At 33.2% G+C, this 70024-nt stretch overlaps 1 protein-coding gene and 1 long non-coding RNA gene across 2 annotated transcripts; one reads left to right on the forward strand and one right to left on the reverse strand.

Annotated features, from left to right (window-relative positions):
• The first annotated feature begins 17186 nt into the window (after nucleotides 1-17186).
• LOC107856906 lies at nucleotides 17187-18441 on the forward strand. The gene is made up of 2 exons (XR_001670727.2): nucleotides 17187-17726; nucleotides 18103-18441. It is a non-coding gene; the product is annotated as an uncharacterized LOC107856906 (long non-coding RNA).
• Nucleotides 18442-28964: 10523 nt separating this feature from the next.
• On the reverse strand, nucleotides 28965-30361 carry LOC107856909. The gene has a single exon (XM_016701876.2). The coding sequence runs from the start codon at nucleotides 30212-30214 to the stop codon at nucleotides 29291-29293; it is 924 nt and encodes a 307-aa protein (XP_016557362.1). The 5' UTR covers nucleotides 30215-30361; the 3' UTR covers nucleotides 28965-29290.
• Nucleotides 30362-70024: the final 39663 nt, after the last annotated feature.

Below are 70024 nucleotides of genomic sequence, written 5' to 3' on the forward strand. Positions count from 1 at the left end.
TTTGATACATATTTTTATCGTATGAAATAAATGTATAATGAGCAGTGAATATAAAGAAATTGATACATATATAAAATGTATCAATAAAGTTATATCAATATTACACGGATTGTTTTTCACAGGTTATAATGTATCAATGAATGCACATACAAAATGTATCATTGAATTAACTAAATTTTATATGTATCAATTGAAACTGTAATAAATGACGATGAATCCATCAAAAAAATGTACCATGAAGGAAAGAGATATAACATAAGTTTACAACTAAGATGTATCAATGGTGGACTATTAAAATGTATCAAAAAATTTACTACTCTTCATATGTATCAATCAGAAAAATAAAGATTATAGTACCTGATTTGAGGGAGAATTATGGATCTCCCCGCATTCATACTAGTCTGCCGTTTGCAAGTCTGGGGTTTGAATTTTTTAAGCATAATCTTCTCGAATCTTTTTCATTTCTTTAGGGGTCATTCCAATGTTTTGAACTATTTTCTATAAAATCATCAGAGTGAGATCAAAAATATCCGAAACAAAATCCATAACATTATCAAATGTAGAAAGAACAATATTAATTATTAATTTGGATAATATCTAAACTGAATGAGGGTGAATCTTCATTAACCATAACATCACAAGAAGATTTGTTTTGAAATTAAAAAAGAAAACTAAACAATGAAATCGAATGTAATTGAATGTGGACAGTTGTTTGTGGCTACAGTAATAGCGATGGAAATTTCAATAGGATATTTTTGGGGTGAAAATTTTTACAAAATTAAAAAAAGTGATTTTGGGGCGTTAATGGTGGAGTTAAAAGTGGGTGAGAAAATCTACCTATATGTATCAAGAGCGAAATAGAAAAAATGGGATAATAAGTAAATTTTTAAAAGGTAAGGAATTTTATGTATTAATGACTTTTAAATTTGTGATTTTGTTTAATTTATTTATTATTTTACCCCAAGTTGTCAGATGGCTCTCTTCTCTCTCGGTGCATTTTAGCTTAAAGTGCACCAACCATGAGTAAACGGCTCGACGGCTATCTCAAAAGGTAAAAGTAGTGCAGGAAACATAACCAATACAAGAGGCGAGATGAAAAGGTCATAAATCAGTAGTGGGAATTCCAATTTAAACTCGATCTAGTGCAATTGTTCATAAATCAGTAGTGGGAGTTCCAATTTAAACTTGATCTAGTGCAATTGCAGAAAAACAATTGCATAATAGAATCCCTAAATTTGGACTCAGAGGAGTCTACTAATGGAATTGTTCATCAATTGATCTGCTTATCCTAAGTACTTGATAGCGTTCACCCGCTAATCCATCCTCGGGTAGTTGTATCCTCATGCGATGCAGGAACAAGCAATTCTACTGCTCCTATTTAGTGCTCAGATTTCAGGACCAGCTCAGTCGGATTGAAGTGGTAAGTTTTCATATTCCGAAGATCTCCATTTTATGTTCATCGATGTTTTTACATACTTTGGATTATATATGGATATTGGTTTTGGCTATGGTTGGGAGCATGTCCCAACCGAATGTTGGTTTTCTTTTGGTTAGAGTCTTTGTGGAACTACTATGGGTTGGCATGGGCGGAATCGGTATGGGTGTCAGACTTAGCATTTGCATTGGCATTGGGCTTGATACTGTTTAGTAGAATTGTTGGTTGTTCCATCCTTTGATGTTATGTTATGGAACTTGATTTGGTTATTGTTTTGATTTTGGCTTATGGTATTGGTTTTGTTATGGTTATTGGTTGGGTTTGGGATGGTTGGACTCGGTTGGTTGGTCTCGGTGATAGACCTATCCCAGTGTCTGAATTTGGATAATTACACGCTATCTTGTTATATGTTCGAAATTCATCTAACTCAAGGTGTGCGTTTGGACAGTTGGATTGGGTATTGGGGATGGTCCCCAGTCCCGGTTGGACTTAGGATGCCCATTACGACAAGGCCCCCGATTAAGTCGGGTTAGTTTAGGAGGATGCAACTAATTGGGTCACACCTTTGAGACCTGGGAAGAATTTACAACCCAGAGCAAACAAATATACAGTGCTAATACCTTTCAGTCCTGCAAGAAATAGAAAATAATAAAGTTGTTCATGTATCCATTGGTAAGAGTGGAAGTAATTTCATTCCTAGTCATAGGAATGGATAGTATTATTAGTTGGAATGTCATGGATCTTAATAGCCCCAACAAGCAGAAGGAGATCAAGGTCCTTTGCAATGAGGAAAAAGTAGGAATAATTAATTTGTTAGAAATCAAAATAAAGTCTGAAAGGAATTATTGTTTTGTTAGAAACAAAAATAAAGTCTTAGAAACAAAAATAAAGTCTGAGAGGATGGATATTGTGACATTAAAATGTTTGGGTTGGCCTTATGTTACTAATTTCGGAACACAATTATAATGGTAGAATCTTGATCACTTGGAGACCAAACTTCTACCATTTAGTTCCAATAAATAAGACTGCATAATCAATTACTTGTACTGTCAAGAATATTTTGCTTCAGTTATTATTTATATTTACTTATGTCTATTCTTTCAACACTGGAGATAAAAGGAAGAGCGTATGGGAGTACTTTAAAGAGGTGCATGGAAGAATTAGTCAGCCTTGGATACTTTTAAGTGACTTTAATTTTGTATTGCATGATGGTGATCGAATTAGATCCCTTGACATAGATAGAGGTTACTGATTTTGCAACATATATTGGAGGTTGTGTTTTGATAAAATTACCTTATTAGGTTAACAAGTACACTTGGAATGACGAAAGTGTTGATGCAAGAGTATTTTCAAAAATTGATTTGAGTATTCATAAATTAGAAGTGGTTGGATACTATGCCTGCAGGTAAGGTTGTCTTCTTACCTAAATGTATTAGCTATCATTATCCAAGGTGAAGCTTGTTAAGAAAAGAGTAAGATGAAGAAAAGCATTTAAATATTATAATATACGGGGTGAATACCCTCTCTTTATGAATACAGTGAGATATAGTTGGATAGTGCCTATACAAAGATGCAAAAATATTTCAAGTAGTTCAAGAATATAAATAGTTGAAGGCTCAATTAAAGTTGTTAAACAGGTCTTACACCAGGATCACCGTTATTGAGGTAGAGGGGGGATAAGAAAGCTCTCAACCAGGCTCAAATTAACTTGTAATCTAATCTATCTATCTTGGCTAACCAACAAGTAGAAAAGGAGTTATATATGTAGTTCAAGTAGACCTCCTGCTTAGTTGAAATGTATTTACAGCAACTCAACATAGCAACGTGGTTGAAATTAAAAGATGATAACACTATATACTTTTACTCTTTTATAAAACACAAAAGGTTGAAGCAGGGTATTACACAGCTAAAAAAAGGCAAGGAAGTTTGAAACATGATCCAGATAAAATCGTAAGTAACTTTATGTAATATTATGAGGATATACTAGGTAGGAAGGAACCTGTGAGGGTAAAGGCAAGCTCTAATTTTCTTGGTAATGGGGAAGACTTAATTGTGGAGCAACAACTGAAGTTGATCACACCATTTACTGTAAAAGATGTGAAGGTTGTCTTATTCTTAATCGATAGTAACAAAGGTCTAGGACCAGATGGGTATAGCGTTGGTTTTTTCAAAGTTGCATAGAATGTAGTTGGACGAGATGTAACTGTGGCTATCTTAGAAAAGGAGTTATATATGTAGTTCAAGTAGACCTCCTGCTTAGTTGAAATGTATTTACAGCAACTCAACATAGCAACGTGGTTGAAATTAAAAGATGATAACACTATATACTTTTACTCTTTTATAAAACACAAAAGGTTGAAGCAGGGTATTACACAGCTAAAAAAAGGCAAGGAAGTTTGAAACATGATCCAGATAAAATCGTAAGTAACTTTATGTAATATTATGAGGATATACTAGGTAGGAAGGAACCTGTGAGGGTAAAGGCAAGCTCTAATTTTCTTGGTAATGGGGAAGACTTAATTGTGGAGCAACAACTGAAGTTGATCACACCATTTACTGTAAAAGATGTGAAGGTTGTCTTATTCTTAATCGATAGTAACAAAGGTCTAGGACCAGATGGGTATAGCGTTGGTTTTTTCAAAGTTGCATAGAATGTAGTTGGACGAGATGTAACTGTGGCTATCTTAGAGTTTTTCCAAAATGGTAAACTATTCAAACAACTAAATTTTACAAATATTTCTCTTATTCCTAAGGTTACAGATCTAAGTTATCAATTCAATATTGACTCCACCCGACCCAAGGCCTTGTCGTAATGGGCATCCCAAGTCCGACCGAGACCCGAGACCACCCACATTACCCAACCCAAATGAAACACCTTGGGTTCTGACTCGTAAAAATTTCCTAGAATTTTCGTTCTCCAGACCCTACGACTCATGGGTACGAGCCGTATGCTGAGGTACGGGAGGTATAGTCCTGTCATATACTGACCAGTGTTGGTTGGGATGGTTTTGGTCACTGGAATGGGTACTACTTAGTGGTACAAGTCGTATGGTTAGCTACAAATCATAGGGTTTCTTTACTTAATCTTAGAATTGGTCACTTAGGTTGGATCTGAGTACGAGTGGCTCACTAGGAGCCGTGAGCTTGGGTACGAGTCATATCTATGACTCGTATGGTGTTTAGTGTTCAATCCTCTAAGGATTTCATTCTGTAAAGGATACGGATGGAGGGTACCGGTCATATGTTGTGGTTAGGAATTGGTTGGATGAGTCGTATACTGGATAGTATTTGATCCAAGGGTTGAGGTTTGGATACGTAAGACTCGTATGGTAAGGTGTATCCCTGTGACGGGTTTTTAAGAAATTTAAGTGGGGGTATTCTAGATATTTTCTTACATACCCTAATTAGGACACACAACTTTTAATACACTTAGGAGGTTATTTACCCTATTATTCTATTCATTAACACTTAGAAACTATTTCAAAACACTCCACAATTCTCTCAAGAGCTTTTGGGGAAAGAAGGCTAGGGTTTCATCTTGAGGATTTATTTGGGCTTGTCTTAGGGATTTCTTTCCGTCAATTCTTCAGTGTAAGGCATGAGTTTCTTCCCTTATTGTAATTTCAACTAAAGGCATGATTTATATGATTGATTTTATAGTTTTACTATTTCATGATTATGATTTTCAAATATGATTTGGGGGTTTTGGTTATAAATGATTGGTAATGGTTTCCCATGGTTATTGTAACGCCCCAAAACTGGTCCCGAGATGTCCACGGTGCTCAAGACTATGAGTAGCCTTAAGTTAACTTTGTCTGCCTTCTACTAAGTTTGAATCTCATACTAATAGAAATATAAACATCAAAATCATACTGAATGCGAAAAACTTTTAGAATAGAATATCTGAAAAATACTAGTCTCAAGGGTCTGATGAAACAATACTGAAAATTTGTATCAAAACTAGCAGTCTGACAAGCCTCTACTACTAACAACTAAAGAGTCACTAGGACAAACCCCCAGCTGACTCGAACTGTCTGAAAATACTGAATCATCTAAACTAATAAGTTGAAAATCTAAATAACTAAGTCCTCGAAATATGAGGACTCACCAAGCTCGAACTATGAGAACTCACCAACTATCGGGATGTAGATGGAGATGCTCTAAATTACTCATGCTGCTGGAACTGAGTACCTGAACCTACATTATGAGACAATGTAACACATAGATGTATATGTGGATCAGTACTTTGAAGATGAACTAAGTATATGGAGGTGAAATGCATACGTAAAACATAATATCATTCATCCTCATAGTTTGTAAAAAAATTCATGCTAAATGTAAATGACTCACATAAGACATACTTCACATATTCTCTAAACCTCTATAAACAATAACATTCTTGCACTATTCTTAAGAATATACACACCAATTTTCAACTAACCATGACATGTATCAAAGACTTTTCCTCAATCTTACTTCATATTTTAGCCTTAGATAGAAAAGCATAAGTAACCTTTCTTAATGAGGGTCATCAACTCCCTCTCATCTAAACCATTACTTATCCATTATCATCACCACTATCTTAACGTAGGAAGAGGTCATGAAGGGCTAAGACATAAGGAGACCTGAAGGACGAAAGAATATCAAAGGAATGGATTCATTAAAGAGATCTAAACAGAGGACATACATGATATAAACTGGAATTCACTAGGACCATGAATTTCTGATAACTGATCATACTCTGAAACATGGGTTCATACTTATCATAAGCTATTTAACATAAGGCTGGAGTTTATAGATTCATCAGGGATAACTCGAATCACAGAGTGAAGCTATTACTTTCTTGCTAGAAGCTGAGAATGAACTTGAGTACGCATGAAGTGTATAAGCATTGGTATTTAGAATGGATCCATCACGCAAGACATGGATTGGGTGTGATAATGACTAAAATCCAAGGAATACTCTAGAGTAAGAAGGGATCACTATCTCATCACAACTTTTATTGACATGTATCATAATCTAATTCTCAAAACTTGATTTGGTTCTGCACTCTACCATCTCCCCCTTAGGTCAAAGCTGATATCCTAAGCTTATGGGTCTACTCCATATCCTCGAGACTTAAGCCATAATATCTTCATTCTAATGTCTACACATGAATGCTAAACTCACAAGAATAAACTATATTTCGAACTTACTGACTTCATTGTTGAACAACCCCTTCATATATCATCCTTAAATTTCTAGCTTCAATAATCATCATCAAAGACATACACTCTCATTTGCAATCATATCTACCTCACTAAACACATAATCATAGCCTACCAAGATCACGCCTCTATACTTATATTTTTCCCGAATTGTAAGAATCAAAATCATACTTAAAAGACTCAACACCATCTATCCAAAACTCCTCAACTTAGCTATTAAGAACACTATGTACTATATAACTAGCCTTCTTCCACTTAGCAACTCAAGGGTACTACTAGCCACACACGACACTTAATAACCATAGAAAATAATACAACTCCATATTACCTTGGGAACACCTCTACACCATACCTACAACATCATACTTAATCTAAAATAAGTAAAACTTAAATTCTTGCATTCACTGTTTTAGCCTATTGGTTCACCTCCATATAACTAGCATCACTAACCAAGCAACCATTACATCTACCTTGATGATCATCCACTATTCAATCTTAGTGTCTAGTGCTAGGCATGATTAACAACCCAACCTCACATACTATTCTCACTAAGCTATAAAATAAGACATCAAGAAATACTAGTCCACTAGAACCTCATAACAACAATAATCGTTCGTAATCACATGGTGTAACTTATTAAAATCCATTAGCACATCATCTTTCTACATATTATGACTATTTACTCATATATACAACTATATTACATTCATATCTCTTAAAAAATGAAAAAATCTTCTTTTTCATAGCAACGTTGGGAAGACTATGTTAACAATACTCAACCACCAAATACTTCATAAATATACTATACTTTTCTAACACAACAAATAACATCAATAAATCGATTCATACTTCGATCAAACAATAATTCACCTTAACTAATAACTCGTTCTCTACTTTCCACTAAACTAACACACAAAGACATATCACCATAACGCAAAATCTATAGCATACATAAGTTTATTTCTATACTTTCTATTAATCATCATTCCCACTTTTTTGTCACTGCACTTCTAAACCTATACTTCCAACTATAAGAAGATTCTACTACTTACAAATCATAACACTAAAGTTCATACTATCCCCCGAATGCTAACTCTATTTGATAATCTAGGTTCATACTATCTCCTCTCATGAGAAAAACCACTATGTGTATTGAAGAAATAACGAGGAATATGAATACATATTATTACTCTATCTAAATTGAAAAACTCATAAGGATAAGAACATAACTTTCAACTTGAGGAACTTATAACACACTAATGAGCTCTTCTCAAGACCCTGGTGTGAATTCTATAATTTTTTATAGTAAATCTGAGAGCATCATCTAGGGAGGAATTAGAACTTGCTAATCATGTTATCTCAAAAATATAACATAGATAAAGAAGTATGGATTAACACATGAATTGACAGAAGTTTCTAAAGGAACAATTTTACAGCATGATCTAGAGTATGAAAGAAGAGAAACTTCACTTAAATGCCCTGTAGCCTCTTAAAGAAAAGTACGTTTCTGTACTATTCCACCAAACTCTACTAGACACGGCTTTATAGATGCCCTAGGATACTTAAACTCTGTTGTCTGATACCAAGTTTGTAATGACCCGAGACTATCCCCAAGTCATCTATGGTACTTAGGACCACAAATGATCACAAGCAAACCCATGCTACAGGAAAAACTCTTGAGAAATTGAAATAATTACATCAATTTGAAAGAATAATGCGGAAGATAAATCTTTTCTGAATAAAATTAATACAAAACTATATTGAAATGATTGCAACTCTAATTATAAAAAACAAGATTGGAATCAAATACGTCAACTTTTACTGACAGTCTATGAAGCCTCTACTAATATTGACTATATATAGTCAGGACATGACCCCCAACTATCCAAATCAATACAACTGACTAAAGAAATTAAAATTCTACTCGAACAATGACTGACTCAAATCGTTGAAGCAAAAGGGCTTATCATCTACTGACTGGAAGCTGTAGCAGATCTGATAATGATAATGTACTACATCTATTACCTAAATTATTAAACAATGTAGCACATAGACGTATATATGAATCAGTACTTTTGTAATGTACAGAGCATGTGGGGGGTGAATGCATAAGTAAAAACTATAACAAATTTTGTATGTAACTTATAAAGAATACATGCTAAGTGTAATGACTCACATTGGCTTGAATAACTGAAAGATGAAAATCATGAATCATTAATAATAAAGCATACTTTATAAATCTTGTGAGTCATAACACGTAGTTTTAAAAGTTGTACTTTTACTCTTTCTATTAGTGAAATAAGTAGGACTGAAGTCAAGTCTATTTTCAAATCATGCAGGCTAAGTATAAAAGGACTCGTCTTTATCATCTATAAACTAAAAGCTAAAAATCTCATAGCTAATGTCTTATGTAAAACAATATCTAAGTAAAATTATGAGCCTTTACACTTAATTTCTAAAAGTTATTCTGTTATTCTATTTTTAGGACTTAGGGAGGTTCTTCTAACCAACATACACCATTCATGGTTTCCAACATCTAGTTCCTTTAATGGAAAAACCTCATATTGGTGAGAGGTATCATACTCTTGCCAAGGAGTATAACCTGAGCTGAGTGATCACAATTTGTATCAGCATCCATATAAATGGGAATAATCCAAATAATTTAAACCTATGTTGGCTCATAGTTCTAGGGCATGTGAACTAATACACATACCCAACTCGATGCTAAATACTACTCCCTTACTTATATGCTCATTTTGTAGGAAATCCACCTTAAAATAGCATAAGGGTTCTATAATGAAAACTATTTATGCATCTATCTGTTTTAAATTGTAATCAAAACTAAATATGTGGATTCCATATCTTAGATAAGGATCAAAACATCAAATATTGCTTAAAATTTGAATACATGCTTATCAAAGAATGCTTAAACATCATCTTTCTTAAAATATCAAGGCTTAAGCCCAGGGCTTATAACCCATGCTTGAAAATCAAGTCAAATCACAACAAACTTCATGCTCAACAATAATAATCTTGAAATACTTTAAAAATTCTAGTCAAGATAATGAAATTCAATTCTCAATAAGTGAAATCAAGTCTCACCCATAAACATGTGAAAGTAGATATGCAATTCAACACTTAAATCACTTATAACTTAATAAACTTCAAGTAGTGATAATTGGGTATGAACCCTAAATGAAATTCTAGTAAATTAAACTTTTAAAACTAGTTTTGGGTACAAGCATAAAATAAGTATGCTTGTTCATAACCCCACATACCTTAATGATGACTAAATTGTGAAAAGATTGGACCTTTAAGCTTGATTATGCAAACCCTAGTTATTTTTATCCTCTTATGTTTTAGACGATGAACTGATGATATTAATAAGTTTAAAATGTGTTTAGGATCTATTAATCTCATGTAGTTATGATTAGGGACATTTATGAGGTGTCAAATGACTTAGTTTCCCATGAAATAACTCAAAAATGGAGTGTCTACGCCGCTTGGCCATAGGGTTTGCGACACACAACCCATGGAAAACCTTAAGATTTATGTCGCACAACCTATGGAAAACCTTAAGGTTTGTGATGCACACCATATGTAAAACCCATTCCTTTGAATGTTTGCGATTGTTAGGTAACGCACACCCCTTGCAAAGCCAAAACTTTTTGCTCGAATATCGGATTAAGGTAAAATTGAGATCATTGGAAAGCTAATTCAACTATCTACAATTTGGTGGGTCTTAATATATCAAATTCCATATATACATAAAGTTATACTCGTTCAAATATGACCCTTGAGAAATCAAATGCCAAAAATTGGTCAAATCAAAGGTTCTTAGCTCACTTTGCTCTAAGTGATACTTATGAACATCTTTCCCACCTCATAATATTTATTCTTGCTAGGTTAATGATCATGAAACATGGATTCAAGTATGAATCATGGTACTAGAGATTACACTCGTAGGAATAAATATTTTATTTCTAGCTTAAAAACGTACGGGGTGTTACAATGGAGTATTACATTATCATTTGGTCCAAGTTAAAGATTCTAAATTAGAAGGTTCTTATTTGTCTTTGATACCTGTGGTTATGAGTATCTAGAGGTTTTTCCAGATAATCTTCCTTGTATTCCTTCAGATAGAGAAATAGAGTTTAGTATTGATTTTCTTCTAGACACTCGTCCAATTTCTATTCCTCCATATAGAATGGCTCAAGCTGAGTTAAGGGAACTAAAGAAGAAACTTAAGGATTTTATATGAAAGAGATTTATTCATCTTAGTATTTCTCTATGGGGTACACCGGTGTTATTTGTACACAAGAATGATGGTTTCCTTCGGATGTACATTGACTAAAGGTAGTTAAACAAGGTGACAGTCAAGAACAAGCATTCTCCTACTCAAATAGAGGACTTATTTGACCAGTTACAAGGTGCCAAGTTCTTTTCCAAGATAGATTTTCAGTCTGGGTACCATCAGCTTAAGATTAGGGAAGTGGATATCCCTAAAATAGCTTTTCATACTCAGTATAGGCATTTTGAGTTCTTGGTAATGTCATTTGGGTTGACCAATGCTCCATCAGTATTTATGGACATGATGTACAGATTTTTTAGGTAGTATTTGGATCTCCTCTTCATTGTTTTTATTGATTATATTTTGGTTTATTCGAATAGTGAGGTGGATCATGCTAATCACCTCTGTGTGGTATTGTAGACCTTAAAAGAACAATAGTTGTATACTAGTTCTCTAAGTGAGAGTTTTGGTTGAACATTGTGACTTTTTTGGGTTATATAATTTCTAGTGAAGGGATCATAGAGGATCCTCAAAAGGTTGCTGCAGTGAAAAGATGGCCTAGGCCCGTGACTCCATCCGATATTTGGAGCTTCTTGGGCTTACCCATGTATTATAGGCTGTTTGTAGAAAGCTTTTATTTGATAGTTACTCCTTTTACTAAGTTGACTTAGATAAGGTTAATTTTTCTTGGTCGGATGCTTGTGAAGGGAGTTTTGAGAAGTTGAAAGATAAGTTGACTTTGGCTCCAATCCTGACTTTATCGAAGGGCAATGATAAGTTTGTAATTTATTTGATGCTTCTCAGGTAGGGCTTGGTTATATTTTGATGCAGCATGGGAAGGTGATTGTCTATGCTTCCAGTCAATTGAAGGTACATGAGAGAAATTATCTTACCCATCATTTTGAACTGTTAGCGATTGTCTTTGCTTTGAAAATACGGCGACATTATTTGTATGGTGTTCACATGGATATCTTTTCTGATCACAAGAGTCTTCAGTACGTGTTCACTCAGAAGAGCTTAATATCAGGAAGAGGATATACCTTGAGCTTCTCAAGGATTATGATATGAGTCTTCACTACCACCCAGGTAAGGCTAGTGTGGTTGTTGATGCTCTTAGTAGGTTATCCATGGAGATTTTAGATCATGCACAGGAGAGAAAGCTAGAATTAGTAAAGGATATTCACCGCTTAGCTAATCGTAGAGTTCGTCTTTTGGACTCTAAAGATGGTAGTATGATAGTACAATAGGTGGCTCTATCATCTCTTCGTGCAGAGATTAATGAGAAGTGTTGGATTATGTCTTGGTGAAAATCAAGAGTGTTGTTGGTGGGCAAAAGGTAGTGGTGTTTGAGATCATTGGTTATGGTACTTTACGGTATCAAAAGAGGCTATGTGTTCCTAAAGTCGACAGGTTACGGTAAAGGGTTTTAGTTGAGGTGCATGAGTCATGCTATGTTGTTCATCCCATCTCAACTAAGATGTATCTTGATCTCAAGGAGATCTATTGGTGGAATGGCATGAAGAGAGATGTGGTTGATTTCATAGCTAAGTGTATAGTGTATCAACAAGTTAAGGTTGAGAACATAAGGCCAGGAGGGTTGTATCAAGAAATTGATTTTCCTAAATGGAAGTGCGGAGTGATCAATTTGGACTTCATTACCGGTCTTCCTCAGTCGTGGAATCAATATGATTGGATTTGGGTCATCATAGATAGGATGACAATGTCTATTCACTTCTTGCCTGTGCAGATTACCTTTTTTATGAAGGATTATGCGAGGCTATATCTTCAGATTTTTTATCCGAAGCTTAATCTGTTGCAACATATGGTAAAGCTGTTGCATCAGATTATTAATCTATTGCATCAAAATTATAATCTGATGGTTCTTCTGGTGCATCAGATGATTGATCTGTTGCATCATATGATAAATCTATTGCATCACATGATTAATATGTTGCACCAGATGGGTAATTTATCAGAGAAAACAGTAGCACGATTTTGTTAAACATAAAACAGCAATTTCACCATTTTTACCAAGAACAAGAATAGAACAAATCAAACCAAATTGTCCTTTTGTTTTTATAAATACAAACAATAAAAATCAAACTTCAAAAAAATACAACAAACAACAAAATATCATAATTCACTTCGAAAAGAGAAAAGAAGAAATACTAAAAATTAGGGTTTTATTCAGACCGTATTTCAAATTAGTGCAACAAATATTGAAATTGTTAACCAATACTGTAAGAGAAGCTGGCTCAAGTTCCTCGTTTTCTTCCAAACTAAAAAGGCCATAAATTTTTACCTGTGAAAGAAGAAAAGAACCGATGAAGAATTCGATGATGTTGTGGCCGGAGAGCAAGGCTGTCACGTCGATTGAAGTTGAAAAGGAACTCGAAGCCCAACTATTTGTAGTAGGATGTTGAAGTCACCGAGGATTGAATGAGAATTTTTCAGAATAGTTGGGGCGGGATGGATGAAGTGGAAACTCGCGTCGGGGGTGCTGTGTGATAAGAAGGTGTCGCCCAAGCTTAAAGGCAAATTCTACAAGGTGGTAGTCCATCCGGCCTTGCTGTATGGAGCAGAGTGTTGGCCAGTTAAGAACTCCCACATCCAAAAAATGAAGGTGGCAGAAATGCGGATGTTGCGCTGGATGTGTGGACTGACTAGAGGGGATAGAGTTCGGAATGAGACTATCCGGGAGAAGGTTGGTGTGACTTCAGTGGAGTGCAAGATGCGGGAAGCACGATTGAGATGGTTCAGACACGTGAAGAGGAGGGGCATAGATGCCCCAGTCCGTAGGTGTGAGAGGCTAGCATTGGATGGTTTTAGGCGGGGTAGGGGTAGGCCGAAGAAGTACTGGGGTGAGGTGATTAGGCGAGACATGGAACAGTTACAGCTCACCGAGGACATGACCCTAGATAGGAAGGTCTGGAAGACGCGAATTACGGCAGAGGATTAGGGCCAGTTTGGGTCGCTAGTGTAGGGATTACTTGGTGGGGGTTTTATTCCTGTTATGATTCCGTGTTCCGTGTTACATGTTTTATTACGAATCTGTGTGCTTTCCTCTGCTTCCCTCTGTTTTATATTACTTATGGGTGCCGTATTTATGTTATGTAATCTGCTTCTGTGCTTTACTATGTGTTTGTGTGGTATCTCGTGCCTTGAGCCGGGGGTCTTTCGAAAACAACCTTTCTACTTCATCAGAGGTAGAGGTATGGACTGCGTACATCTTACCCACCCCTCCAGACCCCACTAGGTGGGAATACACTGGGTTTGTTGTTATTGTTGTTAAGTTGGTTGGGAAAGAGTTGAGAGAAGCTGTCGAGAGAGGGATGAGAGACAGGTTGATTGAATTGAAGAGGAGAACTCAAAGCCCAACTATTTGTCATCAGGGGTTGAAGGGAGAAATTTTGCAGAACTGTGATTGGGAGAGGGTTGAGAGAAGCTGTCGAGAGAGAGTGGTTGATTTAGATTGAAGAGGGTGTAGGTTGGGTTAATTTGTATTTTTGAAAAGATTAAAAAGTTTTGAAAATATTAATCAAGTCCACAATTAACTTGATCAAGTTTCCTAATAATATTTGACCCTATCTGTTGGTCAATGTCACTAATTCTTCATTCAAGACTTAAAAGACACCTATTCTTCAATTTTCTCAAGTATGTTGATACTAATTTTAGTTTCCTCACCAAATTCTACTGAAAATTTGAAGAGCCTATTAAAACTATATGGTAGTATCTGTTCTATATATCATATCCAAAGAAATTTTTAATCCATAACAAATCATTTAATTCACTACTAAAAAAATCAAAAAAGAAAACCGATCACACCATTTGGTCGAAAAAAATCAACCACAAGTGGTCGGTTTTTTATTTTTAATTTTTTTTTTACAAAAAACAACCACACGTGGTCGCTTTTATATTTTAAAATTTTAAAATAATCATTTCAATAATTTTTATATTAATTATTATTTCTTTTACAAATAAAAAATTAAAAAAAAAATAAAACCGACCACTTGTGGTGGGTTTTCTTTAAAAAAAAATAATTAAAAAATATTTTTAAAAACCGACCACTTGTGGTCGATTTTTAAAAGAAAATTTTAATTAATTTTTTTAATAAACAGACCACTAGTGGTCAATTTTTCATTTTAAAAAAAAAATATTTTAATTTCAATTAAAAACCCGACCACTTGTGGTCGGTTTTTAATGAAATTAAAAAAAATTAATTTTATAAAACCGACCACATGTGGTTGGTTTTTAATTAAAATAAAAAGAAAATAATTTTAAAAAACCGACCACTTGTGGTCGGTTTTGGAATCAAAAAATACTTATTTTTAAAAAATAATTATATAATCTAATATTTACTTTATGTAATCTAATTATTATTATTAGTAAAAATAATATATCAGATTATATATATAATCTAATATATTTACTTTATTAAAAAATAATCTAATATATTATTTTTTAAAATTATACTGATTACACGTTGTCAATAACCAATATAATAATAATAATAATAATAATGATAATAATAATAATAATAATAATAACAATAATAATAATAATAATAATAATAATAATAATAATAATAATAATAATAATAATAACAATAACAATAACAATAATAATAATCAATCAATCTTAGATTTTGTGAAAATACTTATACTAAAAAATATATCAAATATAATATACAAATTACGTTAAACATAATCTTTATCTTTTACTTATGTTTCAATATATAAAATAAATATTTTCCTTTATATATACGTTAAACATGCATAATCTTTGTATAATGAATATGTGTATATATATATATATATATCATATTGTTGGGATAGACAATTGAAAACTGATGTTTATAGTACCTATTTGAAAGCTGAAAACTGATGTTTATAGTACGTATTTGAAAGTTGATGTTTATTATGGGGTAGTAAAATCGTCTATGTGATGTTTATAGTACGTATTTGAAAGCTGATAGATAATTGAATATATTTATATATACGTATATCTCGTGCAGTGATGTATGCAGCAATCGAAAGTTAGATAACTGAATCTATATATCAAAATATCTTGAATGATACGTTCATATATATATATGATATTATTGAGGATCAAAGTAATAATATACTGTACGTTGATGTGATATTAATGTAAGTTAGTCAAAATAATCAATAACTCATCAAAGTATGTATACGAAATAGGTCGCATTATATTACGGGGTAATATACTCGTGTACGTATGTGATGTATATATATAATATGTATTTAGAACTTGATATACATAATAGATAGTGCGTATATATGTGTGTGTATGTATAGGTATATATATAGTATGTAGACATATTATATAGTGAAGGTACAATGACATAAGATAAACTAACTAATAATTCATCTGAGTATATGTGAAATACGTTATATATTATTACGGGATAGTAAAATCATGTATGTGAAGTATATAATACGTATTTGAGAGTTGATATATATATATATATGATGTAGTGATCGATCGATGAATGATGTAGTCAAAAACTAGCAGAATCTACCAAAAAATAATGAATACCTTGATTTGAAATGATCGAAGTAATAATATACTATACGTTGATGTGATATTGATGTAAGTTAGTCAAATTAATCGATAACTCATCGAAGTATGTATATGAAATACGACGCATTATATTACAGGGTAATATACTCGTGTACGTATGTGATGTATATTGAACGTATTTAGAACATTATATAGTCGATAGTGTTTATATGTGTGTGTGTATAGGTATATATATAGTGTATATACATATTATGTAGTGAAGGTATTATAATGACATAAGATATTAAACTAACCGATAATTCATCTGAGTATATGTGAAATACGTTATATATTATTATGGGATAGTAAAATCGTGTATGTGATATATATAGTACGTATTTACAAGCTGATAGTCATTCGAATATATTTATATATATGTATATCTCGCGTAGTGACGTATGCAGTAATCAAAAACTAGATAACTGAATCGATATATCAAAATAACTTGAATAATACGTTGATAGCATACTATTGAGGAAATATATATACTATTTTGTGTCAATGTAGGCACACATATATTATTGAAGTTGTAATAACGTAAGATAAGTAACCAATAATTTATCTGATTAACAAATAATTTTATTGCTTTTTATTATCATTTCTTACGATTTATCAATTCAAATATAATATCTTATTATTTTTTTTGTAGACATGCACAATCACAATTATTTTACAAAATACATTATCTATCTATTATTATTATTATTATTATTATAGCAGCCAATTTCATTTAAATTCTTCCACTTATTTAATTTTCAACTATTTTTGTGCTCAATTGATAACAATTATAGCCATCTTTAATACATTAAAGAGTCCCAATTTATTTTTTCTAATCCTTTCATCAAGATCGATCCAACGGTTGAGATCACACCCCCTTCCTTTCATTTTTAAACAACAAATAAAACCCTAATCCCACTATTCTCTCAATAACCGCATCTCTCTCTGCCTCTTCCTCTCTCTTCTTTCTTTCTCTATCAAATAGCAAAGGCTGCCGCCGGCCACCACGACTCCGATCATCGTGGCTGGTGATACGCCGGAGCAGTCGCGACCCATCGTCGGCCTCCTCTCTCCGCTCTCTTGTTTCCAGCCGTGGCTCCAGCCGGCGGAATCATCAAGAACCGCCGCCAACGTCGCTACCCACCAGCCAATACTCCAGCGTCAACTCCCTCTCCGTCGCTCAATCGGCAAAACTCCAATCCTCGTCACTTGAGAAGTAAGTTAGTTGTGGAATCTATAATGTTGATAAAGTATGTTCTTTTCTCCTTCATTCAATCCTCGTCACTGTGCATTTTTCTTTCTTTTGATCGATTATGCTGTATAGAAACTATGTAATGTTAAAATGTTTTAAATTTTTTTCAGAATCTTCATGTTGACATCAGTCTTAGATAACTATCTCCGTTGGTTTGTGTTTCTCGATACACTTTTAAGTGTTCTGATCCTCTAGTTTAATATTCATTAGATTGGGACGAAGATTCATAAAGAGACTAACCCTTTTTCTATGAGTGTAGAGATAATCAAAGGATTAGATGGAGTGTCCTGATTGACTGTCACTTGAGGGGAGGATGATGATGTATTTTTGACTTCTGCAGGTGCAGAGCGATTGACATCATTTGGAAATGAGGGTGGAGTAACTTGAATTATAGCAAAGGGATTGTGCAAATCAATATCAGTAAGGGAAGATGGAGGAGAGTCATCTTGAATTGGTTTGGCCAATTTATTATTTTCGTACACACAATAGCCATTCGGCCAACTTATTTACTAAATATGGTTGTTCAGCTTTTGTTATTGCACCAGAGGTGCACATGAGCTGCTCCTCTCATGTTGAGTTAGAAATCAAAAGAGTTGCTACTCTGTATATCATCCACTTGGCTAAAGATATTTTTTCTATTAATCAATTTGATAAAGACATGTGTTAATGTTTATGTTAATTTTTCTTCTCTTAGTTTATAAATATGGTTGTTCAGCTTTTGTTATTGCACCAGAGGTGCACATAAGCTGCTCCTCTTATGTTGAGTTAGAAATCAAAGAGTTGCTACCCTGAATATCATCCACTTGGCTAAAGACATTTTTTCTAATACTCAATTTGATAAAAACAAGTGCTAATGTGTATGTCAATTCTTTTTCTCTTAGTTTATAATCTATTTAAGTTGTAGGTATTTGAAATGTGAATTTATGTTTTGAATTTAGTTAAGTGTGGTCATTTGAGAAGTGAATTAGTAAGTCGAAAATATTTAAGTGTAGTTACTTGAAAGGTGGACTTGTGTTTTGAATATAGTTAAGTGTGGTCACTTGAGAAGTGAGTTAGTGAGTCAAAAATATTTAAGTGTAAGTACTTGAAATGTGGATTTGTGTTTTGAATTTAATTAAGTGTGGTCACTTGAGAAGTGAGTTAGTGACTTGAAAATGCATAAGTGTAGGTACTTGAAATGTGGACTTGTATTTTGAATTTAGTTAAGTGTGGTCATTTGAGAAATGAATTAGTGAGTCGAAAATATTTAAGTGTAGTTACTTGAAAGGTGGACTTGTGTTTTGAATATAGTTAAGTGTGGTCACTAGAGAAGTGAGTCAAAAATGTTTTGAGTGTAGATACTTCAAATGTGGATTTGTGTTTTGAATTTAGTTAAGTGTGGTCACTTGAGAAGTGAGTTAGTGAGTCGAAAAGTGTGGTCACTTGAGAAGTGAGTTAGTGAGTCGAAAAGTGTGGTCACTTGAGAAGTGAGTTAGTGAGTCGAAAATGTTTAAGTGTAGTTCCTTGAAATGTGGATTTGTGTTTTGAATTTAGTTAAGTGTGGTCACTTGAGAAGTGAGTTAGTGACTTGAAAATGCATAAGTGTAGGCACTTGAAATGTGGATTTGTGTTTTGAATTTAGTTAAGTGTGATCACTAGAGAAGTGAGTTAGTGAGTCGAAAATGTTTAAGTGTAGGTATTTGAAATGTTGATTTGTGTTTTGTATTTAGTTAAGTGTGGTCACCTGAGAAGTGAGTTATTGACTTGAAAATATTTTAGTGCAGATACTTGAAACGTGAACTTTTCATTTTGAATTTAGTTTGGTAACTTGTGAAGTGACTTAGTGACTTGAAAATGTTTAGGTGTAGGTACTTGAAATGTGAACTTTTCATTTTGAATTTAGTTTAGTTTGGTAACTTGTGAAGTGAATTGGTGACTTGAAATGTGAACTTTTCATTTGGAATTTAGTTTAGTTTGGTAACTTGTGAAGTGACTTGAAAATGTTTAGGTGTAGGTACTTGAAATGTGAACTTTTCATTTTAATTTAGTTTAGTTTGGTAACTTGTGAAGTGAATTAGCGACTGAAAATGTTTAGGTGTAGGTACTTTAAATGTGAACTTTTCATTTTGAATTCAGTTTAGTTTAGTAACTTGTGACTTGAAAATGTTTAGGTAGAATTATGAATTAGTGACTTTTGTTTTGAATTTAGGTACTTGAAATGTGAACTTGTGTTTTGATTTTAGTAAAGTGTGGTCACTTGAGAAGTTAATTAGTGACTTGAAAATGTCACTTGAGAAGTTAATTAGTGACTTGAAAATGTTTTAAGTGTAGAACATTTGTGACTTGAACTAATTACTTGAATGTGATTGATTGTGTAGATGAAACCTATCAACGAAATATTGATAATAGAACGGGTGAGGCTGAGAATGAAGATGTGGTAGCTGCTTTTAGTCCTTTGTATGTTTTATAGATTGGATTTGGAATCTCGATAAATTTTGTAAATAATTTGATTTTTAATGTTTGTTTTCTTATGGTGGTTGGCTGATTCTATATTAAATGATTGGTGGGTTGTATTGTATATAATTTGATTTGATTTTTAATGTTTGTAAATGATTGGTGGGTTTTATTGTAAATAATTTGATTTTTAATGTTTGTATTTTGGAAATTTTCAATATTTTTTTTACAAAATTATCTGAAAAGCGGTTTACTATAATTAATTACAAAATATTTTATAAAATACATTATTAAATTAAAAAAATGACCACAAATGGTTGATTTTTTATTTAATTTAAATACAAAATTGGCCACATTTAGTCGGTTTTTTATAAATTAATTAATTAATTCAAATAAAAAATCGAACACGTGGTCAATTTTTTTATAAATTAATTAATTTAAATAAAATTGACCACTTGTGGTTGATTTTTTTAAAATTAATAAATTCATTTTAATAAAATCGAACACTTGTGATCGTTTTTTATAAAATTAGGTAATTAATTTTAAAATAAAATCGATCACTTGTGTCGGTTTATTTTGATTTTTTTTTATTTTTAAACTCATTTTTTTCTATTTGAATAAAATAATAATGAATTAAAAATATATATATATTTTTTAAAAACCGACCACACATGGTCGGTTTTTAAAAAGCTACCACTATTTTACTGATCACACACTTTGATCGGTTTTGTGATCGATTTTTCTCTTCTTTTTTTTTTTTTGTAGTGATTACATGATTTGTCCTTTAGATTAATTAATTAATTTTTACCCTTTGTAATTGAACTTATGCCTAGCGGGGCATGAGTTTCTTAAACCAAAAGATGATTATTATTTTTAAAACTTGAGCTCGTATATTTGAAAACTAGATTAAAAAGAAAAAAAAAATACAAAAATATAGAAGAAAAAAATATATTTGAAAACTAGAAAAATGAGATTAAAAAATTTAAAAGTGAAAATCAAAGTTTGGGGGTAGTGTTGTCATTTTATAATTTTATCCATGGATAAATTAGGGTGAGATAACTTATCTATATCTATAATTTATAATATATTAAAAGTGTGAAGATCCTTAAAAAGGTGAATTGAACTTTTTATTTTTCATTAAAAGTCATTACTTTAGACAAAATCGTCTTTTTCACTATTTTTCCTAATATTTAAGAGTTGAAAATTAATTAAATATATTTATGGTAAAAGTTTTTCCTTATTAAAAGACATCAAAATTTCTATATCTTTTTCTAATTTAAAGTTGAAAATTAATTAAATATATTTATGGTAAAACCTTTCGTTATTAGAAGTCATCAAAATTAGTGACAATTATACTTTTTCTATTAGTTTTCTTAAGAAAGGTTTGAAAAATCTTAAATTAAATATAAAACTATTTAATCTTCAAACGTGTTTTTCTTTATTAGAAGTCATTTAAAATTTATGGTAAAACCTTTCTTTATTAGAAGTTTTTTGAAAAATCTAAAAATAAATATAAAACTATTAGAATAAGAAAAAATTAACAAGTTTTAGATTTTTAAATGTTTTAAGTACGTAATAGAATGTAATCAATAAATTTATAAAGATTTGACTTTAAAAATAAAGAAAGATTTTAAATATAAAAAAAATCGTAACACAAATATGATTCTAATTGATGAGTCTCTCTTAGCCTGCGGCAACAAGGGAAAGAGGTACGCAAACGCAAAAGTGATGATCCATCAACCACTTGAAACTGATAAAACATATATTTGTGTATGTTTAGATTTACATTTTTATTTTAAAGTGTGAAAAGACTTTTGAAAAGTGATTTGAATTCTTACACTATATTAAAAATCTCCGCAATAGTTAAAATCATTTAATTTTAAATAATCAAACGTTACAAGTGCGAAACACGTATGGTTAAACTAGTAGCACCAAATGTGTGGGATAACTTATCCCGATACTATTATTAATTTCGGAATAAGTTATCCCAAGTATTACCAACTAAATGATGCATTAAAAAGTTTATCCTGGGATAATTATTTTATCCTGAAATTATTTGCTCTAGTACCTCACAGCAAACGACCCTTAAGTACAGTACATTTTAATTTTCGTCCCCGTACACAATTTAAATTTTGTGAAAATTATAGAAACTTCTACTATTACTTTTTATTTTTGTTTGTGTAATGTTGACCTGAGATACATTTAATTGAAGGTAGCATGATATGTGAGGATTCAATATAGCAGATGCTTGCTTTGAGACTAAAGCATATATTCATGCTTCATAAGGAAGTGTGTCCTTACATTGTGAACGTAAAGTGATTCGAGAGAAAATGTTTTTAATGTCTCCACCACTCCACACCCAACGTATATAATCTTTATGAGAAATGTTTTCCAGAAAAGTAAAGTGGATTTCAACTTATTTTTCCTACCCAAAACAGCCATAGACTTTGTGGCTCTTGAGTTCATCTAACATATCATTTTGAGCAGTTTTTACAGGTAATATATAGTTAGTGTGTTCAAGCAGCTAGCAATGAGCAAGAAAAAGACACTTGTTTCTCCTTTCTTCGATAAGCTAGCAATGAGCAAGATTGACCTGCTGGCACACATTTTATCGGTGTGATGCCGACAAAAAAGACACTTGTTTTCTCCTTTCTTCGATAAGCTGTCCAACTACAAGTTTTGAGGCTGGCTAAATAGACGTGTACACAAATTTTAATCAAGCTTAAGTTCTATAGCACCCCTATATGATTCCATTTTTTGCCCATATTAAAGGAAGGGTTGAAAACTAACATTGACGATATTATTCATCCAAGGTCCAAAAAAGAAGTTTTCATCTAGAAAGAAAGAATAAAATAGAGACACAAGAATGATAAAAGCTTGTAAGGTAGATAACAGAATCAAAGTGAAAAGGATGAAGTGGGAACCACAAGGGCTTGCTAAGAGCCTAATATTGACAAAGTGTGCATGAAAAATTGCATGGTCGAAGTTAAGAGATTGACTACTTAGAAAATGGCCATTTTCAAATGTGTAAAAATGAAGATCTCTTGTAGAAAGGATATAAAACTTTTTTCAAAAATTGTAAGTAGCCTGTAAAACCGATTCTCCCTAAAGTTGAAAGTAGTAGAATGCATAAAAGGTAAATCTGGAAAAATTAGAGAATAATGTAAGATTAAATTGCTGACACATAGTTATAGAGGCAAGAATGAATTACAATTGTTGATGTACAAGGAAGAACATGCCAATAAAGAATTGATTGCTTTGCTTTTTCTATCAAAAATTAATTGCTGTTTGCAACAAATTGAATGTTCTGAAGGAATTAAATTTCATCTCCACATTTGCTTAGTCATTCATATTTCCAAAAGTTCCTGACAACTCAATTACAATTGTTCCTTAAAATCTTCTTTGCTTATGGCTATGAATAATGGATCACTTGCCTTGATTTTAGTACCTGTGCTTTGATGACATTAGCTGAACTAGACAGACAAACTAGAAAAATATCAAGTGCAATTTTTCTCCAGAAATATCAGAGCTATATTCTGCAATCTAACTAGTTATTGTGTTCCTACTAGTACTACTATATCATTTCTTGTATTTGTGTTCAAAGAATACAGTCAGCAAAAAGCTATTACATGATCATTTGCCTTGATGTAACTTTTGTCTAGCGACATTAGACAAATTAGACAGACCAACCAAAAAAGTTAGTAGAAATTTTCTGCGGACATATCAGAGCTAATTTTGCTATCTATTCCAATTATCGTGATCCCACTGGTACTACTACCGAGTTTATCCTCTAAAGAAGAAAGATTACCCTTTCTTCAGTGGTTAAAGGGCTTCACGACTCTGGAAGTACAACAATTCAATTTAAAATGCAATAGTGATTGGAAATCAGAATCTAAATTACACCATTGTCCAATTTTTTCAATTCATCAAAATTGGAGTGAGAGCAACTGAGTGGAAGAGATTACCACACATCACAAATGATATAAAATAGAGTAAACACACCACACTTACTATAAAATAGAGTTTTCAAAGGGTGTACTTTAAGAGCTTCTTAGTTGCCTACTTCTACCTCCAGATTCAAATATTTCCATCAGCCCCAATCAAATGAAACTTCCACAGCAAAAATTTATTGTTACATCTGCCTAATTAGTGATTATATTCGCCATTTCAAAAAAATTCCCACCGTCAACTGCAAAGGTTCCTCCAAAGCTTACCCAACCTTTTGTTCATCAATTCAAGGACACTTGCAGTTGTCAAAGGAAAAAACATTAGAATAGCAATAACTCATGAAAATGTAGTAATAAGATTCTTTTGATGCATTTGTCCACGGCTATTGCGTTGGTCGGAATCAAATTTTATCCCATACTGTAACATAATCATTTAGCAATCCAAGGTGTTAGAAATTCTACAGAGGAAACACCAATTTTTTCCTTACTATGAGAAAATCAATCAGTAATGAAGAACTCATACAGAATCCCAGGCATAAACAAGCTTAAATGCAATCATAAGAAATCTTACAGATGTTATTGGCAGCTTAACAGAGTTCTTAACAGACAAGTTTCTAAAATGAGGTTTGAAAAGATAGCTTCCGTTTAATTGGTAAACGTTCATTATCATTCGAAAAGATAGCCGGCTGAACCACGTCTACTTAGAAGCCATGTTGCTCGGACTGTTCAAAAAAGTTATAGGGTGTGCGTCGGATCCTTCAAAAGTGCATTTTTTAAGGATCCAACATGGGTGTAGCAATATTTTTGAAGAGTCTAAGCAACTTACCCTACACTTAAGAAAAAGTAAAACAAAGTAGATGAAGTTAAAAAAAAAAAAAAAGAGTACATAAGGAATGAGAAAGAAAAACTTGGTTACACGGAATCAAAGGTTAGGCAGACGACTTTGGTAGAGCAACACCCAAAAAAATTACTTCTATCTCTTACCCTTTTTTAAAGGTAGCCAATTGCCAAAATACTAATGTGCCCTCATGTACAACAACTTTCTTTCCTCCAACTTCTTTAGCCGCTTTTGCATAATTCCCTTCCACCAACTTCTTCAGCCACTTTTGCATCAGGCATATTTTGGTGAAGCTTGCTCCATGGCAGAGCATTTAGTAATGCCAATAGCATTGAGAGGACTCACTATCTGAAGACAGGTTAAGGCAGGGGCTGTTGGGCTAGCTTCTCATGAGATTGGGCAGGGGAAGAGAAAGAGTTTCAAAAATCGGGCAGCAGTCTTTTGAGCATATGGGAAAATCGAAATGGGTGTAAGGTTCTTCTCAGGTAAAGTTGGGGGTGGGGTCGTAAGTAGTGGGTGAAGACATGGTTGGACACCTGGTTCTACACAAAGCTGTGGGGTTACCACCAACCTACTTTCCCGATAGGCCTGAAGTTCTTCATAGGCAGGTGAGATAGTAAATCTTTTCTCAAAAAGATATGAACGAGAGGATGACATAGAACGTTAATCAGTTCAAAAAAGATACGACAGTCGGAACAACTTCCGTTCAAAAATGATTAAGGACAAAAGCAAGCTTCAGACTTAGCCACCACTTTCCTGTGACCTTATGTTAAAAAGAGAGAGTTAAGGAGAACAAAACAAGACACAAAGGAGTCGTTATGAGGGATAACGGATAATAATCCCGAGATAAAATGAAGAATTATTTTATCCTGTATTTGGTTAGAGATATTAGTTAATCTGGGATTATTTACAATCCATAGGATAACTTTGTTTATCTCATCCCCGGACCAAAAGACCCCTAAGGGTGTGTTTGATGTGAAAGAAAATGTTTTCCTGGAAAATGATTCTCGGAGACTTTCTTACCTATTTTGGAGTTTTGTTAGGAAGAAGAAAATATTGCCGCAGGAGCATTTAAGTATAATCTAGGCAAATACTTCGACAACCAACCCAACCCCAACTCCAGACACGAGACTGAAATCCTAACCCCGACAGACCTACCCGAAATCGACTCTCTACCCCAATCTTAGACTTAACTCCATCCCGGGACCATGATTCTTGATTCCACTCTATACCCCAACCCGAGACCTAACTCTCCATCCCGACCAGAGATTTGACTCCCCACCACAACCCAAGACCAAACTACCGACCTTAACCCCAGCCCCGATCTGAGATTGACTCTTGACCCTGACCCTAGACCCAGTTCCCAACCTGAGAACTCATATGCAGAATTCGACCTTGACCTTGAACTGACTCCCGATCCTGACTCACAACCCAATCTAGGTTTCAACTATCAGTTGACTATGAGCAGGTCCCTTGTTGTGCGAGCTTTGACTTGAAGAGCAATGATGGCTTTTGCAAAGGAAAAGTTATGACTATGTGAGAGCAAAAACTAGCATTTTGTTTCTTGTCACATCTACTTATATAAGAGAGGAGGCAAAACCTAGGAGCAACCAGAATTAAGGACGAAAAGGTGCAGTAATCCTGTTGCAATGCTGCCAAACAGCTGCACAATGCCATAGTTTACAACTGTACAATTAACCATGTACCGATTGCATTTCCATGTATAGGTCCCCTAGTAAGTATAGGTCCCCTAGTGAGTCTGTCAATCATCAAAAACCACATATACATCAATGACCCTGACCTGAGACCCAAATCCTAACTCGAGACCTAAGATTCATACTCGACCAGACTCCTGATCTCGGCCTCGTCCCGACTCCCGATCTCGACCACGTCCCGAGAACCAGCACCTAGGATCTGACCCCAATGGAGACCCAAGATCCAGCAACTAGGATGTGACCTCGACTCAGGATTCGACTTTTGACATGGACCTGAGATTCAAAATCCAGCATCAACCAAAGACCCAAATCCGACCCTAACCCAACTATCGACCCCCTATCGAAGACTCAACTCCTGATCCCAACCCCAATCAGAAACCAACTATCAACTCAAAACTGACTCTCAACCTTGATGTCGAATCGAAATCCAATCCTGGCCCAAGTTCGATCAGGAGTCGAGATTCATGACTCTAATTAGGGTTGGGGCTGGGATTGAGATCAAAATTAGGTCCTGGTTCAAGGTCGGGAATCGAGAGCCAAAACTTAGGGTGAGGTCAAAGTCGGGGGTGGTGAGAGTGAAAGAGAGTTTTGGAAATGTTTCCCTTACTTTATGAAGGTAAGTCATTTTCCTCAAATTTGAGGAAAATAAGTCTATTTGGAAAACATTTTTAGAGCAATAAAGCCACCAAACATAAGAAAATTGAAAATTGTTCTCTAGCCTACCAACATCCTAAGTTGTTGCTTAATTGCAATCATAAAAACTCTTATAGATGTTATTGACAATTTTTAGGATTTTTGCCTAGATTTTCTTACCAAATTTGAGTTTTATTTTGCTTGAACGTAAAATCAAAGTAGTACCATAATTATTTTTACTTTTTTTGAAAGGAAAATATAATTCTCTTCCATATTTGACTAACCTCTTTCTTGGAGGAAAGGTTTTGTACCTCCGTAAATTGAAATCCCTCTTCTCAATATCATTAATACAATAACATCCACAATGTAATCCTTAAAAAATCTTGTTTAGGGGGAGATTTTTCCAATATATTTTATGTTTTTCAATATTAGTTTTTAATATGTAGATCGTTTGACCAAATACTATTAACAATTTGTTTTAGTATGCTTTTCTTTGTCATCTGAATTATCGTCTCTATGGTTTGCACAATATTAGCTGCATAACGTCCTCTCAGTTTCGAACCCAACAACAATAATATACAGAGTAGAACTTATCAGACTACTAAAATTAGGTTTGAAAAGATAGCTCAGTATAATAGGTAATTGTTCATTATCATTGGAATATACAACTCGAGTATAATGGGTAAACATTCAACATTAACTGAAATTGAGTTCACTTGTAATATTAGAAACATCCATCAACTGAGAGACTACTTTGATGATATGACAATTTCTAGAGCTCCTTTGATCATCTTCTCTTCCACCTCCTCCATTGTTTATTTATTATTATATTATTATCTAAATTCAGCAGAAGATTTTTGATTTTGGATGCAAAAGTAGTCAAATCAAAAACAAGTTTTTCCTCTGGCCAAGCCCCTTTACAGTAACCCCGTTCTCTATAAGATAATTCAGGCTAAAAATCGCATTGCAGGTGGAAATTGCTCAGCAAAGTCCCGCTAGAAAAAATCAGAAGAAGTACCCAGAAGAGTATCTCAACCTTAATTGATCAGTCTGATTTTCTGGTTTCATCTGTTGCCATTTGCTTTCAATAAATTTTAGTCTTAAAAGAATCTTTATCATAATACTACTACATGTTCCTTTATGCCCATTCACGTTTCTAAACCACCTCTACAACAACAACAACAACAAACCCAGTGTATTCCCACCTAGTGAGGTCTGGGGGGTAAGATGTACGCAGTCCATACCTCTACCTCTGATGAAGTAGAAAGGCTGTTTCCGATAGACCCCCGGCTCTAAACCACCTCTAAAGCTCAATTTAAAAGTTTCGTCAAAACAACCTATCATTCGGCTAATTTTCCTAAGTACATTGATGTCCATTGTTTCACATGATAAAATAGTCTGGAAAGGGAAACTATTTAGAAAACCAAGAAAATGACTAGTGGAAGTGCCTCAAGAAAATTTTACAGGTAGAATCTACAATAAAGTTAAGTGCTTGTTTTTATCCCATCGCACTAAACAAACCATAGGTGTTCACTCCTTCATAATCCTTCCAATGGGAAGCCACAACAATTTGACAACAAATTTAGAATTAAACAGATATTAACATCTCTTGCAAAATCTGAGGCACAAAAGACTTAAATTGCACTTGAAACATATATATCTCATAATATTTTCCAATGGAAAGCCACAACGATTTGACAACAGATTTACAATTAAACAGATATTAACATCTCTTGCAAAATCTGAGGCACAAAAGACTTAAATTGCACTTGAAACATATATATCTCATACTATTTTCCTATATATCTTATGCATATAATCATCCAAAAGATTAAACCTTTACAACATTATGGCCAGCACAGTCCTGCGCAAGATTAAAACAGAGAACATAACATACAAGCAGGCATAAAAAGAGAGCTTTTTTACCAAGCAGCATATCAGTATAATAACGAATCATCGCAATCATTTGAAAGCATCAACATCATCACTTAGCTCATCTTCAATGCTCAAAACATCCATCCTAGCAGATGCTTGTTTTGCCCACTTGACAATCTTCTCAGCTTCTCTATTAACCTTTTCTTGCTCCTCCATAGCTTTCTTCATCAACTTCTCTTGATTTTTCAATGAAAACGTACTCAAATCCGATAACAACTCATCATCCTTCCCCCATTTCAGCCCCATACTCACACTCCTATTCTCTTTCCCCTTTTTACTCGATCCCTTCTTAGGTGAACACCAAAAACACCCTGTTTTCGTTGGTGGAGACAAACAATCCTGAGAAAAATTCCAAGAATCTGACGAAGCTTTCGACTTTTTCCCCCTTTTCCCATCTGGAGTTTTCGACAAAACATCCTTTGATCTTGTCTGTTTTTCAACAAACCAATCTTCCAAATTCACCTCAGAACCCTTTCCTTCAAGTTTCTTGATTTTTGGGGTGTTCGGTAACTCCGACGAACAGAAACTCCCAGAATCCGGTGAAGAATTCGACTTCTTCCCTCTTTCCCCTTCTTGTTTTTTAGAAAACACATCATTTTCAACAAACCCATCTTCCAAATTCACCTCACCACCCTTCTCCCCAACTGAACTTCCTTCAAATTTCTTGTTCTCATCACAATTTTTCTCATTTTTCGGAAACTCCGAGGAACAGAAACTTCTAGAATTTCTTGTAAAACTAGACGGTTTTGGAGTTGTATGAGCAGCAGGAAGGGATTTCAGTTTACGAAAACGAGTTTCTAGGTGACTAGGAAGTGAAGAGTCGTTAAATCCAGAGCAGTTAATAGCAGCAATTTGTTGAAGAACAGAATGGTCCATTGCTTGTTCAAGAAGATCATCTACAGCTTTTTCAGTGTCACTATCATCATCCGAAAGGAAAGAGAAATCCCCCATGCCTGTAAAGAGAAAATTTCAGTTGATTTTTTGGGAGTATAATTCTCTGAAATTTGGGAGATTTTTGGGGAGGAGTTTGTCAGGTTTTCTTAGGGCGGTTTTACATCAGTGGAGCTTCTCTTCTCAGTGCTACAACGGCTAACTCGTGATTTTGTAACGTTGTACTCTCAAGTCAAAAATAGTGGGATGTGGGACCCATCATTTGATGAAAGTTCCCTCTTTTAGGTCTTTTTCTTTTTTAAGGTTAAAGCATTGGACTTTTATTTTAGGACCCGTTTAGACATAAAAAGTGAAAGTAGTTTTTTGGGGTAAAAAAAGCCTGGTCAAAAAGTTTTTCGCCTAATAATTTGTCATTGTCTCATAAATATTTTTGGTAAAAAATCTAAATTCCTAGAAACTAGAAGAAAAAGAACTTATTTTTGAGCCAGAATTCTACTTTTTGGGAAACTTTTAAACATATATAAACTTTGGAGGAAAAATATCAATTCACTCATAAATTACCCTCACAACTTACTTTAGGCTATTTTATGAACAATTATATATTTTCATAACAAATAATTTTAAAATATATTAAATATTATCCTAATATTAAAAATTGATCTCACAATAAAAAAAATATATTACACTGTCATGTTATTACTATATCAATGTCTCATCAACATCACATCATAACCATGTCATAGTTTTTTTAAAAAAAGTAATCCTACTATATTAATATTATAATAATCATAACAATAATAATTAAAAAAAAGATAACCCCATGCCCCACCTCTTTTCTTCTTCGACCCCTCCCCGCTGAAAATTTTACAATGAGAGAGTTACAACCAACAAAAATTGTGTGACTCTCTATTAATTTTTTTACACATAAGTTATGGATCCTACCTTTTTGATTTTATAGTGAAAGCAATGAATAAGAGAGAAAATATATTTAGGTAATGTAAAAAATCAAAAATAAAAATTGAATAAATTGGTTATAAAATATTAAAATGTGTAGAATAAATTTTTTCATTTATGTTTAAAAATTAATGTTTGACTTTAAAAACAGTTTTGAATTTGTTTTCCAATAGAATTTACACTTTTATCCTTAAAATATTAAATATTTATTTTTCTACAAATCTAACACATTGAAATATTATTTTATATATTTTAATTTATGTGAAAGTTTTGACTCGGTATATATTTAAAAAAAAATAAAGAATTTTGGATTGAGATAAAATATAATATTTTATAACTCAAAAATTTGTGTTGTTATAAATTATTAGTTGTGAGCAACAAATTATATATTATTTTATAAATAAACTATTAATAAAATAAAATAAAAAATAAAGCACCCCTTCTGATAAAGTCTGCATATACTCTACCTTCCCCAAACCTCATTTGTGAGATTTCATGAGAAATATTATTGTACTAAATATAAAAGTATGTCTTTTTTAAATTTTTAAAAAAGAAATCATAAATTTAAACAAATGCAATATGTATTAATAAAAATAGTATCAATACATAAATTTGATGTACTTTTTATCTAAAATAACGATAAAAAATTTACGTGGACTTTTATGAAATCATAAAGAAAAAAAATTATTTTTACCGTACACGTTATTGCATCAGACAAGAGCCATATAGTTCTCCTCTTTTTTATTCTTTACTAGTTTAGCTGCACGTGTCTTGCACATGTAACTTTTGATTATTTAAAATTAAATGATTTTATCTATCATGAGGTTTTTAATGAAATACAAAAAGTATAAAACAAATATTTTATCGTAAGCACATATATATATGAGAAAAATAATTACATTGCTAGATTCGAACATGCGAGAATATCAAACCTAGAAATCAAAATTCACGAACAAAACAGATGTAATAATGCATGGTGTGTTAAACTTAAAATCACTCTCTAAGCTAAAGAAAAAATAATAAGTCACGATAACCAATAGAAAAGAAAAAACAACTCAAAAAAGAGAGAGAATAACATACTAACCTAGCGGATGACAATTACAATGGTTGAAGAAAACACAAAATACAAGCGTGAAACGGGACAAGATATATTAATATAAAAATATGTTGAAAATTAAACCTAGTCCTAATTTAAGAAAATAAACTTACCATATTTTAAAGTCCTAATCTATTACCATATTTTAAAATCCTAACTCATATATTCTAGGATTCAAAATTATCTATATAATTAAATAATAATTGAAGGAAAAAAAGTGAAAAGACGATTTTGTCTATTGTAAAGTGTTTTATTGAAGGGCAAAAAGTTCAAATTACTTTTCTAAGGGCCTTCACACTTTTAATATATTATAAATATAAATATTTACCTAACATAATTTATTTAATTTTTATTTTTGATTTTTTATATTTACCTAAATATATTTTCTCTCTCTTATTCATTGCTTTCACTATAAAATTAAAAAGGTAGGGGCCCACAACTTATGTGTCAAAAAACTAATGGAGGGTAACACAACTTTTGTTGGTTGTGACTCTCCCATTGTAAAATTTTCCCTCCCTACCCAATTTTTATTTCCCTCTTTTTCTTCTTCAACAAATACCCATGTTCCCCTCAACCACTTTTTTTTTTCTTTGACACTTTATTTGGATGGTGGTTTGTCATGATTTTTAATTATGATACTGTATGGTATGATATATTAAAGTATAATATAGTACAATATAATGTTTGAATAGACTGTATTGTTCATTGATGTTTAATGACAGTTTTATTGTTTGGTTTGATTGTATGATATTGTATTATAAGCGAAAAGTTTATTAAAATGCCCTTAATTATTATAAATGTTAAATTTATTAATAATTTTTAATAAAATAATTTACTTCCTTCTAATTTATCATAATTATGTTATGTAGATATACTAAGTTGTGAAATTCATGTAAATTCTAACAAAGTCAATAAAATAGTAGATTAAATAAATATAACCAGAGTTACTTTTTACGGTAACAATTCTTTTTGATGTTTTGAGACGTGACACCGACGACAAGTATACAATTTATATGCATTTTTTATGTATGCTACGGATGTGTTCGGTATGGAATCCCAAATAAAAATATTGTTTAAGAAACTAAATTATTTCTTACTTATTTTCTTGTGTTCATAACACAAATAGAAAAAAAATTCTAAAAGCATTTGTATATGTTTAACACAAAATAATGAAAACATGTATGATAAAGGATGGTGGAGTTAAAAAAATAATTTATTTTAAGAAATATTTGGGGAGGGGTAGTGGAATAGGAGGTCGGGATAGAAGTAGGGCGTAGGGGTAGGGGTAGGGGTAGGGGTAGGGGTAAGAAAAAAGTTCTAATTTTTTTTATAAAAAAATTATATCTTTTTTTTGTGAGTGTGTACGGAGGGGGAGTTGGTAGGGGTGGGGTTGGAGTAAGAAAAATTTCTTACAAATTTAAAAGAAAAAAGAAAAAAATTGGTGAGGGGAGAGGGACTAGTGGGGATGAGGGTGAGGGTGGAGTCGGGTCAACGGGAGAGGCTGGTGAGGGTGGGGGTTGGAGTAGGGGTGGAGTTAAATAATATAAGGTGAAGGATAAAATAAGATTATATAACATTAAGTAAAGGTATAATTGAAAAAAAAATTAAGCAAACCATGAGATACCACCATATTGGTGGTTACATAAAATGGAGATTTTCATGGTTATCAAATCATGAAATTAAATCATATCATATATTTAAGAAACAATCAAAACAAACATGGTTATCTTAAAAAACCATATCATACCATGGAAAATCACCATCCAAACAGAGGGTTACGACTCCAACCTCCTCCCCCCTTACATTTTTTCTCCTTATACGTTCACCTTCCTCTTAGTCTTTATACATCCTAAGAATTCAATCAATTTATAATTTAAAATCTGAAGATAAAAATCAACAAATTAGTCCATATGTTGGATATAGCCATAAGTAGAGCAAAATAGAAATCATATTGGCTCCTTACCATTTAATGCGTTGACAGTAGGAACGGAGGATTAGTCTCACGACTGCCGGCTGTGAGAATACCTTGAAAAACAAAAAAAAAAATAAAAAAAATCATATTGTATATGAAGAAACAAAATTACAACTTATTTTAACCAAAAAAAGTTTGTGCAGCTTCAAAGAAAAAGGATTGTTCTAAAAACTTACATTTTGTTTTCAAGAAAATTAAGTCTTGGAGATCGTAATTTTTTTTTAAAAAAAATTATCCACTTATGAAAAAGTTAAAATGGGTTTAAAAGAAGAAGAAATAGTTATTTCTTTTCTTCTCAAATAGTACTTTCTTCGTTCCAGTTTATGTGTCATAGTTTGATCGGACCTGAAGTTTAAGAAATAAGTAAAGACTTGATGTTTTTACCACATTATTCTTTATTAAAATAATGTACTATTTTTATTTTTAATTAAGTGGGGTCTTATTAATGAGACCAATAAGGATAAAAATGAAATTATATCTTTAAATAACAATCAAATAAAGAAAGATGACATTTATTTTGAGACAAAAAATAAAAAAAATAATAATACATAAAATGAAATGGAGAAAGTTAAATTCATAAAAAAGTTGTTAAAATCCTCAACTTCTTTGATCATATTTTTTTCTCTCGGAGAAATTAATGATGTGTGGAGTGAGGTGGGGCCAGTGGGGTTTGAAGAAAAAATGTGGGGGGAAGGGGTAATTTTATTTTTAATTTTTATCACTCTATATATTTATGGGATTACCTTTTATATAAAGATGTATAAATAGCATAAATACCAACTATTATGGTAGTAATTGTACTCTCTCCCATTTTTTTTAATTATTTTACTCTTTCTCCCTAATATACATAACATAACCGACATATACATAGCATTTTGTGTATATGTTGGAATTTTTATAATATGTTTAGGGAGTTGGGATATTTTATAATATTGGAAACATAAGTTGTGTATTTGCGTAATTTTTAGTATAAAGATACTAGGCGCATAGAGCCCGCGCAAGCACGGACCCAATATAAATTATTTTTTTATTTTAATTTATGTGATATCATTAAATTTATAAGAGTTAATTAAATTTCTTGAATAATTTTTAAATATTTTAAGTTATTAATTATTGTGATATATAATACTTTATAATTCTGTAGATAATATGTGTTACTTTTTTTATTTCAATTTACGCGACACCGATGCAATTTGGAGAGTCAATGAAATTTTTAATATAATTTTTAAATTGTCATGTTGTTTTTAAATATTTTAAGTTATTAATTATTGTAATTTATAATTCTTTAACATAATTTTAAGATAATATATTTTGCTGTTCTTATTTCAATTTATATGCATTGATAAAATTTTGAGAGACAACTAAATTTTTTATATAAAGTTTCTACACATTTTGATTTTTTAATTATTGTAATTTATAGTACTTTCTGCTATTTTTCAAATAATATATGTAACTCCCTTTGTCCCAATATATGTGAGTGTGATAGTATTTAACGAATCAATTAAATTTTTTATATGTTGTTAAATAATTTAAGCCATACACTTTTAAGTTTTTTAAGTAGTTAATTATTGTGATTTATAATATTTTTACGTAGTCTTTTAAAATATATAACTGATTATTTTTTCTAGATATTTTAAATCGTTAACTATTATAATTTATAATATTTTTCATGTAATTTGCAATTAATATATGTTGCTCTCCTTATCCAAACTTTGATGGTATTGATAGTCAATTATATATTTAAAATAATTTAAGTTTTTAATTATTGTGATTTATAATATTTTTTCATCCATTCCAATTTAAGTGACACCAGTATAATTTTGAGAGTCCGTAAAATATTTTATATCTTTAATTTTTTTTAAGATGTTAATTATTGTGATTTATAGTATATTTTACGTATTAATTTGGTTGCAATTTATGTGACATAAATAAAATTTAGATAATCAATTATATTTTTAATATATATATATATATATATTTTTAATAAATATATATATATATATATATATATATATATATATATATATGATCCTGGGCATCCTGGAATTGTGCAATATTGTCTTCTTCAAACAGTAACATTGCCTACAGTATTTAGAAAACTAAATACAAGAAAAAAAAAATCGCTTCCAGAGCCATGTTGCGAAGATTGCCAAAATAATCAATGCAGCAACCTGCTAAAAGAAAATCTGGAAGAAGTTAGAAACTATACTCTGCTCAATGCAGAAGGACAAAAATGCTTAACTAATATAGAAAAGGAATATACTCTAATAAGCATAGAAACCCAGTTTTATAATTTTAGAAAAGGAATGGATAAAATAGGAATAATAAACAGTCCAAAGGATTTAGAAAATATAATATCTATATTAGACGAAATGGAGATAATAGGAGAAAGGCCATTAGCCCATTGGGAAGCCAATGAGATAATGTGTAAATTAGATATAATTAACTTAGAATATACGATAAAAACAGCACCTATAGAAGCAAATAATGAAGATACTAAAGAATTTGATATACAGATAAAGGAACTCTTACAATTAGAAGTAATAAGAAGATCCACCTCTAAACATAGATCAGCGGCTTTCATGGTAAGAAATCATAGTGAACAAGTAAGGGGAAAAGCTCGCATGGTAATTAATTACAAAAGATTAAATGATAATACTAGAACAGATGCTTACAAACTACCAGATAAAAGTGAGTTGATTAATAGAATTCAAAATAAAAAGGTCCATAGTAAATTTGACTGTAAGTCAGGCTACTGGCAAGTCAAAATGCATCCAGATAGCATAGAATGGACAGCATTCACATGTCCAAGCGGACATTTTGAATGGTTAGTTATGCCGTTTGGATTAAAAACAGCTCCGCCCATTTTCCAACGAAAAATGGATAACATATTTGGAGAATATAAACATTTTATCTTAGTATATGTAGATGATATTTAGTATTTAGTCAAACTATGCAAGAACATTTAGGACACTTACAAATAATCTTCAGACTATTTGTTAAACATGGTATAATAATAAGTAAAAAGAAGATGGAGTTATGCAAGACTTATATTAATTTCCTAGGAATAACTCTAGGGAATGGAAAAGTAAAACTACAACCACACATAGCAAAGAAGGTACTAGAAATGCCAGACAAATTAGAAACAACAAAAGATTTACAAAAATTCTTAGGATTAGTAAATTATGCACGAAATTTTATTCAAGATTTAGGAAAAATAGCAGGACCATTATATGCAAAAACAGGTCATAAAGGATAGAAAAATTTTAATATAGAAGATGTTAAATTAGTCCAAAAAATAAAAGAAAAAATCAAAAATATCCCAGACCTAAAAATTCCATTAGAATTAGACTATTTAATTATTCAAACAGACGGAAGTGACCTAGGATGGGGAGCTATCTTAAAAGCAAGACCTAATAAATATAGTAATAAAAATGAAGAACAAATATGTGGATATCAAAGTGGCGCGTATAAAGAAAAAGGAAACATGAGCGCCATAGACTTAGAAGTATTAGCTATCATATATGGTTTAAATGCTTTTAAACTATATATACTAAATAAAGAAGAGATTTTAGTTAGAACAGATTGTGAAGTTATAGTTAAATTTCATCAAAAAATAAACGACAAAACTAGTAGTAGACGAAGATGGCTAAATTTTACAGATACCATATCTGTTTATAAGAATATAGTATTCGAACATATAAAAGGAAAAGAGAACGAATTAGCTGACCAATTAAGTAGACTACAACTAGGAATAAATAAATAAGTTTTTAATCCTACTCATTTGTTTTCAGCATAAGACCAACAGGACAACCTCCTGTAGACAAAGGCAAAGGTGTAGCTTCGTCTTCAGAGGCTTACCAACAGACAATGTTAGGTAACTTAAATTTTAGACCACTAGAATCCCTCGAGACAATGGAAAGAATTCATTTTGGACCATTTAATTTAATTGCATACCCTGAGAGCAATATATCTTTTAGAGTAAGACCAGACTACGTTTTAGACAAACCCCAAAGGTGTTTAGTGGACAACCTCTGGATTTCATATAATAGACAAAACCGTAATCATTTCATGGCTTCTATGAATGCTTTATGCCATTACATGGCAGAAAAAGGTATATGCCTAGATAATCCTTCAGGTTCACTATGATAATTTGTTGATTTTTCTAGTGCTTTATTGTAATTTATATCTTCTTCACTCATGAAAGTGATATTTCTTCTAATCTTTTTGTTATTTCTTGTAAGTCTTTGATCTCTGTTGTTATATTTTCTACTTGTTCTACAAGCTTAGATATTAGTTGAGTTGTTTTTAGTTCCAATTCTTTAGTTTTTTCTATTATGGTTGCTATTAGTTTTTCAATTTCTAATTTTGTAGGTATTTTTTCCAAATTAAACTTGTGGTTTAAATACTGGATTTTTCTGTCGATTTCTACTTCTTGTGACTTGAGATAATCTAAATTTTGTTCTATCTTATCTAGTGTCTTTTTATATATACTCTGAGTAGCTTCTATTTGATCTAGAGTTCTTATTATACTATTATCTATTTCCTGAGTTTTTTCACTTGTATTTATCAAAAAATCTATTATTGTGTTGTATTGTTTATCGTCCGAATGTAGAATGTGTTCTCCCTAGTTGAAATTACACCTTATAGTGGAGTTATTTTTTAATATTCTATATTTCTTTTCTGGTTGAAATCTAAGATCTAGGTAATCGAGATGTTTTAAAGAAGCTATCTTGTTATCCTAAGTGGTTTAAGTTAAGGTATTTTTTGCTTAGCTTAGTTTGATATCTCAATCTACTATTTGTATAGGTTATATCCAAATCTACTTCCTGTATATTTTCTATCAGCCTAGATTGTTCGCTAATTAATGCTTTTTTATAATAGTTAGATGTTGTGGTAATTATTTCGTCTGTTTCTTTAAAATTTAAAATATCAGTTTCTAGATTTCTTATTTCTTTATTTAACAGCTCTAATCTTTCTACAAATTGTTTTCGGATTTTTACAAGTTGATGTTTATATATAAATTCTCTATAATATTGTTGTTGTATTTGTCTTATACACTCAATATATCTTATTGGCATTTATTATCCTAACTGATAAGCTTTTCTCTTAATGCGTTCTCTGAGCCACTTTATTGCTGAAGTACTATTTTCTAAGTTTCTTTCACAACCTTGTATTTCCCAATTTACGGCACTTAATAAGTCGTTAAAATAAACTTTATGTTCTTTATTAGCTTTTAGTAGCCTTTTTTGACCTTCCTCTAAATTACCTTTTCTCGTTAATATGTTGTTTCTTTTTCGAATTTCTCTGTATAAATAGAAATAACTACACCTTATATCTTGGAATGATCTATGTCTTTTCATATAAAGTTTATACACTTTTGCGAGTAAGTAGGTAATGTTCCCAAAACCTTCTCGCTTTGATACCAAAATAGTCGGATATTTCAATAAAATATTTCAATAAAACAGAAACAGTGAAATTTCAATTATGGTCAGTTTTTTGTATATCAGTTTGTAAAAAACCTACTCAGTACTCCCTCTATCCTTTTGTTTCTTCATGTTATTATTCTTATAGTTTATATTTTCCCCAGAGTTTTTTTTTTTTTTTTACTTTACCCTATTCATCTCTTCCTCTTAATCTATGTTCTTAACATCATACTTCTTTAACCACACCCCGAAAATTTTTTGTCTGGCAGCTAACACTCGTCCTTTGTCTATTTGGCAGACCTATTGGACTATCAAGGCCAGAATTCCTAGGAATTTACAGGTTAATCCATTGATGGTATTAAGAAATTAAGAGGCTAACCATATATTAAGGGTAAGAATTTTATAGATAATTTAATCTACATGATTTACAAAAAGAAGTAACATAGCATGAATTAAGTAAAATAGCATCAACATAATATTTTTGTGGGGAAAATATGTAAATAAGAACTTACATGAAGTAACTAGGAGAGAGGTTTCCCTTTCGGGAACCCCCTTAAGATTGGAATAGAAAACGTGAAGCCTTTATTTAAACCACGATGTTACAAAGTTTATACAAGAAAGACTGGGTTAGACAAGTTTTTTGGGAGGAAAGGTTTAAACATTTCAGGTGAGCTTGGAGGTTGGTTGATTTCACTCTGTCTTTCTACTACAAAATGTGCGCCTTTTATAGGCAAGATGTACATAAAGGAGTGGTTCTAAAAACTACTACGTGGCCGTAATACAATTGGCCGACACTTTAGATAAGAGATAAGAAAGAAAACTTTAATAATGCAAGTCGGGTACGCTTTGGGCCCTATCGTCACATGCGTTATTAATTTTCTTTCAAACTTATTTGACGCGTGCTTCAACAGTTTTTCTTTCTTTTAGAAAGTAGTGATAAAGGAAGTACTCTGACTGACTCTGACTATTACAAGACATAAAGTGGGCATCCCCACCTGACCATGCTAGCTAATAATATAAACTGTGAGAACTGTAGAGTATCTTTACGTATCCAAGTTGTGCAAGGCTATGGAGTCGAAGCTCATGCCTGAGTCGTCGTCTTCATATAGATCCTGGGCATCCTGGAATTGTGCAATATTGTCTTCTTCGTCTGATCTAGCAGAATTATTATCTGTAGTATTTATCTCTGGCTCAGCTCTGTCTAAATTAGTGGGCTGTTCGTCTGATTGTTCATCCATGTATTTATCTTGTGTCTGTTTACTGAAGAATCTGTCTAGAGTCTGTTTAATTATTGTCTCTATTGTCTCATTTTTTCTCTTAGATATTAGAGTCTTCTTTAAAGTCCTATGTCCAGATTTCGTTAATTTAGCTTTTGATGAAGAACACCCTTCATCCTCACTTTTTGGCAAAGTGACAGCCATTTACGGATTTGATTTGTCTTTACCGGTCACCGTTTGAACCGGACTAGCTGTACCAACATCCGGTACAGTGGATTTCTGAGCATTTATTGGGAAATGCACACCCTTCTCATTCATTTTTTGAGGAGATGGAGAACTCTGAGCTGGAGTCTGAGTTTGTGCATCTGTTTTGCTAACTGGTGTCTGCTGTCTGAGTTTTGTTTCTAACATTTGTATTTGTTTGATCAGTCTAGTATTTTCCATGAGGAGTGACTCCTTTTGGGCATTTAGTGTCTTGAAGTTTTCCGTCATAGAAGAACAGTGGTTGCAAAAAATAATCTTTCCAGTTTCTTTTTGTAAATTATACTGGGGTATCTGATCTGGATTTTGTCTAAGGGAAGGTGATATGTAATAATTTGGCCCTAAATATCCTCTGGCATGATTTGTAGCTTCAGTAAAATCATTAAAACCTTTAAAAAAAGGGGCTTTAAAACCTTGTATGGAGTCTAATACTTCTAACCATGTTTGGAAAATTCCGTTAGTTTTTCCATGAATAACTACATAATATTTAAAACGAGGCCAGACAAAGAATTCTCTACAATAAAAGTATTAGTAAAAATTAAAATAAAAGACGTAGAAATAGAAACGCTATCCTATTACAAAATCTGATCCTATATTTAAATCTCTTGCTAATATTTTATTAACATTGTAAACTGGGTTATAGAATTTATTGCATGTATTTAAAAAACTTATTTGTGCTCTTTCGATGTAATAATTATAGATATTTTGTGATCCATCCATTTGAGTGGCCATTATAGGTCTGTCGAGTATTTTTAATAAGTGTTCGGGCACTATTTCTTTATTGATTAAACAGCTAGTACATCCTGGATCTATTAATGCGAGCGTTTCTGGTGTCAGAAGTGGGATATATATATATATATATAGATATAGATATTTTAAGTTGTTAGCTATTGTAATTTATAATACACTTTCCTTGTCCAAACTTTTGTGGCGTTGATTGTCAATTATATTCTTAAAAATAATTTAAATTTTTAATTATTGTGATTTATAATACTTTTTCTTTTATTTATATTTAAGTGATACTGATATAATTTCGAGAGTCAACCAAATATTACGTTTGAAATAGCGAAACAGACATGTCTTAAATGACTCATAATAATTAATAACAAGTGATATAACAAAATTTCTATCAAAAAAAATACTTGTGCAAAAAATTTAAGTGGGTCTCATATAAAACGTCAAGTTAATATAAAACATAAAGAGTTAATTTATCATTTTATGTCTATTTTATTTTTTATTAATTATTATTAATTTTTAATACTTAAATGACTTATAATAATTAATTAGGGTGATATTGTATAATAGCGATTCAATCAGCTAAAACAAACATATCATAAATGTCTATTTTTATTTTTTTATTAAATATTATTAATTTTTACATAAATAAATGACTTATAAAAATTAATTTGGGATGATATATTAAAATCATGGGTAGAAGTAACTGAAACAGACATGTCATAAATGCTTATTTTTTTATTACATATTATTAATTTTTTAATATATTAATAATTTATAATAATTAATTAGGGGTGATATAACAAAATCACGAGTTGAAGCAACTGAAGCAGTTATGTCATAAATGATTATTTATTTTTTATATTAAATATTATTAATTTTTAAATATATAAATAATTTATAATAATTAATTAAGGATGATAGCTGAAACAGAAATGTCATAAATAATTATTTAATTTTTTATTAAATAATATTAAGTTTTTAATATTTAAATAATTTACAATAGAAGTGATATAATAAAATCACGAATTGAAATAGCTGAAGCAGGTGGAAGCACGGAGGACAACCAAGAGGTGCCTGTTGGTGGCACTTATATATAATAGTAGTAAAACACGTCTCTGTTTTTTTCTTTTCTTATTAGCCACGTTAGTTGAATTTACCTCACGTTAAAATTATTAAGGGTATATAATTGTCAGTAGATTTAAGAATCTGAAATAAGTAGTGCAAATAAATTTAATGGTGAAATAATGTATTTTTTTTAAATTTTATCTCAAATTTTATATTTTATAATTTATAAAAGGCACACACTATTTATTACCCCCTTCATTATTAATAGCTGTCAATCTTTGGTTTGCACTCCTCTTAAAAAAAATAATAACTACAATCAAAAATGACTAAACTCTTATTTATTACTCCTTTCTATTTAATATTCTCTTTTTATGTTATAGTGATATCTCTCCATATTTATAACTAAGGGTTGAAAAATAAGTATCTTAATTTTCTAAAATGACAAGTATTATGAAATATTTATTTTTAATAACAATGATAAGGATTTAGAAACGGAGAGAGTAATCTCAACTAATAACCATTTGTTAACCAATCATACCGATAAACCTTGTTATTTGACTCTCAAATATGTAACAGTATTGTTTCATAACACTTGTTAAAAGTAATATAAATAAAAAAAAACGAAAAGCTCCTTTGTCAGTTGAAAAGACTTCAGTAGCTCTTACATTCATATGTGAAATTGTTTATAAGTAGGTCGAAACTTATAATCTATGAGTTTAATTTTTTTTCGTGGAACATGTTCATTATAAAATGATAATATAAAGTTATGAATATTTGTAATGAATTTTAGAACTTATTGGTATAAATCATATCTCTTTAAAAAAATCAAATATTTTTTCAAAACTATATAGTGAAACATCATCAAAAAATGACTTGCCATAAATATTTGAGAATCTATTATCAAACTCTAGCTTAGAATTGTGGATCAAAAACACGTTCAAAGTATTTTAGTTTTGTGAGATGGTTAGCTAAACACACTTCAAATAATATTTAATAGTATGTTACTACACTTTTTCTAAAAAAAATATATTCTCCGACATAGCATTCCATGGAGCAACAATTCCTCTGCCTCGCGACATTCGACATCTTTCATTTTCTCAACCGCAGTGTTGATATCTCCGATATATAAGGGAAGAGTTTAAAATTTTAAAGAAATTGATTGAAAATAAAAAGATGTCTCAATTAGTAGTACCATTATATATGTTAGGTGAATGAAAATTTTATGGTCAAATGCTCATAGCTAGAAGCATTCGTAGACAAACAATACCACAACTCTTCTTTCCTCTTGATGAGGGCAGTTTGGTCATTTCAAGCATTATATTTGTGAATATTTTTATTTTTGTCGGACGTGTGTAGCGATGTCCATTTGTTGAAATTGTAGATTCCATCACCCCAAATTGCTACGTTGTGCTGCTAAAATCAATTTCTTACAACAAAAAAATATGACTACTTTCTCATTTTGAAACATTTTGTAATTGTACTTCAAATTTAAAAAGTTAATCAAAGATCTCAATTTTAATTTTGGAATCACCTGTTCAAAGTATTTCACTCTAATGTCATATTGATGTTTAGAACTTGTCCAGTGTATTTGCAAAGCAAACAGATGAATGTTAAGTTTAGGAGATGATATAGGTCTTTCTTTGATTGACTTGTTTGTATCCTTTACGTTAGCTACTCATATTGAATGATCCTAGTTAGCCCCATTGAGCTTTTAACCTATTCTTTGGTAGCCACATATGAAGTTTATACTTTTTCTTTTGATTGACTATTGATTTAATCCAAAACTCCTAAAGTGCTTTGATTGAATCATAAGAGTTTGAGGGAGTAAGAATTTTAAAAGAGATAGTTAAATTGGAAGCCTATGAAGAAGAACAAGGGTACAGTTGATTCAAAATTCATGTGTTATTGGTGGGGAGAAGAAAAAGAAAATAAAATAAAAAAGTGAATAAGAATTTGTGAATTGAGAACTTCATACTAGATAAGTAAATTTGCTTAAAGATATGGGAAAACAAATTAAGTCTATGGATGGGAAGAGTATAGTCACTATTACTATCCAGAATAGTTACCTACCCATCCCTTAGCCTACATTATAACCCACAAAGTCTTACTTGATCTTTAATTTTGGTGTTCTTATATTAGTGGAGTAATACACTAAGGGAAATCTTATGGTTCATCGTATGTGGCATGTGAAATTGTTTGTGAGAGTGAGCAAAATTTTATTCTTATGCCCATTCTTATGATAAATTATATGTTTATGAGTGGAAATGGGTAGCTCTCTTATTGAGGACACATGGGTGATGAAAGAAAGAAGACAAATTTGATTTCATCGTCCAGTGAAGTGCATGAGTTTGCTAATATCGCAGAGTCAATTCTTGAAGTTAGGAGGTTTTGAAGTAGTTGTCATGAGTTGAATTTGTTGAATAAATCACGTCTATTAAGAACTTGTCATCTATGTTAGTTATTGTGGCCTTAGCTTGGGTTATCTTGTATCACTGGGTGATGTTTAAACTTTTCGTATAGCATGGGATATAAAAAAGTTGTTTGAGGACGAACAAGGCTTTAAGTGTGGGGTGATGATCTTAGGCGAATTCATATGTCCATTTGTCATGTTTTACCCGCATTTTGCTGAGATTTGAGGATAATAATATCATATAGTTCCTTGTTTTGATTGCATATTCTGGATAGAAAACTAACAAATGTGATTAGGTTTAGATAATGATGGTGGAAATGGACCCATAAAAGCATAAAGGAAAGTTCAAAACTTTTGGAACTACTTTAGATGAGTTTCTGGGTGAGGACAATGTTGGTGCTATGCCTGCGCATGGCCCCATAACCTAAACTTCAGCAGGGCACTCAAAGATGCCTACAGAGGCACATGGCTCCAAGTCCCTAACTCCATCCAGGCCTCACAGGCTCTACAGGAGGCGCATGGCACCAAGGGGCAAACCAAGAAAAGCCCTTCTAGGTGATAAGAAGAAACCTAGCACCTAGGTACTTCCTAGATGGAAATTCCACTTAATTCAAGTCTGAAACGTCATAAGATTTGAGGTACTTTTCCCACTCCTATATATAATACTTCCCTACATTTTTATAAGTGATGTACATTATTCTTGGAGGCCAAAAACAAAGAGTAAAGTTCAATATTAGGTTTCTTCCTCTCTTTAATTTCTTAGTCTTTTCTATTAATGGAAACATCAAAATCTTGTGTTTGTATCATTAGCATGAGTTGATAAGAACCCTAATTCTAGGATTGAGGCTACGAATATAATTGTATATCTTAAATTTGAGTTGGTAGTGTTGTCTATCATATATGGTTGTTCTTACATTCTTGCGGTTACTATTTTAAAGATTAACTGCCTATAGAATAAATTCATATTTATTTTGTGATCTTGAAAGGAGTAACATTAGATTAAAATGAAGAATGTAAGGGATAGGTTCTCATCTTTCATAAGTAGAGATTAGATTCACAGTTAGGATATGAATATACCTAATTTTTCCTATTTGGTTCCAATACAGGAAGAAATATAAATGCATTTAAATTAGTTTCTCACATCACCGCTCAATGATGTAGTTGCAATAATAGTTTGAATAGATAATTAGAGACTCAATAGACCATAATCATGATATTAACCTCGTGACTCAACAACCAAGATAAATTACTTTACCAAAAAGATTGAATATCTTTACACGATTGTTCAATATGTCTTGACCCTGGAATCCTCTTTAATATTGTGCTTGCCATTAATTATCTTTAGTTTAGTCAGTTTATAAATATATCTTGAAATTTTACATTTGAACAAATTATTGAATCATAACTTGGAAGATAGCTTGGAGCATAAGAGGTGTCTTACTAAAGTTCCCAAAGGATTGTCGAAGTAATGAAAGGCTCGCTAAAGTGAACAAGTCGACTATCCACTTTGGAAACGGAAAGATCACTTTGGCATATCACTGAAGTTGTTTGAAATAACCTAACTATCGTGCAATTGTGCCTCTTCACTTAGGGTCACTTTTGGAACTACTTTGTAATAAATAGTCCATAGCTAGCAAGAATTTTCCTTTTCTTCCTTAGTTTATGATTGATGAAAATACACTAGAGAGTGTTCAAAGCTTGTTAAAAGCTTTTGATGATCTTTTTTTTTGAAATGTTAGTTTCAATTTGATTAATTTCCCTCGAGGTCTTGTTGGAGCTACGTGTTTGTTATAGGATAATTATTTGAGGGTCATTGGTTTAATATAACTTTGATTTGCTTACGTTCATCTTCTTGTGCCTATTAATTTATTATTTTTCTTGTTACCTTTTGATTTTCGTATGCTGTTGTCATTGTTTAATATACCTTTGATTCACTTACATTTCCTCTTCTTGTGTCTATCTATTTATCACATTTCTTATTATCTTTTGATTCTCATATTTTGTTTTTGTTTTCATATTTTGAATAAATTTTAGCCAATCGGATTCTTGTTCTCTCAATAGCAAGTCCATAACAAGTTCATCAAGCACCTAAGGTTGTTCAAAGCAGAGTTTTCAATTTTTTTTCCAAGTTTAGTTACCTAATTCAGGTACACAAGCTTTCAGGGATGTATTCATTCCATCTTCTCACCTAAATACTTTTAAGATTTATATGCAATTATTTTCAAACCTAGGGTTTTATCCCAAACCACTAAAGTTGATTTCTTTATATGCTTAACTTGAATTCCGTGAATGCTTTCCAAGATCTTATGACTATTATAAAAATTTATGCATCAAAAATCATGCTGTAAGATTACTTTACGAACTGTAAAATCTGTGTTAAAAATATATATATCTAGAGAAAAGTTTTTTTGCATATGATATCTACTATGAAATTGAGCATAGGTTCACAATAGTAGCACATACTGAAACCGTAATTCAACTATATTATATAATATGTACTCAAGCTTAAGTTTTATTGCTAAACGTTTAGCAACACTTAACATTCAACTAATTGTTGAGTCTCCTCTCATACATGAGGCATGGAGTTGCTTTTAATTTTCTTCATAGTTTGGCTTAGCCTTTTGATTCATAAAGGTTACCAAGTCTTGTCTTGATTGATTCTTATGTTAGTGATAGAGGTTTCTCTAAATATATAGTTATTTAGTAATTGATAGTTTTTCATCATTTTGAGTTAGGTCTTAATAAATATTATCTCTTTTTAGATTTATCCATCATCACTGTTTGTGATTCCACTTCTATTTCATTACTTATATTACTCTATAGATATCTTATGAGAAGGTTCATCTATGATCACTAGTGAGTAGTTTCTTATGACTCATAACTAGGGTGTAGACTCTGGTCATAACAAACTTGGTATAAGAGAAATAGGTTCTAGTGTCCTAGAGTGTCTCAGATGTTGTTTCTGGTAGTGATACTTATGGGTGTGAAGCATACCACATTTATTACTGGAAGACTACAGGGAATATAGGAATATTTCCCTTCTTTTGTGATCTAGTTTATGCAGTAAAATTTAAATCTCTGTATTACTTTTAAATCATGCTTTATGCATGTTGTATATCATGCCTCAACGAGAATTGCTAGTTAGAGGGTCTTTACTAATGCTAGAGTTGATTCCAATCGGCACCTCCACACTGCATTATTTAAACCAAGGAAGAGTGCGTCCTTCTAGTCAAAATGCTAATCTCGACACTTTACCTATTCCTTCAGTTACATAAAAGGGTTCTTTTAATCTATTGTTCAGATACCAAATATTTATCTTGCTATCCCCTAATATGGTGTATGATATGAGAAATATGATATGTGTATTCATGTCAGGGCTCTCCAAACTTTTGAGTAAGGAAGGTAAGGCAACAATGTTGAATAAATACATAGATACAGCTTGGATTATGACTCATGTTTAGCATGTTGAAGAGGATTAGTTGAAGGAAAGGGAAGAAAGAAAGAGTAACAGAGTCAAAATGTCCAACTATGAGTCTAGTCAGTAGAGGGCCAAAAATGGGAACTGGTCTTCCTTCCATAAGAATTCATTGTGGTGAGCCTCATCTTTCTCTAGTGCACCAGCTCCTTGGTATAAAAATGATTAGAAATTTAGAGCATTGTGCCCTTACGCTTAGAGCAACATTATAAAGAGACCATCATATCCATATTGCAACAAATATGTGAGTATTGCTATGGTTGGATAGATCTTCAGATATGGAAAATGGGGTTAAATAGTGAAAGATTACCCTTTTACTAGGTAATAAAATGGGGGTAATAAGGCCTAGACTATTTCATCAGCTCTGGCGACTCAAAATGTTTAGAAAAAAATATTTCAGGTTCTGATTGCGGTTACAACTTATTTTTTTTATAGACATTAGGATCAGGATACTATCTTGTTATCACTAGTATATCAAAAATCTTCTCTCTCGATTCTTATGCTTTATTAGATTCAGGATCTACCTTGTCATTTGTGACTCCTTATATCGTTATGAGATTCAAAATTAGTCTCAAATAGCTTCTAGAGCCTTTCTATATTTCCATTCTAGTTGGAAAGTATGTATTAGCTAGACAAATATATAAAAATTGCAATGTGTCAGTTTTATATAGAGATACCACCGTCAATCTAGTAGAGTTAGACATTATAAACCTTACACTGGTTACGTTCTTGTTATGCTTCAATTGATTCTAGAACCAAAATTGTGAAATTTTAGTTTCCAAATGAATTTATCTTATAGTAGAAGGGTAGTCCAGTGGTGCATAAAAGTTGTTTCATCTTTTATCTTAAGGCTAGAGAGTTGATTTCTGATGGGTACATCTACCATATAATTTGTGTTAATGATACTAATGTTGAAACCCCATCTCTTCAGTCCTTACCTATAGATATGAGTTTCTTAAGGTTTACCCTGGTGATCTTCTTAGAGTTCCTCCAAATAGGGAAATTGACTTTTGGATAGACCTTATTCCTGATACTCAATTGATCTCAATTCTGCTACATAGAGTGGCTTACTCTGAGTTAAAAGAGTAGTTAAAAATCTTCTACATAATGGATTCATCCAATGTATGAAAGATAGTTCTCTTAGAATGTGTATCAGTTACTTCCAGTTGAAAAAGGTCACTACCAAAAACAAAGATTCCATTCCCAAAATTGATGAACTGTTTGACAAACTTTAGGGTGTTATTTGTTTTTCTAAAACTAATCTTAGATCTAGTTACCATTAGTTGAAGGTTAGGGAGCATGATATTTTAAAGATTACTTTTTGTACTCAGTATGGTTATTATGAGTTCCTTATCATGTCTTTTAGACTAACCAACACTCCTATAACCTTTATGTATATCATAAATAGAGCGTTCAAGTCATATGACAACATTTTGATTTACTCTCGTAGTAAGGAGAAGTATGTAAATCACCTTAGAATTTGTCATGACCCAAACTGGGGCCCTGGCTCTGATGGACACCCCAAGATAACTAAGGCATGATATGGCCCCTTAGCCTTACATCATAAGCACAGTAATCTGAAGAAATTATGGAAGCCAACTCATAAAATGAAAAGGTTTGATAAATAATAAAAAAATATAAAATTTGAATGTCAAATTCAAATCTAGAAACCACAACCCAATCTGTCTGTAAGCATTTATCCGTAAAGCTTCTACTAAGTTGAAACATGGCCCTAACTATGCCAAATAAAAGAACCAAATCATCAAATAGAGAGGATGACTTAAAAGCAACAATGTCTTTCGGATAATAGAGGGCTCACCACTTCTTACCAGCTGTCCAATAAGATAATTGTCCACCTAATGTTGCACAGGGTCACAAGAAAAGGTCTTCGAGCCTACATAATAAAATGATGTAGATTTTGAGGATGATAAGTACGACAAGTATTGGCATACAACCCAAGGAAAGGGGTAAAGTATGTAATTTACCAAAATCATTCATAAAACATATGCTCAACAACCATCAAGATAATAAAATATTGAGGTGGGGGCAAGGAACAAAAACATGACCATTTAAAAATTTAATCCTAAACTATGTATCATACACCGACCTTCAGGCACCCACGAGCTAGCTATATGGCTCCAGCTACCCATATCAGAAGGGCCCTAATTCATATTAGCTGCACGGAGCGAGGAGTTTGGCAAAAGTCACCGAGATAATAACCTCCCAAAATATATTATGTACTATTGCATGAAGCAAAAACATAGCAGTCATATATCCCCAACGTCGACAAATGTGGTTTCTAGTGTTGGTCCCACCTGGGACTACTTCTTCTCGGTGAAGCTACACAATTTCCTTTAAGCCTAAATAAAATATTTTCACATACCATTAACCAAGGAGTTTTACATTAAGACATTCTCAAATTGGTAACCTCATACCAAGACTTGCAAGTGATCCATATAATGCTAGACCATTTTCATTTAACTATTTAAACTCCAAATTCCAATTCTCCCATATAGACCATTTTTTCATTAATGCATGACAATGTTTCAAAAACTAAGTTAAACACCATAAAGTCCCCCTTTAAATACAATTTATGCAATAGGCTAAGGATTATATCTTTAATATGACAAAAACATACCAATTGTGAAATTAAGTTATCAAATTCATCCTTTTATAAGTCACAATTCAGTTAACAACCCACTATTTAAACCATAGGAAAACCATTAAGACAAGGAAAACCAATACAAGTGTATAACAACCAAAAATACTCAACTCTAGTTTTTAAGCAACCAATAAAATATGAGAGTATCAAGTAAATTTATCAATTTAAAGGTAATTGACATCAAGGGAGTGTCTAACATGCCTTTTTGACAGAAGAATTTTGAGAAGAACTTGAATTTGAAGCCTTGAAAGCTTGAATTTTAGGAAAAAAACTTATTTGGTGTTCTTGAGAATTTGGGAGAAGATGAAATAGTGTATTTGGGTTATGGGATGAGGAAAAACATGTTAGCATTAGTTATAGGATAATTTAGGACATACATGACTAGTTTGCCCTTGAAAAACTAAAGAGACATGTGTGTTTTAGCATCTCTGAAAACATAGGCATGCCACACCCTTAACGCGGAGCACACGGAGCGTGTCACGCTCTTATTGCAGAACGCATAGGGCATGCTACACTCTTATTATAGACCCTTACTGGTTCACTCGTGAAGATGCTCATAACTTTTGCTCAGGTATCAAATTAAGAAAAAAATAGATATGTTGGAAATAGGACTCAATTATCTTTTATTTGGTGGGTCCTGAGATCCAAAACTCAATATATTCTAGCATTTATGCACGTAAAAAGTTAACCCTTGTAGGATTGAATACCAAAATTCAGTCAATAATAAAAGTTCTCATATCAACTTCTCTCTACGTGTTTCTTTTGAACATTATTCGCATCGAAAGTACTTTACACACTAGGTAAATAATCATGATACTTATATTTACATAAAAGTCATTGGGTTCAGATTTATACACGTAGGGATGATGATTCGAATTCTAGCCCAAAAATGTGGGATGTTACAAAATTATTCTTCAGACTCTCAAGGATAGAAAATTGTGTAAAGGTTTTCTAAATGTGAGTTTTGGTTGAAGTTTGTAGCATGCCATGGGAATTTTGTTTATAGTTAGGGTATTCTCATTGATTTTAAAATATCAAGGTAGTTAAAAATTGGCCTAGACCCATATCCTTTTTAGACATCAGGAGTTTCTTAGGTATAGATCGTTACTACAAATGCTTTGGAGAGGGTTTTTTTTCTATTACTACTCCATTGACTAAGTTGAGTTAGAAGGAGGCAAAATTTTAGTGGTCTAATTTAGTAAGAAGAGTTTTTAAGAGTTGAAAGATCAATTGACTTCAACTCCAATTTTGACCCCTCCAGAGGGTACAAATGCTTTTGTGGTTTATTATGAAGCCTCTAGAGTTGGCCTTGGTCGTGTGTTGATGCTGAGTGAAGAGGTAATTTTGTATGCTTCTAAATATATTAAAACTCATGAGAGGAATTATCTCTCATGAGAGGAATTATCTCTCATAACCTCAAGTTAATAACTTTGGTGCTTGCATTGAAGGTTGGTGTCATTATCTTATGGGGTGTTGTTAATGTTTTCACAAATCATAGCAGAGTGCAGTATGTTTTCAGTCAGAAAAAGTTAAAACTTTGATAAAGACTATGGCTATATTATATCAATGATTGTTATATGAGTGTGCTTTACCACCTCTGTAAAGTAAATGTTATTGATGATACTCTTAGCAGGTCATCTATAAGGAGTATTGCTTATGTAGAGAAAGGTAAGAAAGAGTTAATTAAGGATATTCATAGACTTGAACAATCGGGAGTTTGTATTATAAATTAGATTTTTCTTATGTAATAATTCAAATTCGTTCCGAGTCTTCATTAGTGATTGAGGTAATAGAGAAACAAGATAGAGATCCCATACCACTCTAGTTAAAGGAAACAGTTCTTAAGAAAAATGTGTTGGTTTTCTTCCAAGGAAGAGAATGTGTTCTTATTTATCAAGGGATATTATGTTTTTGAGAAATTAATGGCTTAAGAGAGCAGATTATGATTGAGGTGCACAAGCATTAAATAATTACATAATCTCTGTATGAAAACACTATCTTTCCTACTCCTCTTTGACCCCTTAACAATCTCCAATCTCTCCTTAATTACATATTGCTGTTGTTGAGTTAAAAATTACTATTAAACTTGTCTTCATGAAAATTATTTAGTTCCTAGCCAATCAAATGTGATAGATAATAACTTTATAAGCAACTGCTAGTATATCTTTCCTACATTTTTTTCCAATGCTTGCTTTTAATCTACGTGAACATCTCTAGCACCCCCTAACTTGGAAAAGGTTGCCTGAGCCATTGTTGGATGTTGTCTCATACCTCTAAACTCAAAGAATAAGTAGTAAACAAATGATCTACATTTTCCTATACTGCACTACTACCAAAGTTATAATTAACTGTACTATTCCCTAACCCTATATTATGTACTTTATCTTTAGTTAGTAACCAAGCGATGGAGAAGGTGAACGTGATTTAAGAGATAGTTAAGACTGTCTAAAGTTGCCAAAAGTCTTATCCAGATGTGAGGCGGAGGGAGTTGGAATTCAAAGTTAATGATTGGGCGTTCTTGAAGGTTTCTCCTATGAAAGAAGTTATAAGATTTGGGAAAAGGGGAAATCTTAGTCCTTGTTACATTGGATCATACCACATTATAAGAAGAATTGGAAGTATTGCTTATGAATTGGAGTTACTGAGAAGTTTATCTTTGATTCATTCCATTTTTCTTATGTCCATGATCAAAAAGTGTGTGGGTGACCCTTCCTTAGTGGTGCTCGCTGAGGATATTTGTAATGCCTCATAAGATCTTAGCTTAATTCAGCTCATGATTTCATGTTAAAGGAGTCCAAGACTTAGAAATTTCACAAAGTTTTGGGACTTAGTCATTTCCAAGGCCTCTAAACTTTGATAGTTTTATTTTTTATCTTCCCGACCTTATAACGTCAATTTTTAAGTTGATTCATAATCGAGGTAGTTCAAAGCACCTCTTGGGTGAGTTTTAAAATTTTTGAATGAGCATAAGGGCATGTTTGGGAATCCGAAATAGTTGTACCACCGGGATGAGCCCATGGTTCCCCCCTCCAGTGCACTGCACTAGAGCCTACGATGCCTCCTCCAGTGCACCGCACCAAATCCCATGACGTACCCTCTCTCACCCGTTCAACCTTTTTTTCCTCAATAATTAAGGGCATTTGGGTCATTTTTGTTTACCCAATCAATCCATAACATGACATTTAACTCCCCAAAGAGCATTATTTGCTCTTTCAATCACAAATTCTCTCAAAATAAGTCTCTCTTTCCTCAAGAATAAACCCTAACCCATTCTCAAGAAATCAAGGAATTCAAGTTTCAAACCTCAATAAATTCCCAAGAATCTTCACGGAATCATCTAGTGAGGTAGGTGTGATGTTCATCCATGGGTTCCTTTCACCCATGGAGTCCAAGAATCCCTTTTTGATTTTAAATTATGAGTTTTTAAATATTTAAGTTGAAATATCTCCATGAATCTCTTGTGAATTCAATTACAAGTTATGTTTATAAGTGTTTTCAAGTGGGATGAGCCTTTACATGTTTTAAATATTGTAATCATCATGTTAAATCCCTAAGTTATTATTTTAGCCTTGTAACCATGTTATTCTCACATGCTTTACCCATTTCCATGCTTAAGTTCATGACTCTCATGATTTTAATAAATGCCTAAGTGTTGGATTTTTAGCAATGATCCCCTAGTATGGTTTTTAAAGCTCTTACATGGCATTATTGTTAATTTCATTTAGTGCTGGTGGATTATGAACACCTGATACCTATGTGATTTACATGAATCGAGCATTTCAAGTACTCAGACAGTTTATCCATGACTCTTATCAGTATACTTACACGTTTATAATCATGATGAGCACCGTTAGTTATGTAACAATGTTCAGTCTATCCCGGTATCAGTGTCTGTTTAGTTGGGAGTAGGATTTAGCACCGAGCGAACTTAGGGATGAGGGATCACCTGACAGTAGAGGGTGTGGCCTTTAGTATCAATCCCTGAGTTCCAGAACTACGTAGATAGCATAGGTTAGAGATGTATACCTGCTAGTTGAGGGTTGAAAAAGTATTTACCTGCCAGTTAAGGATAACACATATCTTATTAGAGAACCTGCCAGTTGAGGGTGAATCATTAGTCCTTTGGGACACTAGTTTAGTGAATCAACGCAGTCAGTGTTAGACCCCTGGCATAGTACTGACACCCTTCCAACTGGGGTTACAGGTTGGACCCCGATTAGCTTAGAGTGGGGCATGTCGGTTAGATGATACCTCATATAGTCTCTATATAGTATTCAACATAGTTTCAGTTCAGTTTTGCCTGACAAAAACATGCAGATTCTCTGTTATTCAATTATCAAATTTTAGTTTTTCAGTTTACAAATTATTTCAGATATATTGTAACGACCCAAAAATAAGGGTTAAATGGTACTTGTCATGGTGTACCTTGACAACTAAGCCTATCACCCAAACTGATACAAAAAGAAGAAAAGATAGAAATATCCCACAGTAAGGCTTTCAGAACAAAGCCGAACATATAAGTAATCATAACAATGTCGAAAGAACTTATCCAAAATAACAATCATGCCCAAAACCAAGTGTCAATAATGTAAGAACTACTAATACAATCCAAGAGCCAAATGTATCAGAAAAATAACCACAAAGGAATAATAATATTCTCCGAATACTAATAAAGACATAACAACTATAGAAAGATAGAGGTGAACTTCGGACGCATGAATGTCCAACCTCTACCTTGGAAGCTCCAACAATCGCCCGAGTCAATCAAGCTGAGGCGCACTCGAGCAAAGTCCTGCACCAAAAGGGCACAGTAGGCATAAGTACGGTCCACTTTTACTCAGTAGGTATCATAGGCCGACCAAGCAAAGTAGTAAATAAAGCATACAAAATATACACTAAGGGCACATTAACTGCAATAAAAAAATATCCCAACACGGTAGCCCACACCGCTTGCACTAACATTTCTAATATATCTCACATATATTACAACAACACACCAAGGTATAGAAGACAAGTATACATTATGTCACATATAAGTAGAACAAGAGAGAACATGTAGATACAAGATCATCAAATACAAGTAAAGGAAGGTAAAACAAATACATAGATGACAAGTCAATAAGGCAATACAACACGACATAAACACAATAAAGTAAGTGCAATGTAGATGATGATGATGATGATGATGATTATGATGATGTAAGAGGTCGTCGCGCAACCTCCGGGATCATCGCACAAACCCCGTATATACCTACGGAGCTAAAGCTTTCTTACGTAGGACCCATGGCGGGTTCGTCAATCCGTATACAATCCACATATCTCATATCTCCTTTCTGAAATATCCCTCAGAAAGGGTTTTATAAGGTGTTACAATATTTTTAAAAAAAGGTGTCGTGTAACACCCCACAAAATTTCCTCATAGTTTGAGCCTTAGAGTATGTCTAATGAAGTATATTTCCGGCCCCATAAGATTGAAAAAAGGCTTCCCAAGTGTTTAGGGTGTCAATATTGTTGAATTCTCCTGATAATGACTTTCTATAGTATGGGAAATGAAGTTATCTTTCCAACGATACCCTTTTTGTCAAAATCTGAAGTCAGAGTAGAAAGATAGGGTTTTTTTCCCTAGAAAACAATGAAGTCACCCAGGTGCGAAAGAGGGATCCCACGGACCGTCAAACATTTGATAGGCCATTGTACCCCACCATTCCTAAGAGGCAGAGCATCAGTTTACTGGCTCTATGCGATGGAGAGGGCCGACGGGCCGTCGGGCCTCCGACGGCCATCGCAGGGAGGCAGAGAATGGATTCACTGGAAAATCACGACGATGATGTCCGACGAACATTCGGGACTCTGACGCACCATCGCACCTCACCATCACAGTCAAGGCGGAGATCCATATTCTGAATGTTGTCTGACGGTCGGAACCGATAGACCGTCGGACCCTCGACAGACCGTTGGAGCCTGCCGTCGCAGGTCACGTGCAGTAATTTAAACCCATTTTAAAAAAGGGCATTTAAGTATTATCCACTCTTTGAAGACCTCATATATATTCCAGATAATGCAGCTGGCTTTATTTACTCATCTCTAACACAAATGAGCTAGGGTTTTCTCCTCCAAATCAAATCAAAACAAAAACCCTTCTCCAAGAAACCTAAGAGCTCACCATAGATTGTGAAAGTGAGTTGAGAATTGAGTTTCCCAAGTTGAAAGGCTTCAAGAAACCACTCCCAAAAGTAAGAAGAGGAAGTTTAGAGAAAGCTTATTCATCCAATTTTCTAATCTAAGGTATATGGGGTTTTGAACAAGGGTAACCCTTTCACTCTTGTGCCCAAAAGGCTTATTTACATCATGATTTTCCTAAAATTTATGAGCTTTTACATGAATTTGGATTGGGTTTTTTCACCCATTATTATGGAATGCATTATCTTGATGGTTTCCATGAATTAAGAATTGAATAGCATGATTTCTGCATGTTTTCTTGAGAAACTAAAGCTGGGTCTAAACCCCATGATTTTACTCCTTGAGAAGCTAATATCTGCAATGTTTGAGATATTGAAATATATGACTATATTGAGATTTTGAGATAGATTGCTGAAACTTTCAGATTTCTACATGACTTATGAATCTATATGCTATCTATTGTGCTTTTGATGAGTTTTAACTTGAGATTGAACTATAGGTTAGTAATCCCTACTTGAGACTTGCAATTTTATGAATCTTGTGCTATAAGCACCCACGACTTGATTACTTTGAGATTATTGAGAAATAATTTGACCTAATGGTCCTAGTGCTTTGAAATCCACTTCACTATATGAGATTACCGATTTGATTATTGGGTTAGTGGTGAACCATGAGATTATTCTAAAAGTGAATTTTTATGAGGTGAGTGCAGATAATTTAGAGGGAGTAGTGTTTAGCACCAAGCAGGTAAGTCACTACAATTTCTTACCCTAAAATTGCGTGCCACCGTAGGTTGGTCCTGAGCTGAGTTTATGATTATTATTGAGCTCGAGGTTGAGTTTCGTTTAGTGATCACTAGACCTAGGTTATACTCCCTGGTAAGAGTTTGACGCTCCTCCCCAACATGGGGTTTCTTCCTTAGGAGGAAAAACGTTGGACTCCATGTAGCTTGCATGGTTTATGTCGGTTACAAGAACCTTCCCTGCCCTTTAAACTTTGAGATGAGCTACTTCCTTGAATGCGAAAGTATTTTCCCTTCCTATGAGTTATTTTCCTAATATAAAGGTTGCAAAAGTTTTCCCTAACTAAGTTATTTTCGTGATATGAGCTATTTCTTTAAATGAGAGTATCCTCCCTTGATATGGTATTTTCCATAAAGCTTGAGATGAGTTATTTCCTAAACTAGAGTATCTTTTCATCTAAATTGAATGATTTCCAAATGTTGAAATGAGGTATTTTCCTAAAGCGAATGATATGTCTTCAAGTATGTTTCAAGGTTATATGATTTCGTATTACAAGTATTTGAGATTAAAAGAGTCATGAGATCCTGAACATTAAAGAAGTTTTATTCTCCATGATACATATGCATGATTTGAAAGTATCGTTAAAGTCCCTTAATCCTTGAGTATTGAGAATGAAAGAAGGTTTGTTTTCAAGGTTAAAGAGTGATGACTCATGAGATTTGTGTTACTTGCTCCATCCTCTATGATTTATGAGCTTTACATTTATACTTGTTCAAGCCATGTGAGTCATCCCATATTGTATGCATGATTTGATTAAAGAAGATTGATACTATTTCATATAAATGTATTCACCCCCATATACTCAGTACATTCCCAAATACTGATCCGCATATACGTCTATATGCTATATTGTCTTATAATGTAGGTTCAGGTGCTCAATCCCAGCCTCGCCCATGATCTCTGAGTACCTCGCCTACATTTCCTATAGTAGTGAGTTCTCATGATTCGAGGGATGACCTTCAGATGTTCTAGTGTTTGAGAGACTATATTTTATATTTTGTTCATTTCGAGTCAATTGGGGGTCTGTCCCAACAGCTCTCTAGCTTGTGGATTTATAGAGGCTTCGTCAGACTAGTATCAAATTTTGATTGTGTCGAGGATTTCTGTATTGTGGTCACTTGGACCGAGTACCTATCCCCTTATTCCCTTTTATGTGACATGGATATGGTAGTGTTTGAGTCTATTTCCTCTTGATTTGAGTGTTATTAGTAGAAATTGGCTCTAAGGGTTAGCTTGGGGCTACTTGTATCCTTAAGCACCGTGTGACGTCCCGGGAGACAATTTTGGGTCGTTACATGTTGCCAGTGTTTCTCAGATGTTGCCACGGTGGTACCAATGTTTCATGAATGAGTATGATATGAAGATGTAATACTCACAACCAATCACAATGAGTATTTCCACAACCAATCACATGATATATTTCTACAACCTACCACAATGATACATTCCCACAACCACATGAGCCAATATCACTTATTATTTTCATTTCATCCATGAATTTCCACATGTCTCATATGCTAATAAAGTCTAAATATAATAATAATACACCAATGGTACCACATTAAACAATGCAATACAATTATTCACATGTATTCAAGGCTATCAAAATCACATAGGACCCCACACGATCAAACATATCACATAATATCTCAATTTCGACAATTACATCACATATACGCCCCCACATGGGCACAACATATAGATAGCCATTTTTCACAATTATTTCCCATCCTTAACGTGTATTTTGTATCATCATTTACTACCCATCCCAGTCTGAAAGAGTTAAGCCATAACCTACCTCGAAAGCCAAAACCGGTCCGCTACACTTTAACCTCGCGACCTTACTTTTTCGAACAATCCTAAACTCCACTAAAAACATCAAATATGAAATCTATGCATCAAAACAAAACCAACGACACCTATATTGACTACTTTTGGTTCGGGGTCAAAACGGACCCCTAAAATGGGTTTCTAAAAATAGAAGGGCAAAATTGAAACTTTATTTTAAAAATATGTTCCCCATATTTTTAGGAACCTACATCTGAAAATCCAAGTTATGTCGAGTGAAAAACGGAGTTCAAATTGAAGAAAAACCATTTTTGAGCTTTATCGGGTAAAATCTTTGAAATCCGGGTTAAAATCAAGAATCAGAGTTCTTTTGAAAGTTAAATTGATGAAAAACTAGTAATTATAAGATAAAAATATTATTCAAGTGAAAAGGAGTGAAATTTGGGTTTAAAATCATGCCCTACGATTTTGAGGTTTTGAGAAATTTGTCAAGAAATTACTAAGAATAGGGTGAATTCTTACCTTTAATCCGTAATAAAACCAAGAAAAAGGTGTTAATCTTAGCTTCCCATGCTCCCACAAGTTTAACTTTTAAGCCCCCAAACTATTTAGAGTTTATCTCTCAATAGGCAAGATGAAAAATGAGCAAAATGGACCTAAAACTATTTATAAGTGCAGAAATCTGCAGTGAAATAACCAAAAAAGCTGCAGTTTTTTTTTTTTTTTTTTGTTAAAGTCCACTCCGGACTTCTACGAGGTGCCTGAGATTCGTTCGGAGTCTGATTTATGAAAATGAACTATGCAACCACACTAAATTCTATGCTTCGGATGCATTGACGATATCAGATTTTCGAAAAAAATGTCATTTTCATAAAGTTAACCCCCAAAACTCGAAATTATAATTTTCCAAATCGAGGGTCGAAATGAGATTTAAAACTCGTAAAATCATACCAAACATTCTAACACCCTAAAATCGACATTCTGGATCTGCTGGCAAAGTCGGATTTTCCATTCGAGGTCGTTTCGATCAAATGTGGGTCCTTCTCCTATATTTCCGATCAATAGGTCGAATGAGCTTGGTTGCACCGGGACCCGAACCAAAGGTATACCTAGCCTAAAATCGATATTCCGGAGCTTTAGGAGCAGTCCATTCAGCCATCCATCGTACGGATCAAGAGATATCCATGTAAGTCCAAAATAAGGCTCTTTAAGCCATCAAATCCCACAATATTGCATAAATGATACCAAAATGCATCGAAAATCATGCCAATCACTCTCACACCCCAAAACTATCATAATGCAACTACGAGGAGGGGTAAAACAGTCAGATCATACAAAATCACAAATTTCACACATTTCATCAAATTTTTAGGTCGTTATATGATCCACCACTAAAAATCTAGTTCGTCCTCTAACTAAGACAAGGAAATACCTGAATCAATGAAAAGCTGGAGATAAGAACTACACATATCAGACTCAACCTCTGAACTAGCCTCATTTACAGGTTGATGTCGCCACTGGACCTTAACCACAGGGATCACTCTAGAGTGTAACCGCCTAACATCCCTAGCCAAAATGGAAACCGACTTCTCTACAAAGGACAATCGCTCATCTAACTGAACCGACTGCCAACGAATGACATGAGACTCATTAAGAATATAGCAAAGAAGCATAGAAACATGAAAAACTGGACGAACAAGTGATAGATCAAGGCTAAAAACCAACTCATAATCCACTTCATCAACAGTTCAAAGAATCTCAAATGGACCAATATGCCTGGGGCTAAGCTTGCCCCTCTTCCCAAACCTCATCACACCCTTTATGAGTGAAACTCGAAGGAAAAAATAATCACCTACATCAAATCTCAAGGCACGAAGTCTACAATCAGCATAACACTTCTGCCTACTCTGAACCGCTCTAAGTCTATCCTGAATGACCCGGACTTTATCCAATGACTTATGAAGCAAGTTCGTACCTCAAGGTCTCACCTCTGAAACATCAAACCAACCTACTGGGAGCGACAAAGCCTACCATACAACGTCTTAAAAAGAGCCATATCAATACTGAAGTGGTAACTATTACTATATGTAAACTCTGCTAAAGCCAAATGATGTTCCCACTGTCCACCAAAATCCATCGCGCACGCCTGAAGCATATCCTTCAAGACCTGGATAGTCCGCTCTGACTGGCCATCAGTATGGGGGTGAAACGTTGTGCTAAGATCAACCTGAGTACCCAAATCATCCTAAAAAGTCTTTCAAAAGTGAGATGTGAACACAAAACCTCAATCTGAAATAATGGACACCGATGCACCATACAGACGCATAGTTTCACAAAAGAATATACGGGCTAACTTCTCAGCACTGAATGAGACCTGAACCAAAATAAAATAAGTTGACTTGGTCAATTGATCCATAATGACCCAAACACTGTCAGAACTAAGATAAGTATGAGGCAAACCAGTCATGAAGTCCATAGTGATCTATTCCCACTTCCACTAGGGAATGGGTAATCTCTAAAGTAAACCACCAAGTCTCATATACTTGGCTTTCACCCGCTGACAACATAGGCAACGAGCCACAAAATCTGCTATATCACGCCTCATACCACCCCACAAGTGGTGTTGTCTCAAATCACTATATATCTTAGTCACACCTGGATGGATGGAATATTTGAAACAATGGGCCTCTTTTAGGATCAACCTAATCTAATCACCACTCTCGGCACACAAACTTAGCCCCCAATCCTCAAAACTCTATCTGAATTAAGTGAGGCTTCCCTAACCTCCCCATTTAACACCTCATCTTGAATCAACCTCAATCTGACATCATCAAATTGATGAGCTCGAATCTACTCTATCAAATATGATCTAGCCTCCATAAATGCCAAAACATGCCCGGTGTCAAAATATCAAGCCTAACCATTAGGTTAGCCAAAGAATGAACCTCCAAGCCATGAACCTCCAAGCCAACAACCTCTCCTAAGTCAAATGATGCACCAAGCTACCCACGCTAGTCGACTTTCGGTTCAAGCCATTCATAACCACATTAGCCTTGCTCTGATGGTAGAGCAAAGTCAAGTCATAATCCTCAAGCAACTCAAGCCAACGACGCTGCCTCATATGTAGATCTCACTAGTAAAGAAGTACTAAAGGCTACGATGATCTGAGAAGATCTCACTATGGACTCCATACAAATAGTGCCTCCACAACTTCAAGGCAAATGGAACTGTGCATAACTCCAAATCATGGGTAGGATAATTCCTCTCACGAGGCTCCAATCTTGACAAAAAACATACACAATTATCTTGCCCTCCTGCATCAACACAACACCTAACCCAACACCTGAAGTATCATAAAAGATAATAAAGCCCACGCCTTCCTTGGGCAAAGCCAATATAGGAGATGAAGTCAACAAATCCTTGAGCTTTTAAAATCTCACCTCATAACATCATACCATTGGAAGGAATTCTTTTTTTGAGTCAACTTGGTCGATGGAGCTGCAATGGAAGAGAAACCCTCAACAAAACACTAATAATACCCGGCCAAGCCAGTAAAACTCTGAATCTCGATGGGCAAAGAGGTCTAGCCCAATCACAAACCGCTGCAATCTTACCTGGATCAACCATAATATCTTCCTTAGTCATCACATGATCTAAGAAAGAAATTGACTCCAACCAAAACTCGCACTTAGAGAACTTAGCATACAACTTCTTATCCCTCAATCTCTAAAGTATAATCCAGAAATGATCCTCATGCTCAACCTTATTCTTGGAATAAACAAAGATATCATCTATAAATACCATAACAAATGAGTCAAGATACGGTCTAAACACCCAGTTCATCAACTCCATGAACGCGATAGGGCCATGGGTCAACCCAAAAGACATGACTAAGAACTCATAATGACCATATCGAGCCCGAAAAGTAATTTTTGGAATATCTAAAGCTCTAATCCTTAACTGGTGATAATCAGACCTCAAATCAATCTTTGAAAATACCGCAAAACCTTGAAGCTGATCAAATAAATCATTGATGTGACAAAGAGGATACTTATTTTTAACCATCACCTTATTCAACTGCCAATAATCAATACACATCTGCATAGACCCATCCTTTCTCTTCACAAATAAGATAGGCGCACCCCAAGGTGAAATACTAAGTCGAATAAATCTCTTATCCAACCACTCTTATAGCTGATCTTTTAGTTCCTTCAACTCTGCTGGGGCCATCCTATAAGGAGGAATAAAAATAGGTTTGGTGCCTAACTCAACATCAATAATAAAATCAATATTTTGATCCAAAGGCATACTAGGCAAGTCCGTAGGGAACATATCTATAAACTCACGGACAACACAGACAGAATCTAAAGACGCAGGTGAAATAACACTGGTGTAATAAATATGGTCCAAGTAACATAAACATCCCCTCTCAACCAATTTATGAGCCTGAACATAAGATATGACCCTCTTAGGACCTAAATAAAGTGTACCCTTCTAAGCTATTCTTAGCATATCTGACGAAGCTAAAGTCATAGTCCTGGCATAACAATCTAAGATAGCATAATAAGGAGACAACCAATCCAAACCCAAAATAACATCAAAATTGGTCATATCTAACACAAGCAAGTCTATCAAAGTATCACGCTCGGCAAAATTCACAACACAAGATCGATGCACCCGATCCACCACTAAAGAATCACCTACCAGGGTAGATACATGAATATACATGGAAAGAGACTCAATAACAGAATCAAAACCCAAAGCAAAATAAATAGATGCATAGGATAAAGTCAATCCAGGATCAAATAATACAGATGCAAATATGAAATAAATGAGAAAGGTACCTGTAATCACAGTATCAGAAGCCTCTACCTCAGGTCTGGCTGGCATAACATAACACTATCTATGACTACCAACTGGCTGAGTAGCCCCACAACCACCAACATAGGCTCTACTATACTTACCTCTTTCACCTTTGGTGGATTACTTACCTCTCACAGTTGAAATAGGAATAACACTAAACACACGGCGAGAATAGTCTTTGGCCACATGGCCAATCTCATCAAAGACATAGAAACCTCTACGACCAATCTCAATAAGAGAAAGCACAACTAAGCACGAACGACTACTCTAAATTGTTGAACTAGAAGATCCACCAGTTGAAATCTATCAAATCACCTGCACTGACCTACCATGGTATCCACGAGATCCTCTAAAATCTCTTTCTCGAGAGGTCTGACTCCTGAACTCACCAAAACATTACGCCTTCTTGGTGCCTCCCTGAGATACACTAATAATACCCTCTGTCATCGTACCATGATCCACAATACTCTAAAGAAGAGCTCCAAGCATAATCATTTGAGGTGTATCCAACTAAAGAGAAATATCAAAACCCTTATGAACTTACTAACCTTTTCAAAATTGATGGAAAAGATATTATAGGAATATCTAGATAGGGCATGAAAGCATGCCTTATACTCAAAAATTGTTTTGGAGTCCTACCCCAAATGATCAAACTCGTCCCACATAAGATCTCACAAACTAAAAGGCATAAATCTCTCTAGAAAGGTGTTAACAAACTGATCCTATGACAACTCAAGAGTATCAACAAGCCTACAACCAATAAATGATATCCACTAATTTCTCACAGTATCTCTCAACTGATATGTAGTATAAGCCACACCATTCATGTAGAAAGAGTGAAACACAACTAAAAACACAAGATATGAAAGAATTGGCATGATAAGAAATAAAATGAGAAAAATTTTCTAAAGACATCCTATAGCCTCTTGAAGATAGATACGAACGTCTACATAATAATCCACGAGACTTTATTAGACATCCCGCTCTTACACCATTGAGACGAATGAAACCTGGATCTGATACCAATTTATCATGACCCAAAAATAAGGGTCATGATGGCACTTGTCGTGGCGTACCTTAACAAGTAAGCCTATTACCCAAATTGATACAAAAAGAAGAAAAGACAAAAATATCCCATGATAAGGCTTCTAGAACAAAGTCAAATGATATAAGTAATCAAAACAATGTGGAAAGAACTTATCCAAAATACAAATCATGCCCAAAACTAGGTGTCAGTAGTATAAGAATTACTAATACAATCCAAGAGTCAAATGCATCAGAAAAGTAACCACAAAGGAATAATAACTGTCTTCGAATAATAATAAAAACATAACAACTATAGAAATATAGAAGTGAACTTCGGATGCATGAATGTCCAACCGCTACCTTGGAAGCTCCAGCAATCGCCCGAGTCAATCAAGCTGAAGCGCACTCGAGCTAAGACCTGCACTGAAAGGGCACAGTAGGTATGCGTACAGTTCACTTGTACTCAATAGGTATCATAGGCTGACCAAGCAAAGTAGTAAATAAAGCATACAAAATATACACTAAGGGCACGTCACCTACAATAAAAAAATATCCTACAACAGTAGCCCACACTGGTTGCACTAACAGTTCTAATATATCTCACATATATTATAACAACACACCAAGGTATAGATCACAAGTATACATTATATCATATATAAATAGAATAAGAGAGAACATGTAGATACAAGACCATCAAATACAAGTAAAGGAAGGTAAGACAAATATATAGATGACAAGTCAATAAGGCAATATAACACAACATAAACACAATAAAGTAAGTGTAATATATATGATGATGATGATGATGATGATGATGCACGAGGTCGCCGCACAACCTCCGGGATCTTCGTACAATCCCCGTATATACTTACGGAGCTAAAACTTTCCTACGTAGGATCCATGGGGGGTTCGTCAACCCATAAACAATCCACATATATCATATCGCCTTTCTGGCATATCCCTTAAAAAGGGTTTTATAAGGTGTTACAATATTTTTTTATAAAGGTGTTGCCAGTGTTTCTCAGATGTTGCCACGGTGATACCAATGTTTCATGAATAAGTATGATATGAAGATCTAATGCTCACAACCAATCACAATGAGTATCTCAACAACCAATCACATAATATATTTCCACAACCAACCACAGTGATATATTCCCACAACCACATGAGCCAATATCACTTATTAGTTTCGTTTCATCCATTAATTTCCACATATATCATATGCCAATAAAGTCTATAATCACAATACACCAATGGTACCACATTAAACAACACAATATAACTATTCACATGTATTCAAGGCTATCAATATCACATTGGACCCCACACGATCAAACATATCACATAATATCTCAATTTCGACAATTACATCACATATACGCTCCCACATGGGAACAACACAGAGATAGCCATTTTTCATGATTAGTTTTCACCCTTAATATGTATTTTGTATCATTATTTATTACCCAACCAGTCTGAAAGAGTTAAGCCATAACCTACCTCGAAAGCCAAAACTGGCCCGCTACACTTGAACCCGCGACCTTACTTTTTTCGAACAATCCCAAACTCCATTAAAAACATCAAATATGAAATCTATGCATCAATTCAAATCCAACGACACCCATATTGACTACTTTTGGTTCGGAGTCAAAATGGACCCCTAAAATGGGTTTCCCAAAAAGAAGGAAAAAATCATAAATTTATTTCAAAAACATGTTCCCCATATTTTTAGGAACCTATAACTGTAAATCCAAGTTAAGTCGAGTTAAAAATGGAGTTCAAATCGAAGAAAAACTATTTTTGAGCTTTACCGGGTAAAATCTTAGAAATCCGAGTTAAAATCAAGAATCAGAGTTGTTTTGAAAGTTAAATTGATGAAAAACTAGTAATTATAAGATAAAAATATTATTCAAGTGAAAAGGAGTGAAATTTAGGTTTAAAATTATGCCCTAAGATTTTTGAAATTTTGAGAAATTTATCAAGAAATTACTAAGAAAAGGGTGAATTCTTACCTTTAATCCGTAATAAAACAAAGAAAAAGGTGTTAAACTAGCTTCCCAAGCTCTAACAAGCTTCACTTTTAAGCTCCCAAACTATTTAGGGTTGAACTCACAAGAGGCAAGACGAAAAATGAGCAAAATGAACCCAAAACTACTTATAAGTGCAGAAAATCTGCACTGAAATAACCAAAAAAACTGCAGTTTTTTTTGTTAAAGCCCACTCCGGACTTCGACGGGGTGTCGGAGATTTGTTCAGAGTTCGATTTATGCAAACAAACTATGCAACTACACTAAATTCGACGCTCCAAATGCATTGGTGATATCAGATTTTTCAAAAAACATCATTTTCATAAAATTGGCCACCGAAATTTAAAATTATAATTTTTCAAACCGAGGGTCGAAATGAGATTTAAAACATGTAAAATCATACCAAACATGATAACATCCTAAAATCGATATTATGGATCCGCTGGCAAAGTTAGATTTTTCATCCGAGGCCGTTTCAATTAAATGTGGGTCCCACTCCCATATTTTTAATTTTCCAACTTTCTGATCAATAGGTCGAAATGAGATTGGGTGCATCGAGACCCGAACCAAAGGTACACCTAGCCTAATGCTGGCGCTTTCTATTTTATCATCCATCACACGGATCAAAAGATATCCACATAAGTCCAAAATAAGGCTCTTTAAGCCATCAAAACCCAGATACCAAAATGCATCAAAGATCATGCCAATTACTCCCACACCCCGAAAATATCATAATGCAAATACGAGGAGGGGCAAAATAGTTAAATCACATTAAATCACAAATTTCACATATTTCATCAAATTTTTAGGTCGTTACATATATGTTTATGCTTGGTCTTGCATTCTCAGATATTACAGTTTTCATGCATTCATGTTCAGTTATCTCATGCTATTTAGTTAGTCCTTCTTTCATATGTATAGGACCCCATGTATATCAGCCAGACCTCATCTAATATACAAGTTAGGGTCTGTCCCGTTAACTCCTTAGTCTAATAACTCAGTCAATTTAGAGGCTTTCAGACAGTCAGTTAGACAATTAGTCAGTTACATTCAGTTTTTATCAGATGTTTTAGGCTTATGATTTGATTCTCTATTTTAGTATATACATTTATATTTTCCTTCTCAATTTATATTTCGCACAGATGTATGTTCATATTTATTCAGTGCTCACTATAGGTACCAGCTCATAGGTTCGCTTATGGTCACTTGTGACCGTAAGCATCCTTGTCACGACTAGGGGGCAGCCTCGAGTCGTGAAAATATTGGTGTTAAAGATTTGTTATCCTAAGAGGAAGTCACATTTGAGATATTGGATACGCAAGTTCGGAATTGAGGACTAATGAAATAGCTTAAGTCAAGGTTCTTTGGATAAATCAAAAGGCAGAAGAGGCAACATGGGAATCGAAAGAGGATATGTGAGGTAGATGCCCGTTCTTGTTCCCAATTTCGGACGAAAGTGTTTAAGGTATGAGTTTTATTTCCTCATTTGTCTCATTTTGAATTTGTCCTTGAATTCCATAATATTTTTTCTATTATCATGCTCTAGGTGTCCTAACTTCTTGATACAAGTGTGATCTCGTTAATGGGCCCTTTTTATGTATATCAAAGGCAACTGAGAGAAGGCCCGAGCTTAAGTGTGGGAGAAGCCAAAAACTACCCCTATGTGTGCACTAAAGGGGTGGCCTTGAAGCGTTATTCATTAAAAGGGCACCTTTGTCATTTTAAGTCTTTTGGGGAATGTAATATAAATGAACCACTTAGGGTTTTATTCACTTAGTTGATCATATTTTGAGACTTGTAACATTGGCAACACTTTTGTTCTCTCTTAAGAGCTCCAACAGAAACTAGGGTTAGACAAGTGATGATTCACTTGTGTTTGTATATTGGCTTGAAATGTTGGT

Source organism: Capsicum annuum, chromosome 1 (genome assembly GCF_002878395.1).
Source record: "Capsicum annuum cultivar UCD-10X-F1 chromosome 1, UCD10Xv1.1, whole genome shotgun sequence".
Classification (NCBI taxonomy): domain Eukaryota; kingdom Viridiplantae; phylum Streptophyta; class Magnoliopsida; order Solanales; family Solanaceae; genus Capsicum; species Capsicum annuum.

Bases quoted from the DNA above. Each gene is read 5' to 3' on its own strand.
- LOC107856909 (XM_016701876.2), bottom strand. From the start codon at position 30,214: ATGGGGGATTTCTCTTTCCTTTCGGATGATGATAGTGACACTGAAAAA.